The 72089-nt window shown below is 40.0% G+C and overlaps 1 protein-coding gene across 1 annotated transcript; it reads right to left on the bottom strand.

The window, feature by feature from the left end:
• Window positions 1-34313: 34313 nt before the first annotated feature.
• Window positions 34314-69391, bottom strand: THBS2 (thrombospondin 2). Its single transcript, XM_050893437.1, has 22 exons — window positions 69341-69391; window positions 68024-68098; window positions 66612-67168; window positions 64976-65060; window positions 60415-60611; window positions 59469-59609; window positions 59124-59220; window positions 57751-57921; window positions 56717-56893; window positions 55204-55377; window positions 54628-54755; window positions 54369-54521; window positions 53090-53308; window positions 49469-49576; window positions 47526-47685; window positions 45934-46052; window positions 45090-45324; window positions 41800-42027; window positions 41063-41334; window positions 40013-40110; window positions 37582-37721; window positions 34314-36887 (listed from the first exon to the last, which is right to left on the bottom strand). The coding sequence occupies exons 1-22, from the start codon at window positions 69345-69347 to the stop codon at window positions 36880-36882; spliced, it is 3549 nt and encodes a 1182-aa protein (XP_050749394.1). The 5' UTR covers window positions 69348-69391; the 3' UTR covers window positions 34314-36879.
• Between the last annotated feature and the right edge of the window lie 2698 nt (window positions 69392-72089).

The raw sequence follows: 72089 nt of genomic DNA, 5'->3' as shown, positions 1-72089 counted from the left end.
ATCCGGAGTTATCACTTAGGCCCTGAGGAAACTTTAGCATTAAAAAGATTTATGCCAGAGAACATATGATTTGGTTTACAATACACTGTTTAATCTGATAAAAATAAGTGCAGAGCAGTTGCCAAGAAAAGAGCAACAAGGAGCAAAAACAATGCAACAAAACTGTTTTCATTTAGTTCACCTTTAAGAAGTTTGCTAAATATCTGGAAAGAATTCTCCCATACATTTGTCCCAAGCACGTAAAATGCTCCTTTGTCACCACTACAGAGCCTTCACAGGATTTGCCGAGGGTTTCTTAGAGTGCTTTTCCCTCCATAAAATGTCAAGGTTTCAAGTACTTCTAAATGGTTTCAAATTCCAAATGATTAACTGAATAATGAAGCATTCTCTAATCTCGTTTGTGCATGTTGTAACTCAGCCAAAAGAAGTAAAATACAGTGAGATTTCTAAACCAAGTGCTTTGTGGGATATAACAGAGCAAAAATATCAGAAGATTTGGGAACAAAAAGGCTAAAAACCCTTTTAGATTTAGCTCAAGAGGACTTCCTAGACAGAGATGATTTATGAAACAGTAAGTTGCAACTTCAACTAATGAAAGAATATACCTGTTCTGCATGCATTTTGGACTAACACAACTGAAAGAAAAAACAATTTCCCTTAGAAGAGAAAAGACACCCTGGTTGCAGCAGAGGATTTCCTGGCCAAGAACAGCTGAACTGAGTCTGCCTGTGTGAGCCATGACTGTAGCAATTAGTGACTAATACAGATCATGTCAACAGCTGGCAGTGATAATGCTATTCAAAGGTTTTATTTATAATCCCTGCATCTGATATAGTCCAGTGTTCTCTCAACAACAATAAGAAGAGGTTTTGTAAACAGCCACATTGAAAAGTAAAGTTCTACTGCAATGGATTATTTTCCTTGCTTTTTGTTTCTGGGCCATTTTCTACAGTTTTATTTCACTTTATCTTACAAAATATGTCCTTCTAAAAGAAAAGCCTACAGAATGAGAGAAATTTCACTCGCTGTCAGTGGCCTGTCTACAGCTTACAAGGACATATGAAAGTTTGACTCTTGAATGTGTCCTGCCAGCAAAAATTTAAGGCATCGGCATAGGTGTAATCTGTCTATCATTCCTAAAATGTTCTGTTTAATGTGAAATGGTTTTCCTCATTTGCACATCACACAGTATATGAGACTAAAATTTATGGCTGTTGCTCTCCTAGGAAAGCATTATCTTTTAGGGTTAGAACTGAGTAAAATGTGAATCATATCCACTAACTGATGTTAAGTTAATTTGCTAGAATTACTGATTATCAAAACCTTATGTTAGCATTAGAGACAATCTCAAGATCTCATATCATAAAATAGGAAAATACAATGGTCCAGTCCTGATGTATCTCATTGTAAAGAGCCGTTGAAGTTCAGATTTACTCTGGGTCGGAATTGCCATAATAATTAGGTTTCCAAATCTGGATATCCATTTGAGCTTCTCCGTTTGGAACATTATAACTTACCATCAGGAACATTTCTGTTGTCTTTTCTAAGGGATCAGAATCCATAACCTCTCATTAGCCTGGATTACTGTGATGAGGTGAAAATTTGTTTCACTAAATAACTGAATCACCTGTTTTAAAATGCAGGTAATAGTAATATCAGGGAGTATCAGAAAAGTATCAAAGAAGCTATCGAAATATGAGTGTAAGCAGAGACCTGAGATACATGAATGTAAGTGCCTGAAGAATGAACAGCAATGAGACAAAGGAAGAGGATCAGGCTAAAATATTTCAGAACTCCACAGAGGACAGACTTTATGGTGAATATTACATTTCTTGAACCACTTCAATAGAAAAATGCCTTTGGGCCAGAACAGAACACAGAGCCAACTATGAATTTTGGAGAGCAGAACAGATGATGAAATCATGCACAATCGACATGAGCGCAGAATATTTAACATTTATCTAAACAGTTTGCCAAATCAACAAGTGAACATGTCTATTTAGGTTTGCTTTGTCTTTCACGTCACATACTATTTAAATGGTAATGGTATCCTACCTGTATGATAATCAAAAAAGGAATAATTAAAGCAACTCAATTCCATAGAATTATATTTGCTTCCAAATCATATTAATAAAACTCTCCTCCCATTTTTTTTGCTTCCTCCCTTCAATTACTATTGGACTTTTTCTCTGGGGGTTAGCTGATCCATTCATACATGCAATAGATTGCAAATGAGCACACGGTAGCCTAGAGTGCATTCTCCCTGGCACTGCTGGGGACCATGCCAATATGTACAGCCTTTTTGAAAAAGACATTCCCTTTAATCACATCATCCACACTCCTACTATCACTCTGGCCATTCCTCCATTTCCTAAATCATGTTATTACTAGAGAGTAAATCAAGAAGAGGGGCCTAGCTCAGCATCTGTACAAAAATATACCTGTACAAACACATCTGCCCTTCTATCCTTCATTCACTTTAAGCCCTGTAAATCCATAATGTAGTCAGGACTACAGGAACATTCTCTGATCTGTATCAGTTGGCACTGCTTGGACCTTGGTACCATCCCAAAACACTAGGAAAGGAGTAATTTCTGGAGGAACTGGGTGTGCTTGCCTAGAAGAGGCTCAGCATTGCCAGGCTGAGGAAGGAAGAGTCATTAGGAAGAGTCAATATGTTGTTTTTCTGGAGTAGTGGAATGTATTCATAGTCCAATTACAGCTAAAACATTTTGTATAATTTTTGAAAATTAATTCCCCATTTACTTCTCTCTGCATCGTATCTGTCAAAGTAAGGATTTCAGACACTGTAAGATCACCCATTTAAATCTGAAACACAACTGTACATTTCATTTTGACTGTATCATGCTCACAATTCACCAAAGATAGAGCTTCCCTCAATTTAATTTTATGATCCTGTACTGGGTCTGGCTGGGATGGAGTTAATGGTCATTGTAGCAGCCTGTATGATGCTGTGTTTTGAATTTGTGACTAAAATAGTGTTGACAACATAGCAGTGTTTTGACTATGGCTGAGCAGTTCTTGCACAGCATCATGGCTTTCTCTTTTTCCAACTCTGCACCCCAGTGAGTAGGTTTGGGGTGCACAAGAAGTTGAGAACTGATGCAACCAGGACAGCTGACCCTAACTGACCAAAGGGATATTCAATGCCATATAACATCATGCTCAGTAATTGCTCAGTAATAAAACAGAGCGGGGGAGAATTTGGGACAGTAGCTGTTGCTTGGAGACTGGCTGGGCATCAGTCTGCTTGTGGGAGGTGATGAATGATTGCCTTTGTATCACTTGTTTTGTTTTGTTTTCTCTCTTCCTCCTCTTTCCTTTGCTTACTAAACTATCTTTATCTCAACCCATGAGTTTTCTTAGTTTTGTTCTTCCTATTCTTTCCTCTGTCGCACTGGGGGAGGAGAGAGGGAGTGAGTAAGTGGTTGAGTGGTGCTTAGCTGCCTAGTAGAGTTAATCCACAACAGATCCTTAAAATGTTCACCCCATCTGACTTCAGCTACCAATAGATATGGTTCACGTAGCGAGGCTAACCTAAGCTTTTCTTCTCAGCTTCCTCTATAATCAATTGAGAGGCACAAATAAGGACTCAGCTCACTTATTTCAGACAGCTGTTCCAAGGGCTGGCTTGCTGTCTTTGTCAGTCTCTCTCTTCTCATTGACTGAAGAGGGAACCTAGAAAGTACCTCAGGTGCTGATGGTAGTGAAGCCAGAGGACCAGTGTGGAGTTGGCATTGGCAAACCATTCAGTATTCACTTTGCTACTTGGGCCGGTTTTGGATCCCTAGCTTTGGATTGCCCAGACAGAAATATGCATGCAGTAATAAATATGTGTGTTGATACATGTGTACTGTGTTTCTCAGACAAGGGTCCGAGGCCAGAACTCCAGGGGGAACTGTCCCACCTTTCCTGTAAGGTTCGTATACCACAGCCACTAAAGGGACCTTGAGTCTCTAGAAGGAAAGATGAAATCTTTTCAAAAAGAAAGCATTTCAGTCTGCTGAGTGAAACAGATTAAAATCAATTGTTTGAAAACAAAGCCTTCCTCTAACCAAGCATATTTTCGCAGCATGAGTCCTTCTCTCCAGCTTTGCTCTTCAGTCCAACCACTTTCTGTAGCTTCTTCCATTGCCACAACTTTTGCAGAAGCTCCCTTGGGGCTTTGGGTAGGCTCCCTGATGCAAGCTGGCATGCAGCTGCCCTGAGGAACCCTGTGGGTTCGGCAGTGCTGCAGGCTCACTGCCTGCTGTGGCAGGCTCTGGCAGCTTAGACTCCAGATGCCCTCCTTCAGCTCTGTGTTTGCTGTCAGAAAAGAGGCAATTGCCCCATTTGCCCAGTGAATTGTGTCTGAACCTCTGTCATAAGCATATAGTCTTCTATATTAGTCCAAGGCCATGTCATTTTAGCGAAGTATAATATCCTGTGCACAGTAAAATGTGAGCAGACAAATGAAACAGCCCATCTGTGAGAACCAGACCTGCTATGCATTTTTCCTGAGCACGAATAGTAAACCTGATGTGCACAGGAGGCATTTAACTTCCGTTACGTGTGCAGACCACACGAGAAGAGGATGTTCAAGGGGTTTAGCCAACACTTGCTGGAACCTGTGCAGTTGCACACTGCTGGGCTGGCTGCATACGGCAATCCACCACAGTGCGCAGGAACAGTACTTCCAACCAAGGCACGCAGCAGTCTGAAATCTTGGACATATGACTGAGAGCATGCCTATTGTCTCCAGATGAACAGCAGCCTGATAAAATCATCTGCCCTGCAAAGGCTACCAGTCAGCCTAGGCATGTATTACATTTCCACTTTAAAAGAGATTCAAGGTGAAAAATAAATAAGCCCAGGAAAACCCAGACACTTGGTAGGCATGCCCAAGTTGGGTTTTGTGGTATCACAGCTCTCTTGCTAGCAGTACCCACGTTAGCTCATTGAAATCTTAGAGAGGCTTGTCTACATGAGGTTCAAACACAGGAGTGACTGCAGTGTAGACAGTCATTTGATTAATGTTATGAAAGGAACAATAGAAAGAGATGTGTTGCCAAGCACAGTTCTGAGTTGCAAAGGGAAGTAATGGAAACATGAGGTAAAATATTATTTTTGGACATTGGAGAGTGCATAGTATGGAATATTTTGGAATTCATTTGTATTTGTTTGGCGGCTTGTTTGATTAGGACAGATAGCATTTGGATTTTGTTTTGTATTTTTTCTTCTCACCACATTTTTTGGCTTTTAGACATGAAACATCATGAAAGTAAAATTAGGAGGAAAAATTATTTCCATATTCTAACAACTGTTCTTTGCCTCTTACGTCCCTGTCTTTCCTCCTAAGATTTTGCAACACACCTGTGTTAAAAACTCAGCACTGATCGTGGAAGATAAAACAGTCTCCTCTGACTGCACAAGAATATCTCTTGGATATCACTCCTGACTTTTTGGATTGAAAGTGCATGCATAGGAAGAGAATGGGGGACATGCTGAACTTCAAAAGAAAAACTTGGAAAAAAATGACTGACAAGTAGAAAAAAGATATTTTTTTTTTTTTCCCTGAGGGTTGCTGCTATGTGTCTGGTGCTCATCAATAACTTTCCAGAGTGATAATCTCAAAACCACCCCTATGAGGGGCCCAAACAGGGCAGTAAATTGAGTACTACGAATTAGTAGTGATAGCTGCATATCAGTTGCTAAACTTTGAACTCAGGTTCTAAAATGGATCATCATGGTGCATATGCAAAAAGATCTTCTTCCCTGCAAAATAAAAATCAGGTTGTAAGTATGAGTAGCTAATATCCTCTGAAAATGTCATGCTTTTTCAGCCTATTTTTCTGACTCAAATCCCCAAGAAAGTGATGCCATGAGCAGTTCTCTGCTTTGTTCTTATACGTGCCATTGTTGAGCCTTTCAGATATTTTTCTTACCAGAGATAATGCTGGTAAAATATGTGTATTTGAGGTAAAATTTCTGCCTTCAGAATTACTATATCTGATACTGTAGAAGAAAATAATTTTTTTTCTCTTAGAACATAGATTGTGACCATATGCAGTGCAGCTCTTTTAATTGTTCCTGCTTTGCTTTCTGTCCTTTAGACAGTTCCCATACTGGAGAGCTCCTGGAAATAATTTTGGAGTCAGAAATTCTTTCTGTGTAAAAAATTTGAGACTTCCTGCAGCTGTGGGATATGAGCCAGCAGACAGGAGATTTGGACTTTCTTGCCAACTCCTGCACAGTGCATGGCAGCAGAAAGGCCCATAATATCATCAGTTTGATGTGGAGGTTTTCCACTTAAGAAACAAGGCAGCAATGAGTGTTAAACACTAGAAAGAGAAATAAAAATATCATCTGGTTATTCAGGACAGCTATGTACATAGCTTTTTCACACTAATTTCCATGAAAAGGAAACAGTATCAGACGTGGCACCTGGCCCACTTACTCCTCTGTCTGGCACTTCTCTTCCCCTTATCCACTCCATAGCCTGGACCTGGATCACACATAAGGGCTTCATCAGACTGAGGGTACCACATGAGCATCCCGAGCCCTCATTCCAGACAGAAGGGAGAGCTGCTCCCAGAATGGCTCCTCCCAGAACAACTTCAGGGGAACGCGCTCCGCTCTAGAGATGGGAAAATACACCAACTGGGTCATAATGGGTTATCACTTTTGTTAGCAAGATAGGAAAAAAGCATACTTTGTTCCTTGCCTCCTAAAAAATTTACAGTGTTTAGCTAAGCTTAAAATGCTTAGCCATATGCTTGTCATATGTTTGTTGCTGTGGCTTTGCTTTGTGTTAAATAATGGTTTTATCCATCTCGAAGTTCAGAAGTTGATTTAAGGGAGGGGAGGAGACAGTGGTCTAAGGTACCTCATAAGGGACAAATTTCTCATTTCCTCAAGGAAGGAGAAAATGCAGTGAAATTAAAAAAAAATTCTTGCATTATAGTACAGAAGCTAAGCTACTCACAGGATGGGTCTACTGGGCCTCAGGAGCACCAGTGAATCTTCGCACTTAACATTTAGCCCTTACCTAAGCACTTTCCTAATACATGCTATTCAGTGCAATACTTTCTGAAACGAGATAGAGGCTAACTGAACCATTCAGCATCCAATGTTTTGGCCAATAGCTGTCTGGCGTCTGCTACATCTACTTAAAAGCATCTACTGCTCCTTGCTCGTGCTTAGGTATTATAGTTAACAGTAGTCTAGTCTGTACAATCAGTAAGGTTTTATTCCGCTGCCCACACACAGACTTCTTCATTAGAGATGTGCTGGGGTGTCCAATGGATCCACATGGGGCTGGCAAATACGTTACAGGACCTGCAGGAGATCAGTGCCTTGCTAGGGGTCAGACAGGATGCCTTGGGTCATTAATGCCCGTGTACAAGCAGCTGTATGGATGTTGATGAAGTCTGGAAAGTCATTCAGCTGACTACTGCCAAGTATCTGCCATAGGGTCAGGTTAATTACTCCATATGGGTTCCATTGACTTTATTGACTGGAGTGCCAGTGAGTGCTCAGACATTAGTTCATGTACAGAAATCTGAATAAAGCTGGAGCTGAATCCCACCCTCACTGAGCATAGTCCAGAATGATTTACTTAGATCTTTCTTGATCTTAACCCTGCTGTATTGCCATGGAGATGTGGATCCTCTCTTCTCCTTAGAAAACAGAGGCAAGATTTCAGTTTTGCAGTCTTGCGCTTTTGGTCACTTAGATATTGAGTATCTGAGTATTTGTACCTTAGAATGACTAAAAGCAGAGCTAGCCTTAATTCCAAACGCCATATCCGACCTCTTTTATTTGGGAAAAATCAGATCTCTAAATAGCCACATCTGCTTTGAGCACATGTCCACAGATGGGTTTCAGCCTCCATGCCCGCATGCCACAGGCTGGATTCCTCTGGCCAGGACGTGTGCCCGACTGTGCGTGCAAGCTCAGCACTTCCCTGCCGAGGGAACGCTGACTGCCACGACCAAATCTCTGCTCCATTCCCTCTTGCTGTCTGAGCTATATCCTGACATCTCCTTGTATGTAATTAACTTTCTCAACTACAGTGTTAGCCAGCTGCAGGATTTTTACCCAATGACACATTTACCCCCCTGCCAAAAAGGCTTTATTTTTTCCTTCTTTGTTTTGTTTTGCTTTGTTTTGTTTCTGTGTAACAAAGACAGCCAAACACGTTAGCCTTTCTTTAGGGATTCCCATATTCTGGGCAACTGTACCATATGCAAATCTTTCTCAGAAGGAATTCTCAAGACCAAGCAACCTCAATTACACACGTTTTTACTTCACGGCTGTGCGAGACCAACTTCCCAGCTTTTGGTGTTCCTGGCCCATGGCCATGGTCCACATTTTTCCAAAAGTGCTCTCTTCAGCTGTGGGTCATACAGCTAGTTTAGACAGTGTCACACTCCCCTGCCACAGGCAATTTCTGCATCATTGTTTAAAAATCTCCCTAGCATAGACATCAATAATGCAAACAGTTGGGAATCAAATGCATAGTTTTACAAAGAAGCATCAAGGCAGATGATTCTATTGGCAGCACTGTGCAGCAGTCTCTTTTTATTTAGATTTCAGGCTTCAGTTGCCTTAGATGAACTAACTGCTTCTAAATCCCCTGAAGTGACATGTATGCATGAACAAAGCAGTCTAAGGTACTTCACTTTCTTCTAGTTCTTTGAGAGGTGTTGATAAACACATAGGTGAGCAGGCAGACAGGCAGTGACCTGAAGCCTGTGGTGAAACCAGATCTGAATGACAAGGGATCCATGCCCATTGTCCCTTCCATGGCATCTTTCACATGGAACAGAACCCACAGATACAATTTGTCTAAAGGCGCTGACTTCAAACTTGTGAAATGCACAGTTACCTGAAGTGGAATATATTTAAGGGCACTATATGAGTAGGTATTGCACTTACTATACAAATACTTGGTATAAACACCATTTTACAAAAAAAAATCTTTTTTTAAAAATTGAGTATTTCGTTAGAGAAGATATATATTCACACTTAGCGTTCTTTGTCAGCTACTTGCAAGAAAAACCTACACAATATAAGTAGTATTTAAAATTACCTGTTGGGCTTTAGCCATTGCCAGTGGCTTGCATATATACTGCAATCCAAGACAACTAGGGAGCTCAGAGAAAAAGTTATAGTGCACATGACAGAATTTTTGCAGTGTTTAGAGGATAGAACTTCTACCACAAATAGTAATTTTTTTAACCTGCGACAACAAGCATTTTAAAAAAACACATGATGTGTCCTTGAATGCTTCTTGCATAGGAATTAGAAACAGCAAAAGGAACTACATAGCAAAATGTGGTGCAGCTTTGAATGTGGAAAATCCTGTTGTGAATCAGAAGGGATTTATGTTCAGACGCAGACTTCCTTAGTTCTTTCACATGGCTGAAAATCATGAAATGATTTTCACGACCAATCATGAAATCTTTCTCTGTGGCTGAAATCACGAAAAGTTTTTAGCTCTGAGCGTTCCACACACATCAGGACAGAACATTTTTTACAGAGTTAGGGTTGGGGTTTTTTTAATTGTTTTTAAGGGTTGATGCAGAGATTCTGAAACAACAGATACATTTGCACTTTACAAGATTAAGCCTGATTTATTCCTTAAAGTCAGGAATTTTTTCCCCTACAAAACAGAAGCTGACATAAGAGACCAGGGAACACATAGGGGCAATATACTCCAATGATTGTGCCCTGGATAATTTAACACAGCGCATAAGTGAGTGTATTGCTGGGCACTATAACACTCTGTTTATGCAGACTTGGCTGGGAAAATACTTTAAATTTGTCTCTCAATTCATCTTTTACTCTGAAGTTCAGCTATGTAAAAATGACTTTGTTGTACTCAAGATACCTGCTCCTTCCCTCTAATGGGCATCTGATCTTTTAACTTCAGTGCTTAAAAAAGCGGTTTCTCTTCTCTATTCCAGGCCACACTGTACAATCTCTTCAGTATGATTTTACATAAATTGTGATTCCAGAATCTTTATTGCTAACCCTGGAGCCAGAAAGAGCTCAGACATTCTTTTAGATTTTGTGATGAGTTTTGCAAGGTTCTTAGCTAGTTAAAAGAGACAACCTGCTAGTTGTGATCTGAGCAGATTTTATATGGAACTCATGAAAAACAATAAACACATCCACAGTTTAATGGCACTATCAGACAGAATAGTCAAACCATTCTAAAGTCCTGCTGCCATAAAATTTTTAAGCTTTCTTAAAGGACACTTCTGGTCTTTTATCTTTAATGTCCATGCAGAACCTTTTTCAGGAATTAAATAACAGTATTTTTTGCTAAATGAATATAAAATAGGCTGAAACCTGCAATGCGCTTATCCTTGTCTTACTTGAAATGACACTTGTTATGTTAGGAGGCTACAGAGTGCTTGTAGTATTCATGTAATTATCTCTGTGATGTTAGCAGCAGTCCAGAGAAAAAGACAGAAGATGGCAAAATGCTCCTCTTAGGAATATTGGTAGTGTCTGTACAAATCTGGTCATCCAGATTATAGTCTAGTAGAGCTAATGCAGTTTAACCAAATATTTCCAAAATTGCTAGTACATCTCTATTAAGACCTCCCCAGGCTTGTCTCTCTTCCAGTCTTCAAACCAGTTCTAACTTTCAAGCCCAAGCTATTTTTAAAAGACCCTCAGTGGAATGTGATTTTCTTTTCATTACTTAGAAGGCCTCATTTACACTGCTTCCCTGCTACAGGATTGATAATTCTCCATCTTAATGAAGTGCAGAAGTACTTCTTATGGAGGAGATAATATTCTGTTCATAGATTTATGGTAACTGAAGAAAACCATACACTGTCCACTGTAAAGCCACCCACACAACTCCAGACACTTAATCCATTCTTTAGAACAACAACAAAGGAAAGCCAGACGACTTGATGTTTTTCTTGAGCAACTTATCTACTTCTTAACCTTCCTATGGTGAAATCCGCCCTGGTAGAATGGGATATACATCAGGCCTACACGCTACTTAGTCCTGTTTAATTCCCACTTGTGTTTGGGAACATAAGTGACTCTTAGTTGTTGCACAGGCCCATCAGAAGTGAGCAATGATTAGGGATTATAGACGACAATCTCTGTCCTAATTCAGGCAAAAAATCCCAGAGTAGATATTGAGGGTTTTTTCCTTTCCTGAAATTCATGGCTCCTCTTTATGCCTGACCCAAGTACATCACATTATTTCAGGCTTCAGCCAAGCTCTTTCTTCTTCCTCTCCTCACTCTATATAAACGCAGTAGGGCAGTCACTGCTAGTAAAATTCATTTGGCTAATTTCAACCTTGAAAGCTGCAAGCCTACTTCAAAATTAATAAAATTGAAATTTTCTCATAGCTGATCTGATTTGACCACGTAGCTTAGCAGCACAGACTGAATAATCAAGGTACAACATATCACTGGTGAATTTTCACACTGGGTTACCCACTTCGCAGATTAAGTTTTGTGCGCTCCAGTAAAGGTATCAATTAGCTTATTTTGATCAGACTTTAAAAAGTGAAAATGACATAGGTGTTTTTCTAGGCTTGACGTAAGCATAAACAAAAATATTTCTGACAAATAAAACAAATTTTAAGGAGTGCAGCAAAAATATATCACAGGGATAAGGTTCAATGGAAAACCAGAACATAAATACACACTAGAGAAAGAAAAGAATCCAGAAAAAAATGCATTTGTTGAATACTTACCAGTTGAGCCCTGCTCCAGGAGTCAGGGCCAACTGCTTTTGGCACAATAGGCTAAAGCTACAATCCATGTTGTAGTTACTACTATTTTGTTTGTGGTGTTTTTTTTTTTTTTTACAAAATCTCCCTATGCACATAAAAGAAATCATGTGACTCCCTTACTAAATTGTATATTTATAGTGAAATAGATTGACATATAGACTCATAGAGAAGCAGAGATGATGACTGATACAATTTTTGTTTGTTTGTTTTTCACACGTTTTTCAAAACTTGCCTGGATTGTTTTGATGCTGCCTTGTACAACAGAGTGAACTTAAGTTTTTCCAAGTCATTTGTAAGTTTTAGTGTAAAAGAGAAAGACAATGTCATTGCAGTAAACAAGACAGGAGAGGAAAAAAAAGTTTGCAAAATCTTGTCTCTGTACAGCTCAAGCTCTATAGAGGAACTTTTCAGGGGAAAAGATTTTTTTTTTTTAGTAAATTTTATGTCAGCTAGAATTTTGAACTTTATCCCAGGGATGACTAACTCACTCTTTAAAGTTTATTTAAGCTTTTTTTTGTTTTGAAGGATAGACTTGGAAACTGGCATGACATTTTTCAGCTTCATGTTACAGCTAAACCATGGATGATGAGGATGATGAGGGCACTATTTTATCATCTCTGCAGTTTTCTGTATTTTTACTTTCACTCCCTGTAAGTATCAGTTATATTGGCTTGGTATAAGGCATGCAAACTTTTTAGGCAGTACTAATAAGGAGTAACAATGGACAGTACTCTCATCTGGGCACTTCCGACTCCCTGATCCAAAAACCCAGGTGCCCAGGAGCTAGCTCACAGCATGAAACCAGAGCAAGATTTGAGTTCAGCCCCAGTGGGTCTTCAGAGAAACACCACCTCTGTTTGGAAGTTTAAAGGCAGACAAAAAAGTGGAAGAAGGACAGACAGATCTGCCACTTCAGGGCAGGACACATGGCTCCACTGGTTTCAAGGAGGGCAGACAGGACACGCTGGTTTTTGTCTGTCCTCTGGACTGAAAACTCATTGGCAGTTGCAAGGCATGGGATTTGCTTCTGGGATGCATCTGCTGCTTTAGTTTCATCCAAACAGCACCAGGTTCACGCACTCCAGGACAACTCTGCAGCAAGAACCACAACATGGATAGTGGGAGTGATCAGGAGATTCCCATCAAAAGCACACTCCTGATCTCACCTACGACACTAACACAGATCAGTCTGAGTTCATTTCTTAGTGTTTTGACTTACACCTTCAAAATTCAGCAGATGCAGTTCCAGCAGCACTATAGGCAGGAGGAAATAAAGTGATCTTCTGAAACAATTGTCCCTCTCTCCTTCACTCATTGAAGCTGTACAAGGAAGGTTAACAGAGGAACTAGGCATTATTCTACTCTTCCCTCTCTCAGAGAGTTGTATAGTAGAGAGAAAAATCTGTGTTATAACTGGATTGAGGATTGGTTCCAGCAGTAAACAGTTTCTCAAGGGATCTTCAGGAACTGATACAGTTATAATACTATGCTCTCTACCTAGTTAACTTGTTCCTTCTGTTCCTTAGTAAGTTCACCTATCTGACCAGACAGACAGTTTCGTCAGCTCACCTTCAATCCTCCTACTTTCACCTCTCTCTGCCTTTGCTTTATCTAATGTCCTTTTTTCCTTTCTTACCCACCACTGCTCTAGCTCATATTTGATATACTGTCAAAGATACAGTAAATAAACTCTAGCCAATACAATTAAAAGTCACCGGTGGATAAAAACTGGAATAATAAAAAAAAAGATAATTTTGAAACAACAGATTTGTAAATCGTCATATGTCTTATGCATTTCTCCCCTTTCCTGAGCCTGCTTGTTTCCATTGCAGGACCTTTCAAAAGAAGACTGTCTCTTGCCCTCTACTTACAGAATGGGCCCTAATGATCCCCGGAACCTCCAAGGAATACTGCATTGCAATCAACAAGCAAAACAATAATGCACAAAAAGAGAGGAATGTGTCTATCAGACAGAAGGATCTAGTTCTATCACTATTGCATAAATGTAATCAGATTTGACCAAAATTTTTCATTCGAGTTTTCATTGCCAAGCAAGCTTTGGTAGATCATTTTGACCCAGACAAAACAATTACAGAATTGTCTGAACTATAAATATTCCTGTTTCTTTCTTCAATCTTGGCTTGCATTTCTTTTTCCTCTACTTGAGCAATAATATTTAATTCTGAAAGGTTCAAGGGGAGTGAATAAAAAAATTAGTAAATAAAACAAATAAAAGATAGATACATAACAGAACCCCACTATGGTTTATCTAACCCTCACTAGTCATGAGAAAAGAGTTCTGGGGTCTTACAAGGGCTATATCCCTTGGGTAGATTTCCAAAGATTATGAAGATTGAGACTATAGCCTTGACATGAATTAATGGATAGTGTTGTGCAATCCCCTCACAGTATGGTGTGTTTGCATGCTTACGAAGCAACTTGGGAGGTTAATGAGTACAAGTGCATATTACAGATTCTCCACATAATTTTAATCCCCTCGAGACAAGAAGATGATGCAAAAAAGCCCTTAGCATGTCCTGATAAATGGTAGCAGAGAATTTTAAAGGAGGAGAACATACTGCTCCAGGGCCACCCAGCAACCCAGACGTGCTATTCTTTATCCAGTGCTGAAGACTGGTTAAGTTACAAGAGTATCTGCAGAGGGTAGCCATTCCTCCCCTTTCCAGAAAGTTTATTAAAGCACTTATGCACTGCTTGCTCCAGCTGTCAGATTCTCAGGGCATCTTTTTGCAAAAACTCTCAATCTGGAGAGCTATCCAGACTTCACTGTTCCTGGAAGCAAGTCTGATTTCATGATAAAGCTCTCCAGGAGCTGACCTCTGTTCTAGCGCAGAAGAGAATACCTCAGGTTGGACACTGCAGAATCAGCAAGGTAATCTTTTTTTTGATAAGCAGATGAGACCTAGGCTAAAGAGTGTGGTAAATCAGACCAAGGAACTCTGGCAAACAGAAACATTTTCCTGTCTGCATAGTAGAGAGTGCAGCTGAAACTGGGTTTGTGACCTCAAAAGTCACAAAAAAATCTTTTGTTTGTACCACATCTGTTGCTGGTGTGTTTTTACATGCCTTTTCAGAAACCCAGTTAACACATGGAGAATGCTGAGCAAACCATACTAATTTCAGTACTTATATATCTCAGATATAGTCTAGTCTGAAAAAAAGCTGGATGAAATTCATCAGAACAAGCGATAGGTAATCTCTGAAAGAAATAATCAAGCTGACAAATACAATGTAGAGAGCAACAACTAAAGGATGTGATGTGGGACTAACAGTTGGTAACCAGCTGAATCTGTCAGCACTGTTACACAGCTGCAAAAAAACCCCAAACAACCCATGACTGCATATTCAAATAAGAGTCCAGCCTGCAAAATAAATTAAGTTGTTATGCTTTCTGCTGCACTGTGTAGACATTGCTTAATGGAGTGCTATGTAATGGGTAGGGCTCTGTATTTCAAGAAAGATGTGAACTAACTGGAGACAGTTGAAAACTGATCAACTGCCTGGAAAATGGGAGTTAAAAGGAAAGATTAAACAGAGATTGGCAGAAAACAGGGGAAGACATAACGGTCCTAAATGGTTTGTACAAAGAGTTTATTAAAATAAAGTCTTTTTCCCAAGGTCTACAGTGGCAAATATCTACCAGAACTGATACGAACACAGTTAGTCCTGCCTTGGATGTGACAACACTTATTCTTCTACCCAAACATGGACTAGAAATGACCATTGAATTCTTTTTCATTCACTCGATTATGATTAATGTGCCTATACAATAATGAGCAAATCTATATAATGTTTAATTCTGATTGCAAACTCTTCTGTCCCTTTGTTTCTTCTACAATGTCCTAACTTCAATCCATATTGTCTTCATTTAAATAATATAAAATTACACTAATTGTTTATGAAATAAATAATATGGGCACATCTATGTGTACATGTCATGTGAAGTTCATGAATGTGTGAAATACCTGAAAATTCATCTATTTACCTGAAAAAGAAAACCATGTGTGGTTGTGCATCTGTGACTTTTGTAAGCATGTGTCGTTGATTCCACTTTCCATTTAAACTAGTTCTATTTGAAAAAATAAAAATTAGTGCACTTTGTCTGCATCTTTGACTTTGGGCATCTAGTAAAAGACTTAAAACATTTCCTAATTACTCTTATCCACTTATTTCTAAATACTATCTTGAAGCAGATATTCGATGACACTTTCCCCTAACAGGTTTCTCTGTTGTCTGATTCTTCAGTCCCTACAATCCCAATCCCACCCCTACCTGCAGAGCTCTTTAGTTACAGGCTCATAATCTGAGGCCATGCCATTTATTTGCCAATGCCCATATTAAGCACTTTTCTTGCCATATCAAAAGGAAACTATAAATGATGTTGAAACACCTTGTTAAACCGTAAGTATCGTTGATAGGTAGGGACTGACTCACAGAAATTAGGCATGGCAAAAGTGTCCTAGGCCACATGTTATGTGATCATTTATTTAATAGGTATTAATTTAATGTATTACATTAATTAATTAATGTAAATTGACATATATACGCCTTCAAAATTGACCATATTTTGCACTGGGAAGAGGCTATTACAAAGACTTTTTGCACTCTTGAGAACACAGGGAGACCACTGATCTGCAATTGTGCCCAGTTGCTGTGGAGTCCTTGTTTCATGTACAACTCTTCCAAAAGGCGTGCAGGGGTGCAGAGTGGTCCCTCCATCCATCCAAACAGAGCTGCAGGGCTGAGTTTTTATTTCTGAGGGTGCACCAGTAAAAGCAGAGATGAGTGACGTGAAAATGGGGAAACAATTTTTTATTACTTTTTAAATAAAACACTGATGCTTCTCCATGACAGAATTTCTTGAAAGAAAAGGATGAAGCCTCCACCAGACCGGCCTGCGTCATTATCGTAACTCATCTGAAAAAGCCAAAGGTCATTTCTAGTGGGATGCCAGCAAAGCTGAAGCTTCATTTCAACACAGACTGTCCCAGTTAATTCCCTAGTGAAGAAACAGCAGAAATTCATGCAGTGGGATGACTGCTGTCCTGCTGGAAGGCAAACCTTGGTATTGAAACAGCATGGGGGGAAAAGCAGCTCTAGAGAACAGATACAACTTCCAGCTCTAATTCCTATGTGGGATTACGCATCTGATTTTCTGGTTTCTGATAAAGTGAGCATGAATGCATTTTTAACTGATCTCTATGGTTCGCAGAAATCTTTCATACTGTCTTTGCAGCTCTCAACCATCTGGTTTGGCAGGCAGGACTGCTTTTGTGTTTCACTAAAAGACCACCAAACTTCATAACCTGGTATGAACCACAAAATATCTAAAATTTTACGAAAGAGTCAGCCCTGCCAAGACTTCTAGACCAGAGAAGTTCAGAATAACGGTGGGGTGCGTCTGAATAACAACAATTTGTCAGGGCCCTGTGTGGCCTCCCTCCCTCCCTCCCTCCCTCCCAGGGGTTCAGCCAGCGGCAGGCAGGGCTGTCGCCCACGGCAGGAGCTGCTGTGAGGGAGGAGCTGGAAAACACCGTGGCTAGGGCTGGAAGCCCTTTCCTTGGGGGCTGCCTCAGATGAGGCTCCCACCCTCAGCCTTGCCATGTTTTCCTGCAGCCATGTCTGACCCTGGTTCCCCTCACCAGGCCCAAATCCCGGCTCCGACCCACAGGCCTACGTCCCAGCCCAGCCTCGGCCTGGCCCCTTCCCCACGGGGGTGCCCGCTGCCCCGGGGCTGGGGCTGCCCTGGTGCCTTCCTGGCTGCCCTGCTCCTGGCTCAGGGCTAGGACAGGCCCTGGCTACTGAGCCCTGCCCCAACAGTCCCCCATGGGCAGCCCCCCCAGCCCCCAGGGAGCCCCACATCTGTGAACACTGGCACTGAGCACAGCACCCAGACTCCGGCTCCCTCGCACAGCTCCCTGCACCGCACAGCTGTGGGAGCGTGGGGTAAGACACCATGCCAGGCAAAAGCTAGCAGGTGGGAGAGGGGCAGCAGTTATTACTGAGTTACCACAGGCAGGAGTAAGGACTGACAAATATCAGTGACCGTGGAGCAACTGGAGGCCGACCATCTAAATCCTCCATGCTGAATTTCAGTGCTTCTTTCTCCTGTCTAAATCCAGAGACTTTTTCAATTCACCATGCACACAAAAAAACCCAGAAAAAATGCAAGTTAAAGAAAAGGCACTGGGCAATTGCGAGTAATGTCTAGGTTTGCTGTTGATTAAAGGGAGAACCAGGCAGTCCGTTTCAATAATTTGTTCCTTTTTACTGATGCCTCTGTCAACTGACATGTAAACTTTGTTTGCTTAACTTTACAGTAACCTTTAAAATCACCACACTGTCAGAAAAACAGAAGTCATAGATCTGGACCACAAGCATTAGGACCGCAAGACAACCATGAATTTTGTAGTATGGGACTTAGCTTTCAAATAGTCTCACTTTTCTGAATAAATCTATTTCAACAGATTTTGAGAGTAGCATTAAAACACATGTCCCTTTCATCAAGTTGCACAACAGCTTAGCTACCAGTAAAAATTAAAATAATATACTGCACACACTGGCATTATTTATGGGATTTAGGACACTGAAAGTAATCCCATTATCATAGTCCTGGCCTTAGTAAAGATTTGTTGTGTATTTAAAAAAAAACCCAGACAACCAGTATGAACATACATCCAGAAAGAACAATCACCTTAAAGCATTCTTATAAGTAAATTTGCCTCATTATTTGTTTTACAAGCTTTGGGGCCAGGATCTCTGAAGCTCTTTTTTAGTCTGCTTTTAAAGTGAGAATACGGCCCATCCTTCCTGCAGGGCTCCCCTACGTTTCAAGACCTAATCACCTTACGCTTGTACATAATGGAGCTGTTTAACTGTGGCAGTAGGTGGTCTAATGAAATATTACCACACCATTTCTTCAAGGACTCCTTTGGCATCTTGTGTCATTTATCCTTCTCAAAATCATAGTGTTTACTTTGGACTGTTTTGCTGGAATTGCTCCTCGGTGCCTGATTGATTTGATGAAAAGAAGGACAGGCCGCCAGTGCCCCTTGGCCCCGTTCAATAACAGAAATGTTTCTCCGAGGTTGGCAGCCTGCGCTCGCTCTAGGCGCTGCTCCAGGTTTCCTCCGAGGAGCAGCTCTTTGATGACACATAGCCTACTCGGAGGAGTCCTGTTGACATCACCAGAATTGGCTTCCCTTGCATGCTGGCGGTAGGAGATGCAATTCAAGGAGACATGAAAGGCACGGGAGGACAGGGGAAGGAATGGTCTTCTGCGAGTTGCAGTTCTAATGCCTTTTTTCTCCTTCAGAGTTGGAAACGGATTTCTTCAAAGCCAAGCTAGGGAATTGAGGCTGTCGGCCCGAGCACAGCTGGGACTCCAGCTGAGCTGCCGTTGTTTGCTTAGTGACAACAATTGTTCTCCGCTAGGACCTTCAGAAAACAGTATGTGTTTGGAGAGACAGGACAATGCTGGTGCTGTGAAGTACCGAGTATCCTCATCTCCCCACTCTGACTGCAGTGGGAGCTGAGAGCTCTCAGCACTTTGTTGGCAGTGATCATCACCTCATGATTAGGTCCGTGGAAAATTAAGACTTTCAGATATTCCCACACAGAAGTGACGAAGAGTTGCAAACATGAGGTTCTGATTCTCACTACTGTTATGAAGTGTGACTGCTGAAACATTTATTTCCACTTCGAGTATTTGTCTGTATGTGTACTCCACTATTGGTATGTGTACACAGTACCATGTGTTGAAGTTTGAAATCTTTGGCCAGCAGTATCTGCTGGGGACGTTCCTTCTTCTTGCACGTCCACCTGCTGTGATGCCAAAAGTGTAAAGGGCAATTCAGGTATAATAGTACAGTTTCTTCTCAGCATTCATGTTCTCCCAGTATAAGCATTTGTACTATAGTCAATATATGCAGTAGCGTTAGCTTAACAGTGCTAATTAGGTAGCTGTTCCCTGAAAGTTCTTTAATCAGATTTAGTTTGTAGTCAGAAAGCAAATGAGCTTCCTTCTTTGTGATAAGCTGTTCCATAATGGAATTGCTGGATAGAAACACTGCCTATCTTTTAAGACAGAATTACTTCTTACTTAAAGAAAGTACTCCTTTAGAAAGAAGGACCTCAGAAACTGCAAGAAATATCTAAAGATGCCATTTTCTTTTTTTTTTTATTTTCCTACACTCTTCCCTATTCAGTACAGCTAACCCCATCTGAAATCCCACAGTTTAGAGCAGAAGTTCCTCCAGAGTTCTGTGTTCTCAGGATTCATCCTCACTCCTCGTGGTTCAGCAAGCTCTGCTCACCCTCATAATTTTTATCCTGAAGGGAATATCACTCTCAAAGGGTGTGTTTTTAGGACAGCAGTAACTGAACATGCAGTCTAGATGAAACAGATTTCTTTATTCAACTTTTGTTAAAGAAATCTAATCGGTTTATTCAATCTGGTACCAAAGGGACTCTGCAAACAGAAGCATGGACTTCAGGAAACAAAAGAGACCTAGTCAGCATCTGTAGCCATGTCCTTACCTAATTATCCCTGTGGAGACTGGAATAACTTCTAACATTGCTTACAGAGCCCAGTGGCTTTGTTAAGTTCAGTAATAGAAAGGGCATCAATACTGTATATATTTGCTTCATTAACCTACGTCCATGCTGGTCCAGAATGGAATTCACAGCACTGAGTAGGATCACAGTGGCAAAGGACATCCAGGTTTTGAGAGCCAGTCACTCCTGCTCTCAAATGGGCTGACCATTCCTCCAGTACACCTGCAACAGGGGACAACCTGATACAGACAAGTGGAAAAGCAACCCATTGTCCAAACGGAAAGCAGGTGGCACAAAATTTGGACAGCACTGTACAGAAAAGCACCCGTACTACAGAGGTGATCACAAACTAAACTTTTGAAAAAACAAAAACTTCATACTGGGTGTTTATAAACTGGAGCATGGTTTTGCAAGACACAGGATGCAATCCTTCTGCTCTGCTCATAATCAGGTTTGGGTCCCACGCATGTAAAAAATACAGGACACTTGAAAACAGTCCAGTGGAAAACAAGAAGAGTATTTTTGGCCCTGTAATGTGTTATTTATGAGGAAAGATTGATATTGGCTTGCCTGGGAGGAAGGGATTTAGAAAAAAATTAGGTCTTCAAATACGTAAAAGGTTGCCACAGAGTTTGGCAGTGAAGTGTTTTCTGTATTCAATGTGAACAGGACAAGAAGTAATAGGCTCAAGGAGCAGCTAGAAATACTTTATGAATTAGAGAAAATCTTCTGTCTGAACTGTAGTTAAGCAGAATATCTAGGGCAGTTGTGAAATCCCTATTCTGAAGAACAGACCAAGAAAATCATCTGTCAGGAGTGGGTTAGGTAGAGGTTGCCCTGCCTTGAGGAGGAAGCATGGATCTGCACCATGGATCTTTCCTATTCTATGGCAATAATTTGATATGATATAATATAAAAAGGGCTGAGGTCCATGCGTTAGAGAGGTTTTCACCAAAAAAAAAAAAAAGTTAAAAAAGCCTACTATCCATTGTTTCATCTTCAGTTTTTATTTTACTATTCTAAATTTCAATTTAAGCCAATCTTTCTTTGATTTTCTCTTTCTCACAATTTACAATTGAAGATTTTTGTCCTCACTTGTATGACCCTGTTCTGTCTAATTCCCCTCACCCCCCACCTTGCTCAGACCCACTTTTTCTCCATGTGGTTTGACCCATGTCACTTACTACACTGTCACCAGCGTGATCTTTTCCCTGCTTGACTTCTGTGCTTCCTGTGTGTTCCTCAACATCTGAGATCTCATCTTCAAAACTCTCCACCATGCTTCTGTCTTCTCCAGTATTAAAAGTATTTTGCAAAATAAACTTATTTCATTATATCATCAGTGGCTAACTTTCATAAACCATATCTCTGAATCACCTTTCCTTATAGTAGGAAAAATCCCAGACAATATATTAGGATTCACAAAACATGGGTGGTACATCTGAGCAGTCCTTGAACAGTGGAGTCGTCAAATCCAGGGCATTATTTCAGTCCCAACTATAATTACAGTAAAAGACCAGTCAGAGGAATATTAACAGAAGTATAAAAATTGAGAAACTAGGAAATATGCTCAGCTTCTTTGTGCTTATTTCCTGTTATAGAATGAGATGAATGAAGGGAAGAGTCATTGTGTGCTTTAGCAATTCAGGTACCAGTGAGAAGGGGAGAAATTCAGTTAGGCCATTCAGGTGCAGTAAGTGCTAATCTGGGATAATAAAGCCTCTTATCCAATGAAATTATCTAAGGTTAAATGTATTTGAATACTGGTATAGACACAGACACAGAGTTAAACAGGATAGTATCTTTAGTTCTGAATTAAAATGCTTTGTCAACCAATGAACCAAAGTTTAGTTGATCAATATATCTGAACATTCTGGGAAATATGCAAAAATCAGTTAATAATTATGCAATTCTGTAAATTTTTGGTTGGTTGGTTGGTGGGGGATGGACTGACATGTTTTCTTCAGGATGTCAAGAAGGAAGATAAAATACCATGGTTGTCTAAGAGGCTATAAAGACCAAAATGGAATGAAAGACCTTAAAAAAGTCTGCCAGGGAACTACCAGACTGTTTGACTATATCAAACTAGTTTCTATTGAAATATAAAGGATAGCAGATCCTTGAGTGGCATGACTTTTTTTTCCCTAAATCTTTTCCTACCTTTTTCCCTGGATGCATACTTGTTACTTCTGTCTGTATTACCATAGACAGCAATGTTTGTGTCCAACAACATGGAGGAAGACAATTAGTCTGAAAGATCTTACGTGCTAGTGGACAAACTAAACTCATTCCTCTTGCCTTTTCAAATTCTGCCTAAGACTTCACATTAGATGCTAATGAGAAAGAACAAAAAGTGACATTTGGGAAAATTGTATTTGGTTCTCTGTTCCTCACTGACCTTCTGTGGAAATTTGGGGAAACCCCCTTACCTGTTTATTACACCATTCTCCATCTGCCCTTCCCTCCACTCATGACTTCCACACATGCTTGCACACTTGTCTCTTTAGTCCATCTTGACCATTTAACAGATTTTCCAGGACAACAAACTGCGTCTTAAACGGTGCTTGTGCAGTGCCTAGCAAGTAATCTCTGAAGCTTGGCTAGAGCTTTAGGTACTAATATAGAACAAAGAAATGACAATGACGACTTGTTTTTGTTTGTTTGTTTTAAGTTCCTGTGAATAGGCCACTCATATGAGGGCTCTCCCAGTATTGCCAGTGACACAAGTAACTCCATGGGCACTGGAACTAGTGACTGTCTTCCAATGCATTTGTGTCTTTTAGCCAGTTTTTCACTGAATGCTGCCTCACGAGCTTTACCCTTATTAGACATCAAAGAGAAAGAGATTAGAGATCCACTAATTATGAGAAAAGATTTCAGTCTTTTTGTGACTTACTAGTAAAAAGAGAATCCACGTGGAAGAGAAATCTTAATCAATCCTATCTGCACAAAAATCATATGTACTTAATAATCTTTGAAATGTATGTCAAATTCAGCTCTGTCAAGTCAATTAAAACTGGCCAATGAGCTTAAAAGTTCTGTTAGTGATTTACTAGCAGATGATAGACAGATGGACAGCATGATCATGTCAGCTTCTTTTCTTTGAGAAACCAGGATTAATAAAAAGCCTACTTCAGTTCCTAGTTAATTTTTCACTGTAAAATTGGTCTAGTAGGTATAAATCATGTTCTGTATCCTTAATGGTTTACTTCTTTTGACTGTTTGGGGTTTTTTATTTCATATTTTTCTTACTTAGACTACAGTGAAGGCAAATGTTTTTCAGTCAGAGGAATAGAGGTGGAAGGCCTTGAGAAGAAGTATCATCACGATGCTCTGCAATTGTCTGATTTTCTGATGGAGAGCAGGTATCTTAGGACCAATCAGGCAGTTCTGGTAATGATTAAAAATGCCAGCTCTAGACATCTGCTGGTCTAAATAGGACTACACTGACTTGCTGTGTCTGTCTAACAGAGTAGTCAGGACCCTGTCTTCCCTGAGGATCTATGTAATTTGATGTCCTGCATGTGGTACTAAACACAGGTTAAATATAAGATAACTACATCTTCACGCATATCACTATTCCTTTTTTTAAAAAAAGTCAGATTTAAGTTCACCACTGAAATCCCAACCTATTTACAGATTTTCTTGCTCAGTCTAATTTGCTGTTGAAGCTCTGCCATTAACGATGAAGCACCTGAATCCGGTGCTTCTAGTAAGAACTCCTTTAATTTTCCATCATCTTTTATAGAGTCACAGAGTGGTTGAGGTGGGAAGGGACCTCTGGAAATTGTCTAGCCCAATCCCCCTGTTCCAAGCAAAGCCAGCTGGAGCAGTTGCTCAGAACTGATTTTTGGTTTAGTGATAAGGTTTCTTATATCCCAGCAATGGCCTATATATCACAGCAATGTTCCTAAATTTTTAGGAGATGATTTATATCTATTCCAATATTGTTAATATCTCTAGAATTAGCCATGTCAAGTGAATGCAGCTGCTAGGATCCAGAATAACAGCCATTTGTCTGTGACAGCAGTCCTTCTGTCTGGTCAGAGACATTTTGCTTAAGCTCAGAAGTCATTAATGAGTCATTCTATTCAAATGCCTCAATGCAGGGGGTGAGTAAAGCAAAAGTCAACTTGGATGAAGTTGGTCCAGTGAACACAGGTAATGAATCCTTCTGAGTCAGCATAGTCAGAAACAAAAACTTGCTCTATTTGCCTAGATAAAATTAAGTGCACCTTGAAAAACCTTTATGGAATGATTTTTTTATACCCCACTAAGAGTGCATAAGAGAAATGTTCTCACTACAAGACCATACCAGAAAAATATAGAATATCTATAGTGTTATAGTCACTTATGAGTGGAGCACAACAGGAGAGATGCTTTCTTTCTGCATCCTAAAGAATAGTTTTGTAAGAAGTGCATACCTCTTTTGGCTTGGATTTGAGCTTTTCAGATTTATTTGTCCTATTTTATACACCCACATTAAAATAAAAACTTTGTTCTAGGAAAGCCTGTTTTTCATCACTAACTGAAAAGGAAGTATAAAGAGTTAGGCCAGATATAGATATCTACTTCTCAGATGGTTAAATCCCATTTCTGGTTTGGGGGTTTTTTTTCCATTTATTTACCAGAATATCATCTGTCTCACACATCTGGAAATAGAGCATTTCTTACAGCTATAGCTGCAAATGGGGCATTGTGATACACAGACCAACTGGCCAATCCTTTATGACCAGTATTCCTTTGGGAAATATGATTTAACAGTTGCCCTCAGCTCACCATTAACAATCTCAAATCATTTCTCTTTCCATCTTTAAGAAGCCTCGGTATTTCTTAGGTATGAACATGGATCAGTGGCCTTCATTCTGTTCTGAAAGGATTAAGAAAACAGAAAAAGAGAAAAATTTTCCAAACAAAAAGTATGTAAGTAAGTAAGTGAAAAATACCACCTTGTTGTGGGCTTATCCATGGCCACACGCTTTGAGGTACTCCAGCATGACCTCATGCACAGCCACTGATGCTTCAAGGTGTACCTGCTGCAGCATGGACTTATCCACAGCCACACATGCTTCAAGGTGTATCCTTGGGCCACAATCCCTTCAGAGGTATACCTGCTGCAGCACGGACATAACCACGGCCACAGACGCTTCAAGATGTGCCTGCTCTGGCATGGGCTTATCCACGGCCACAGACACTTCGGGGTGTCCTGCTCCCGCGTGGACTCATCCACAGGTCACAGTGCCTTCAACTCGAGTTCACCCTGGAGTTCCACCCTGTCCAGTACAGCAGCACAGAAACAGCAGCAATGCCCTGGCCATCTGCCAGCCCAGGCACATCGCCACTGCTGTTATTAAAATGTTCCCAGGCACAGCAGAGTAAGCTGATTAGCAGTACAGCCTAACAGCAAGCAGCGAAAGCAAAAAGCAGCCACTAATGAGCACTTGACTCTAATATACAGTAAGGCAAGCAAGCCCCATGGCAAGCACAGGAGCCTGCCAATTAATAGCTAAACAGCAATAACAGCTATAAATTTGATCTAGCACATTCCAGTCAAATCTGTTGTTATCTCGAACCCTTCGAGTCCCACGTTGGGCACCAAAAAGGACTGTTTTGGTTTAACCCCAGCCAGCAACTAAGCACCACACAGCCGCTTGCTCTCTCCCCCCCACGTTGGGATGGGGGAAAGAATTGGAAAAAAGGTAAAACTCGGGGGTTGAGATAAAGACAGTTTAACAGGTAAAGCAAAAACCGCACATGCAAGCAAAGCAAAACAAGGAATCCATTCACCACTTCCCATCGGCAGGCAGGTGTTCAGCCATCTCCAGGAAAGCAGGGCTCCATCACGCGTAACGGTTATTTAGGAAGACAAACGCCATCACTCCGAACGTCTCCCCCTTCCTTCTTCCCCCAGCTTTATAGGCTGAGCATGACGTCATATGGTATGGAATATCCCTTTGGTCAGTTGGGGTCAGCTGTCCCGGCTGTGTCCCCTCCCAGCTTCTTGTGCACCCCCAGCCTACTCGCTGGTGGGGTGGGGTGAGGAGCAGAAAAGGCCTTGACTCTGTGTAAGCACTGCTCAGCAGTAACTAAAACATCCCTGTATCATCAACACTATTTTCAGCACAAATCCAAAACATAGCCCCATACCAGCTACTATGAAGAAAATTAACTCTATCCCAGCCAAAACCAGCACACACCTCTGTAAGCTCACTCTGAGGAACATAACTTCTGTATTTTATGCATATACTTAATTCTTCAGCCTGCCTTTGCACAAGTGAAGCAAGAATTTGGCTCTCTGGTTTTATAATCTACTTAATAAAAAATACACAGCAATGAAGAAAAACTAGCAGCTGGCTTCTGATGCACACAGCACAGCAGTTCCCCAGGGGATCCTGCCACGCATCTTAGGTGGTTCAGATGCTGGCTGATGATCTCTGCAGACTAGATCCTACATTTCTGCAAGTACTGATTATGACTTTGAGCAGAGTATTTTTCTCCCCCTGCCCACCTCTTTTGTGTGGTTTGTCAGTCCCTATAAAATTTTGTGCAATTTTATTGCTGCTGCTTTCCCCGCACTCATTCCTCTAAGCCACATCTGGTATGTTACATGTCTCCATCTGAGAGATTTCTGCTGGCTTTCCAATAGCTTCAGTAAAGTGATATTGGCATAGGTACTTTAAAAAAGCAGAGGCGCCTTCGCAGCACAAATCATCGCAATATGTCTCCATCTGTCACTGAGCCAATAAGTTTAGTACTGATATTTTTGCCTATGACTATTTTGAATCAGCAGCTATGCTTTTGTTAACAGGAATTGTGCAAGAGGTTCATTTTTCGTTGTGACTTGCATGCAAACCCCTGTGCATACAAGCACTTTGTATAAGTCTATATACAGGTTTGTCTATGTGCAAATGTACTTAAAAATGGATATAGGCACAAATGCTTTGTGACTGACCCAGGGTGAGAAAAATTAATATCCTTGACCCAGTAATCAACAGAAAGCCTATATAAATAGACTTTATTAATAGAGTTTCCCAAGGTTTTGTGCCTCACAGTTGAACCATGCAAATACAGATGCCCTCCTTTCTCCTCACCCCACAATATCTCTGTCTCATCACAAGGGCTGAATTTTTCCCTTCCTCCCATGGCAGCAGCTCTGGCACCCGCAAAGCTCCCTACCAGTTTCCAAAGAAGTACAAAACCTCTCTTTGACAATTAAACAATTCTATTTATAGTACAAAAAATGTGTTTCTTTCAGCATAAAAATAAGGATTTTTTTTTGCAATGTACTCCCTGAAGTTTTACCAATATCAAAGTGAAGTATCATCGATGGAAGAGAAAGAAAACAAACAAACCTTAGATAGATCAGGTGACAAATACATTTGGCATTCACAGTTTCTTATTAGACAGGTTTAAAAAAAATCCTTTTGGCTTAATACACTTCAGGAAATCAATATTTAATGATGTGGAGAAAATTGACAAACCTCTAAACGCCCCCATCAGGAGCTGCTATTTGGTGTTGTGGGAGCTGGCAAATAGGTGTACAGATTCCTCCTATCAGCCTTTTTGTCTTCATCCTTCTCCAGTTTCCTTCTCAGCACCTGCTGGTCTGTGATGCTGGGAGACTCTGCCTCCCACCACCTTGGCATTGCCGTGCACTTGTGAGAGCTGTGGCAGGTAAAAAAGGGAGGATTTTCTACCTTTCCTATAGGTTATCCCTGGGAGAAATGGAACAACTTCTCATGTGACAGGGACATCACAGTGCAGAGCATAAACACGTGTCAAAGCCCCAGATGATGAGATAGATACAAAAATATGGATATAGCAGGAAATTAAAATGCTCTGAGATATTGTTTCCTTTTGAATTAATAATTCTTTCCACGGCTTCAGTTTTATTTTACATTTCTAATGCAAAACACTTGCAACATAAGAAGTGTCAGGCTTTTTGCTAAAAGATGATGGATGTCCCTCAAAATTATGAACACATGTATGAAAAACTGGTAGTCCTAAATAAGGCAAATTGACAACATTGGCTTGTCCCACATGGACACGTCTATGCAGAGTAATGACTGAACAACAGAAGAGGTAAAGATGTCTCAGATGATACTTGCCATATCTTACTTTACTTATTAATCACTTCACAGTGAAATGTTTACAGTTTCTTGTAAAAATTAATCTTTCTTCTTGATAAATACCAGTTCTGCATCTTGAATTATTTAGACATCATAGCCCAAAGGTTTTCCAAGCCACTTTTCAGTGTTAAAACTTTTCTAGAATATTGCAGGAAAGGGCACAAAAATGTACATTGATAAAATCTTTTCCATATCCATCTGGAAGTGTCAACATTTTAAAACTCATATTAATACTTAATCAAAACTGGACAGAAAAGTAAACTTCCTGTTTATAAGAAGGCCATATGTGCAAATGAAGCATTAATTTCTTTTGAAGCTATAGAAATTAATGCAGTAGTTTTCCAAGTAATATTTTGTTTCTGAAAGCACTGCAAAAACTACAGTGGCTCCAGTCTGTTTTGGGAATCGGGCAGAACCTAAATAGCTGATATGAAGTAACAGCTGATATGAAATAGGTTGTGATTTACCAGCTGCATTGTTAAATCACAGTATTTCATGCTCTGTTGGGAGAAACAATACAGGGAAGAAAGTATGTACGTAACTATGGAGCTAAACAATGCACACTTTTTGAGAAATAGTAGCCACCACATTATGAACTTGTCCTGGACAGGAATGAAGAGGCACAAGCAACAATCCTTCACAGTGCTACACCACCGCAATGCTTTGCGCTGGAGTTTTTTTAAGACTTCTTTCAAAACATTGTTTCATCCTCTGGGACATACAGGAGCATTATGAAACCCCAGTTCATAGAAGAAAAAAACAACACTGTCATGAATATTCCAGAAATAAGCAAGTAAAACTGTTTAGTTTTAGTCTATATGCATCATTAAGGAAAAAAATCTTAAGCACAGCATTCAAGTGTTAAATCTGGAACTAGACTGCAGACAGATGCATTGGCATGAGGATAGGGGAAAGTATTTTTAAGTACAGGCAACACAACAGCCATGGAGCTGATCTGCAGACCTCAGTGTTTGAAGTAACTCTCTGTGGGCTTAGCACATTTTCCCCCTCTCCTCTGCAGGGGACTGCACGCGGGACAGCTGCATGCAGGATTTCTTACCTTGGCTATTTCTTTGGCTGTCGCAATGGATCAAGTGGAATCATGCCACAGGTGCCAGCTCCTGCTTTCAGGAACTCAGTTGTACTATTTCTCTCATCAGAAGGCAGTCAATGCCCACTGGAGGAGAACAGTTCTTCCTCTCTGCAGACGAGAGAAATGGTTCTGACTAGAACTTTCGTTCCCAAGACATGTGATTTCAGTAAAAACTTAACCAGGCATCAGGTCTTCCACACAGTTAAAAATGATTGCTAATAACAAAAATCAGCTTCTCATTTTTATTCACAAAAAGTTACCAAAGATGGAAACAGAACAAAAAAAACCCCTAAGAGCTGAAAAGACTTTACACGGAAGACCCTTCAATCACTGCAGAAAAGTGGATATTATCCACTCATTTTCAAATGTAATATAGTAAATAATCCCCTCCTTTTGAAAATATTCCAGAAATATTATATGTCTTACTAATAAACTCAGATAATATATTAAATACCTGGGTCAATTATTAAAGTAGCCATCAGTTCTGAAACATTTTTCTGTACTCAAAACTGGAGATATGTTTGAAAGTCTGGCCCTTCCAGTGTATAGGTCTCAACCTGCCAAATCTAACAAGTTAGCAGAAAAGTGTTCTTTTGATCTACCTCTCCAGTGTAGTACCCCATGGTTGGATGAATAATCAGAATTGTCAGATGTAAATAAGGGAATACGGAAGCATCCAAATAAGATCATTTTTGTGATTGTCTGTCTCCATTTCTCTTAAAGGGAGGTTAATTCATTGTTAGAGGAAAGTCTGAACAGGAAATAACAGGAGCTGATGTTTTCATATTGCTGTCATAATGACTTGTGCCTGTTTGTTTTGAAATGGATGGTCTTGTGATAAAGACATCGACCTAATGCTCAGAAGCCCTCTGCTTCATTTCTGTTCAGCCACAGCTTCCCCCTCCCTCATGTTTATGAGGGGGAGGATATTATCTTCTCACACCACAGGGAAGGCTGATGCTAGGCATGAAGAACAATAGGTTTCTTGATTGTCCAGTGATGGAAGACACAGTTCCTACTCAGGGTTGGGCAATCTTCCTATCTATAACCATGAATGGCTTAATTTCTTCCCATTTAATGAATAGTACTGATTTAAGGTCTGTTTCAAACTCTGGACACCAGTCTTCAACAGAGACATCATGTAAGATGATCCGCGAGAGTAATTTATTATCTTTGACCATTTTAATATTGTTGAATAAACCAAAAAAACTATAAAGTCTTCAACTGAAAGCAAGGAATTAAATCCTATGGAAGGATTTGGCACTATATAAATAATAGTCCTCTCAGTTCCCTCTGTGTACAATAGAGGATGCTTCCTTCTCAAACAAGTGGGAGCTTTTTATTGATATATTAATGAAAAAACTGAATGCAGAGTGACTCTTTATTTCTGTCTTTTTTCTGCACTTAATTAAAAAGAAGAATTTCCAAAAACTAAAAAACAAGGATGTGGTCTCTTGCCATTTTACTGCCTCTAGATGCTCCATTTCTCTGAAAATTTTGCAAATCTTAACCTGAGCATTTAACAATGTCCTGGTTTTCTCCCTGCACTTGATCTCCTTTATAAACATTGGAACTTCTCTCATTAAATGCAGAAGTGCTATTCTCTAAAGCAGCGATTGCCAATATCTTTGTAACTGAACCTTATTTGAGAAAGCTAGTGATCTTCCACATGCGTATAGTTAAACCCACTGGATTACATCCACGACCAGCTGGGTGGTCCTTTACTTGTGACTGCAAAATCCTAGAGCAGAGACACTGCAGCTGAATCTTCAAAAATCAGGACAGATTAATTTGCTTGGGCTCCACGCTCCAACTCTAAAGTACTCGAGTCTCACCGGCAAGGAATGTCTTAACAGTTGGTAGCCACTGCTCCTGAATATCTGTTAAAGCAAGCTGAGATATTGTTTTTGCCATATCTTGAGTCATTGTCTCTTTATGATAGGCAGATCCATCCCTAAAATTTCTATTGGATGTTGTTGCTACTTTCAAGAAGGCAGCAGCAGCAACTCCAGTAAGAAAACTGGATTGAATGATCAGTCAGAAGACTATCTGAGAGAAACCTGCCTCGCATGAAACTGAAAACTCTGGGTTTCATTTTCTTCACATATATAAAAAGGTGTTGGTCAAAAATTATCCATTGCAGCAGCTGACAGTGCCTGCAGCTTTCCACCCTCTCCCTTGTTTTCTTTTGTGTCAGCATGATTTAAAGAGAGGAAATCAGCTCACAAAGGGAGTGTCAAGACTATATCTCCTAAAAGTTACTGAATGACTATGTAATCTCAATGACTAAAAACAATTTCTAAGTTACAAGTTACCTTATTAGAGCTGTTGCTAAGATTTGAAGTGTGGTTTGCAATGCATGCCTCCAGCATCCAGAGACTGGTGCATTCAGCAGTGCTGAAGAGAGTCCAGAAATGTCAGCAGATGTCTGAAAAGAAATTCACTTGCTTCTAAAGGAACACCACCAAACGTTCACATCTAGCTCTACAAATATCAGGATGAACAGGTAATGATCAATGACCATTGACAGGATAAAAGGTTGTAAAAGATCTGTCCAACTCATTTGCCTGATTCCAGCTGTGGCCAGTAGCAGATGGCTAGGGAAAGCATTAAGAACAACGCAAGCACAGAATGACACTTATCCTTTGCAAAATATGTAGATTTGTGTGTGTGTGTGTGTGTGTGTGTATGCATATATGACATGTCTATGCAAGAGCTAGACAGAGAGACTTGGAGAAGGCCATAACCATGGGTAGCATCCTGTACCCGAACAGAATTGCAACATGACAGCTGATCTTTTCAGCAAGCAGAGGAAATTCTTCTGCCTTTGATGTAGTGCATGAACCCATTACAGACACATGCACACAAGCAGTAAAAGTAAAGCAGAATATTTTTTTTTATAACTTGCAGTTTTATGATGAAATACATACTATTCACTCCTTCCCAAAGTCTGTGAGAAATAAAGCCTGTCAATGAAATTAAACAGTAACAGATCTGAAATTGGTAAAAGGAAATTTGTACTGTATATCGTGTATAATCAGCCTCCAGAACTTTCATATGTCGAGAAGTGAGATTAAAAACCCGAGATATTTATATGGATAACAAGAATATTTGCAGTTATATTAGTGCAAAATAAGCCACGCAGGCACAACGGCAGAAACCACCCATTAACTGCCTGGGGCTAAGTATGATGTTTCCCTTCTAGGCATGTATGTTTTTTAATGATAAAGGTTTTACACCTTTCTCTGGTGCATTTGGTACTGGCAGCTTTCAAGAAGCAGGATAATGGATTAGAAGGACCTTTGGTTTAATCAGTCCCAGGTTGCTTTTGCTTCAAAGTCCCCCTTCCTGATCTACAAGGGTGGTCTTCTTCACATTGGGAACAACACTGTGCCAAGTTATTACATAGTTATTTATTTTTCAAATGGCTTTAGAGACCAGATCTTCCCATGCGAGCATTAGAGCTCTTCCTCTATGGACGTTTGCAGCACAAGCCGAACCCTGAATCTCATCCAGATATCACTCAAGTCCATAGCAAAACTCCCACTGAGCTGACCAAGATGAGATTTGGCCCACTGACTGTGATAGTCTGTTCAGCTTCTGCCGCCATTGTATAGCTAGCAAGGAGTAGACACAGATGTTAGCATTCATGATGCTAATATTTGGGCTGCCTGATGTGCAAAATCACAGGTATAATTCCTTAGGTGGATTTTTTTCCTTCCTTTCTGGAAGAAACCATGGTAGATGTGTTACTCTTATAATGGACAAATCCTTAAATGCTGTGAGTTCAGCTTAACTTTTCAGAAACAAATTTTATCTGAAAAACCCATCAGAACTTAATTTCAGGGGGGTTTCAGGGTTTCAATATTTCCTGTTTTTTTGGCTGGCCCAGAAACAATAAGACACATAAAACTTATCAAAAGGATTTTAAAGGGGAAGAAATTTAACACTGACTTTTAGTAAATGGGAGCCTGATGCTCAGGGAAATAAAAAAAATTCTGCCTAGTATCACGCAGGAGTCAGTGGCACAATCAGCGCCTGCTCTACTCTGCTTCCTCTTGTGAGAAAAACAGCCTCTCTGCAGGGATTTCAGGCCGCCTTCTTCCATACCCATATCTCTCTGGGAACCAGAAGCACAGAGGCTGCAAAATTTTTAAGTACGTATTCTTCCCAAATTACCCAAATATTCCTGAATATCTTCAAAAGCCTGTAGAACAATGTCAATCATTGATGTCCTTGCAGCATAAATAGAAGAAAGCCACGTCTCTACAAGATTGAACATTTGTATTAGTTTAAAGGACTCATCAAAAGATTGTGCTGAAGACTATATGGCTTTGTTGTATAATGTTCTGAGTACTCGCACGGGAACCAAAAGCAAAGGAAACTGAATAGCTGGGATATTTGTAAGGCCAAGAAAAGTGAATAGTTGGGATATCTGTAAGGTCAAGAAAAGTTAATAGTTGTGATACTTATATGAGAATATGACTTGAGTTCATACCTCAAAATTGGCATTTTGGCATGCTGGGCATTCTTACTTTTCCTAATCCAATTCAAATTCCCCTCTGTGGGAGCAGCTCATACTCATGGCAAAGATCTCTCATGCTAAGAATATTTTCTTGTATTTTATTCTGTTCGGTTAGTGACGATTCACTGGTTCCTGAAATTCTCCAGCAGGAAGGCAATCCTCGCTCACACCAATGAATCCCAATGACTCAGGTGGGACTCACAGCAGAAGCAGTTACAGAATAGGATCGTATATTTGTTCAAACACATCAGCCAAACACAATACAGAGAACATATGTACAAGTCCAGAAAAAAAAAAGAGAAGCAGGACCAAAATTTCTCAACTTGGGATAGTTTGCCAGATAAAGACTTCATGGGGAATGATGTCTTGTCAGAGAGACTAGGAAACCTGCTGTTTACAACCTGAGAAGACAGTCAGTGATTTGCAACCAAGCAACAGATTTGCTGCTTTGCTTGAAATGAACTGGTTTATAGCAAGGCAAGAGGCTTATTTAACTGAGGGCTTTGGGGAATGGAATATTTTCTTTAAAGAAACATTTTAACTATAAAAAAGGTAAAGAGAATTTTGTTTATAAAACCTTTTTACAGTTTATTTCCTATCATTAATTTCTTAAAATATATATATAAAAATGAGGATCTGACTAAATGAATCAGGACGTTAAATGATAAAGTTCCGTCCATGTAAACAAATAAATAATTATTTACAATCTTTGGCAAAACAAAATGAAATTTCATTGATCTCACTCTCTCACACACACTTGCAAGGAAAAAAAAATGAAAAAGAAATTTAAAAAACCATCATAAATAATTTACATAGAATAGGAAAATTATGATACAGTCCAAATATTAACATCTTCATCCCCACACTGATGTCTCTCTCTGACAAAACAAAAAACCCTACACAGCCATTACAATCATTACATTTAATGAAGTCACCCTCCCTTCTGCTTGGGACTTGGGGATACAATTTGAAACAACCAAAAGTAAGAAACTAAAACATTTAAAAACCTCATGAAGAGGATTGGGGGGGGAGGGGGAGGAACCAACAAAAAAACAGCAACAAAACAAAATTGAAACAAAAACAAAAAAAAGATTTGATAATATGAACACTATAAAATGTGCAATAAAGCCAGCAACTGTGGACTCCTTTCTAATGAATATAGGAACAAAATCTATTTCAAGGGAGAAAAAGTTGATTCAACGTTTAGCTCACTGTGCCCTATAAGAAGGCAGAGGTACTGTATTATTCCATTAGTTAACCCATCTATGAATAAAATTACACCAGCGTGTGTTCTTTTTGTGAACAAAGCTCATACAACTTAAAGAAAACAAAAAAATGTTAAACATGTTTATACTATTGTATATCTGAGTAACTGTTGTATCTGTTTAGAATAAACACTGGTATCCCTTCAGCATTATTTAAGAAGTTCTATATACAGCAGACATAGGTAACAATACAAAATATTAAAATTAGGGTAACTGAATATATATTAAGGTTCCATTTATAAATTCCTTATTATTATTCATTTACCTTTAAAGCATACATGAATATAACCCATGAAACTATACTTAAGTGTATACCATGCTTTGACAATATCTACATATTGTGATATGCTTTTAAAAATAGTTTTAAAATATCATTATTTGTGAATGTATTACTGATGCATTATATGACATGCTTTAAAATAAATTATCAGAGAAGGTAGCTTGGTGTGATAATCATAATAAATACTAACAAAATATTTATAAATGGAACCTTAAATTCATATGTTACCAAATTAAGTAATAGTGGCGTTGCCACCTTTCAAAAACCCACATCAGGATTCAGGCTGTCAAAGTGCTTTTTGCAGCAGAGGTGGGAAAGTGGTTCAGGTTCATTTTGCTCCACTTGGTCATGGTATATTCTTTATTACAAGGGAATGCAAAATATGATGGAAACAGAACAACTAGAAATAATTTTTTGAAAGTCAGACAATAGTGATAGCTTTGGATGTTTAAATGAATCACTCTTCCCTTTCACATGGGAGTTTCCAGTTCAGTTCTGTTTGGCCTGAATTAAGCCTCTACTAGACAATGCTTGAGGTTGCAAGTTTGACATTTCTACCAACTGTAATTTTAATGGGTGTTATTAAGAGCATCCTCATCAGCTAAAGAACACCTTTTTGGATCAAGAAATGTTCATAATTGATCTTCACTTTATTATCCAAAGGCATTTTCATTGTTATAATAATACTGTTGCTGTGGCCCTCCATTACTTCGCTAAAATTAGACCCAGAGGCTTTGTGTTACTGAAGTCCAGTCCTGATCAGAGCAAGGAAGTGTCAACCATACACCTAAAAAGTTATTGAAACACATTTTTCCTCACTTAAAGACAATGACTGATAATCATCACCCCCCTCTTTTTCTCCATATATATATAAATACATTAAGTAATTACATTTTCATATGTAAACGTCATTCCTTAAAAAAGACAAATAAACAAACAAACATGTTTTGCTAAGTTTTCACTCTACAAAAGTGTTCTAATGTATCAATCTGCTTTTGCTTCAGTGGTGGGTCAGACGCTCATGTGTAGGTTTCATTAGTCCCGGCTGTGAGAAGGCACTTGGGTGGAGGGATGGCTGAGGCACTCCTGGCAGCAGGGAGGTACCTGGTGAGTGGAGCACGAGGACAGAGGACAAGAGGTACACGAAAATAGAAACTGGGAGTACCAGGATGTACTGAGGTGTCTAGGTTGCATAGCATTTACAGTACTTTGCTGGTAATGCAGCAACCATTGCTCAAGCATCTGAAAGAAATGGGAAAAAAGATATTAATTGTGGTTGTTTTATTTGGTTAGGAAGTCAGTCACACAAGAACAGAGCTCCATCATGATACAGTATTGGGATTCAGCACAACGTTTCCTGTTCTGCATTTTCCTACAAATGTGAGGACATTTATATAAAAATAGGTATCTGCCTATAAAGAGAGAGACACACATATGTGTATGTGCACCTATGTATCTAAATGTATATAAAAAAAATCATATATAAGAAAACCTGGGAAAGCATTTTCTGTATTTCAAAACATTTCGGACAAGGCACTATAGACAGACATGCTCATTAAAAATATCTGCTCTCTCCTTCATGCCTCTTGAAAGAGGGGTGATCCAGAAGTAGCTCTCTGGCTGCAAGACACACTGAAATAGCCTACAAAGAAAAGCGGATATACAGAGAGAATTCTAAGCTCATATCTCACTCAGAGATTTCTCTCTCATTTCTTCCAGGTGGGTAGTATTAAACATCTGGGGTTTGTTATTCAAATTGAGATTACTATAGAGGCAAAGGGCATTCATGGTATTTCAACAAATCAAGGTTTACTCCATGCTATGATATTACAGATTGCTTTCAGTAACTGGAGGATAGTTTTCATTTCCATATTTCGTGCTTGCTCCACAGGTTATCAAATGCTTCAGCATTTTCCAGACATTTTCTGTAACTAACCTCTGCATTCATATTTGAGGTCAGAGAAATAGACCATCTCTTGAGAGAAGACAAAAAGACCTAATCGTCCACCAGCAAAGGTTGTATCATAGATCGGTCCAGAATCCACCATGACTTGTTTCCCTTCATACACTAAAACTCTGTAAAGAAGAACACAATTTAAATTAGACAAGGAGGATAACACACTGTCCAGTGCTAAGGGCTGGTAACAGTTCCCAAGAACTGAAACAGAATTAATTTTAACAAGACACCAGAAAACCCAACTTCATTGTAAGGATCACTTCTCATCTGTTATCTCACGCCCACCTGGCTGGCAGCCATAACACATTAATCAGAAGCAGTGGAGCTGTTCCATAAGTAATTTTATGCACACCATCTGCAAAAGATTTCCCAATTCTTTATTTAGAACAGTCATGTCTCCTGGAATGAACTATGTCATGTACTAGCATTCATTGATAAGCCCCTGTCCCTGTGAACTCAGAGGTTAGCACAAGACCTCGCCACATCACTTAGCAAAGTTGTCTTTACAGCTATGTGAATGGCTGATTTATTTATCTTTAGGTGCAAGGGCCAACATCAGAAATTGGAAGAACCATCCCTTTAGAGTCAAACAAAACATTAACTGGAGACATGCTGAATCTCAATTTCAGACAATTTAAGAGCTTAATGAAAGCTGGAAGGATTTGGACACAAACAGCTAGACTAATAATAAATTGGAAAAGAGGGAGAACTTGGGGGTTTTTTGGTTTGTTTGTTGTTTGGGGTTTTTTTGTAGTGTTTCAGGCATCCACCCTGGAGCCAAAAGACCTCTAAAGATGTCTCTTCATTTTCCTTCTCTATCAGACATAGACTGCAGTTCCTTGAACTTGGATTCTCCACTTCTCATGGGAGACCTTGAGATAGTCAAGGTTCTTAGGCTCTCAGTCTCTTAAAATAGCTTTTGGGCCAAATGAGAAATGACTCTATAGTCTGTTAATTACAGCAGTCTCTGGAGGAAGGGATTATGGTCCTGCTTCTATTGACAATACATTAATTATAAAAAGCAGGATGGCTTCACATGAGGATGAACACACTTGAGCAACTTCCTATAACTCAGGGGTTAGGGACAGATTTGTACTTAGGCAAAAAGGCATGTCGAGCACTTGTTCTACCTTGAAGCGTTTTATTTTCTGAACAGTGCCTAAAGATAAGTATGAAACTGCTCTCTGAAAACAGTATTTAATGAATGGTAAAAAGAACAGCAAAAAGAATGTCAGGTTCATGTAACCCTATTTAACGTAATTCTCAAAATTTCAAAAACCCAAAACATATGGGAAGAGTTTAGTAAATTATTCGTTCCACCAGAAAAAATTACGCAGCTCTAATCATGTTAATGTTATTGCTATTTCTGTACAAATAAAATGGTTTCATGACTATATTAGTGAAATAATTGATTTTATTTATTTATTTTCTATAAAAACACCCTAAAGAATGAAGGAATTTAATGCCCTGGACCATGGAATTTGTCATGCTAGATTAATCTAATGGGACACCAGTTGAAACATGCTTTGTCTGACACTAACTAGATTCTGCAAAGGAAGATACAGGTAACAGCAACACGAACATAAAACTCACGTTTCCTTTTGACCTGTATCAGTCAATGCTTTGCACTGCAATACTTTGATGCATAAAGAAACTCTTTTCTTTCCATGAAACAGGTAACTTAGTAACTTAGTCCATCCAAATTTGTCTACCCTTTGTCTTTCACAGCCAAATGAAACTCCCCTGCTCATAAGCACAAACAAGACCTTAAGAGGTAAGGTCAGACTCTGCCCCACAAAAAACGTCCTTTACAGTTACAGTAGTCAGAAGATAAAAATGACATGGACAGTTAATGCTCATTCTTTGGAACATCAGATAAACAGCTGGGCTCTAAGGAAATTCATATGCCACAGCTCCTTGTGTGCATTACAGATCTGCTCATGGCTACTTCTGCAGTATCTCATATAAGCCACTATGGGAGACAGGATGCTGAATAAGACAGGCCGTTGGCCTACTTCCCTGTGGCAATTCTGATGTTTCTAATTAATTTCATTCATTCAAATTCCAGAGGCTGGGGAGGAATCTCATGTTCTAATCTTGCTTTGAGTTTTGCTCAGGAATTTTTGGTTCCTTTACAGAACAGCTATTGAGAAAGAATATTATTTTTTTCTTTAATTTTAGAATATTTAGCTGATATAAATATCGAACCATCCAGACTAAATTAAATACATCTGAAAAGGAAAATAACTTATTCTAAAGATAACAAAATGTCCCCAAAATATTGGAACAAACTGTCACACAAGTATCATCATTATCAGAACTAACAAAGAAACTGATAAAATAGCTCTTTTATCAACAGAGACAAAAGTTTCGCTACTAGAAAATATAGAGGTGCAGAAACATTTCTTACTTTATTAATCCCGTTTTAGGCCTATGAATCAAATGCCACCTGTAAGCAGTATAATCTTTCCAGCCAATGTTCTTGGGATCATGCCACAAAGTACGCACCTACAGTAGAAATACAAATGCCATATTAGAAACAGACTGTGCTCCAGTAACTGTATGTCCACTATAGTAACTGTACATGCAGCCAAAGCTTATTTGCTGCAGAGCATAAAACTGAAAATAGCGTTTAAAATTTGATGGTATGATCAGCAGACCTCTTTTATAGGGTGAGAGTAATGAAAATTTCTGTCTTTTTGATCAGTTACTCCTCTGTAGTTTCATAGCTGGAGTCACTGAAGACCATTACAGCATCAAACCTGACTTCCCTTAGGAGGTCCTGCCCTTGTTTGCACATACACACCCACGCTGCCAGGGTGGACACCACTTTTCCTATCTGCATGAGTGCCTCCACCGAAGGAGAGGGACTGCAGCTTGCACAGATGTTACTGCCTGTGGCCTGCTCCTTGAAATCTCTCACACTCAGTCAAGGTCCTTTTCCTGCAAGGAGCTCTGAAGTGAGAAATTCTTATCAACATGCGAAGCCTCACTAACTTCATTTCCAAAAGGCACAAGTTTCTTCCATGGCTGGGCCCTATTTGGAACAGCAGCAGTTTTTCTCTCTTTGTTTTCATTTCTTTTCTCTTTGGCTGTCACTGGTTACTGAACTTTAAACCACGTATAATTCAAACAAGCTGGAATGCCAAAGAAGCAAGTGCCAATACAGAGGTCACGAAGGATTTGTGGATAACTGAGAGCTCACTCCTTTTTCTTTGGACCACACCACATCTTCCCTTTTATACATGTAATTTTTTCCATTCATAATTTTTTATACGTGTAATGTTTTCTTTGAAACACAATGCAAGTGTTATTATTGACACTAGTAATATGGGAATTGAAGAAAAGCTGATAAACATCTGCAAAAACTGAGGTGTGAAAGGAAATTCTTTTCGAGACACCTCCCTTCTTTTTAAAATATTAGTCATGTATCGTTGGCCTGAACTTTTAAATCTCTCACCTGTCCAGGGGTGTTTCCTGTGTGCCAGAGAGCATTTCTTAAGTGTTCACCAGTACCAGTTGTTGAATTCACTACTTTGAGCGACACACCGGAATAGCCATAAGCCCTGGTGGGTTTGTCCTCCCAGTAGGTCTGAGTGACCTGCTTCCACATCAGAACATAAAACCGACTGCTGGACTGGTAGCCAAACACAAAGCCGGCATAGTCATCATCGCGGTCTGTGTTAACATAGAAAGTCCCACTGAAGTCAACGGAGCTGAACTCATCGTAGCCTGGGAGAGGATGAAAGAGACAAACCATTGAGTTACAAAGCTGGGTTTGGCCTCCCACACCCAAGAGTCCCATCTCTATCCTGAGTTTTGGCAGGAGTCGTAAACTATCTTTTTCAGTTTCCTTACCTGTTGGAGAGGAGGTAATTACACTTGCCTACCTATCGCATGGAGCCTTCTGGAGAGAAATAAGTTGTTTACAAGGGCCGTCAAAGACAGCATGCACCATACTTATATCAAGTTCTTCAACTGGGTATTTTATTTGTGTTACAGTCAGTGATGAGACGAATGGTCAGCAAAGGCAAACAGCATTGAGCTGTTTTTAATTTGGGCATATACACTGTCCCCGTCTGTCAGTCCAAAGCCTGCAGCACCAAAGAGGTGTGTTTATCTACTTTTTTTTCCCTTTCCTTATCACCAGATCACTGGTTACTTTTCCAAAGATGATGGTTGACATCTGATACTCACCTACGGCTATTCCAGGATCAGAGTTGGCAGTCTGCACCAGCTCCTTGCCTTGGTGGCGAATAACCCAGTTGGGATCAATCTGAGCTGTTCCCTTGGGGTCCAAGGGGACCATCTGGAACTTTCTGAAATCAGTTTCACTGATGGCATTGTTTTCAGGGCATACATCATAAATATCCGGGACATTGTCATTGTCAAAGTCATCTTTGCAAATATCACCTCTGCCATCACCTATAAGCAATGTGAATAAGCAAACGCAATTGTCAGCAATTTATCCAGCCTTCCTAACAGCTCTCCCACTGATGGAAGAAATTTATGATACATAGGAGTATGTTATTCTCTTGTTTCTCAAAGAAAGCTCCAAATGACTCCAAAGAAAGCTTCATTCTCTGAAAGTCCATTTGAAATGCTGGAAGAAGTCATCAACTTAGATCAGGGCCAAAATTGTTGTTAATAAAACTGTCCTGTCAGTGGTTTATGACAGTCATCAGTCTGGCCCCAGTCTATACGCTGCTTTGGAATCGGGGTGGGAAAAGTTGGAAGTTTGCTATGTCGATGTAATTCACTAATGCTTGTATTACATTTTCAGTTTGATTTGTCCCAGATGTGGATACAATGCCACATTTTAATATGTGCAGTGTAAATTAATTCAAACAATAGCATTAAAATCTTAATCTTCCTGCACATTACTAAATCCTTATATACTATTGAAGATATTAAACTTTTTTTCAGACTCTTTTATCTCTCTCTTGAGATTCCTTCAGCAACAATCCATCTAAGGTGCTTCAGATTGCAGAAGTGTCACCTCTATGTCAAAAGAAAGTGGGGACAGTATTGCAGTAAAATATGCATACATGCTTAGTCACTCTTTCACTTGGGGGTAGAACAATTTGTCTTATAAAAAATGCAGTGCTTCAGAAAAATGTACGAAAAAAGAAAGAAGCACTGCATCCAACAGGACTAGCCTTGGAGGAATAGAAAAATTAAGTTTTGTTATATAAATTGCAAGAAGTTCTTTAGAGAACCTGAAATACATCCATACGGCTCAGCTACAGTTGTGCTTCTGCTCAACACTTTTACTATGCTCAATATTTTTTAAGAAATAATTTCCTTTCTTAATTAACCCATAATATTGGTGGAAACCAGGAGATGTGACTTGCCTTGAATAGCAGGTGGTGAAAGGAAGCATCTAAAAAAAAAATCTCATTGCCAATGCCACTGTTATTCAGTGGCATACAATAGTACAAACACTTGAAAATAAAGTAGGAAAACTTGGCTAGACAAGTATAGAAACAACTTCGCAAATGGCTCTGACTTTTACAATAGAAACCACTGGATATTACACTGGGTACTAATGTAAAACCAGAACTGCCAGCTAATTTGTTTCTGTCCTCATGTAGCTGAGCATCTTCTTTGTTTTAAGTGTTTGTGACTGCTCTAAGAACATGGGAATTAACACAATGGTAAATAGCAATAATCCAGCTCATTCAATATTGACCTACTACTAGATGCTTCACAGACAAATGGAAAGGTACATTACTATGCCTAATGAGTACAGCATTATCCAAGTATGAAGCTTTCAGAGAGAAAGCAGAATGAGTTTTAGGCAACAGCCAAAAAAAGTAGTTAGAGAAAACTGAAGCATCTATTATCTCAAAGACTTTCTGCAGTTCAGATATGTGGTGAAATGGTCCCATTTTCCACCCTGGCAATCAGCCATGGAGAACTCCAAATCCTGACCAGCTGTGTGCTCCTGCACCTGTTTTTCTTCGTACTTATTGGAGAAAAGAGAATGAATTTCCAGTTTTATTCCCTTTGCCAATATCAAAGAAGTAATTCTTGAGTCACAGGAGAATCTAATTATTCACTGAAAGTCCTGCTGACGTTCATTTGGTACTGAGCTGGTGCTGACAACATTGATACCCTGTCAAGGAAAGTCAGAAAGCATTTGTTTACCCAGCCACATCCAACAGCTCCCTCCAGGGCCTCATCTTTATATGCTATAGCCCACATCTTCAGGAGCGTGGGAGTATCTTTTGGCTTGCTTTATCGCTTTTCCAAGACTTCTGTTGGACCTGCTGCTAACGACAGTGATGAGCTGGCTAAACTGTTTAAATTTACACTTTCCGTGAATCCTTACTCCATATGTAAATGTAGTCTCCCTTGCAAGATCCAGGTGACAGACGACTATAACAAACTGTCCCAGTTTGGGGGCACCCTTATTCTGCAATATTTCTGAAATTAAGGAGCTATTCCAGAGATTGGGAAGTACAAAGATATTCTGAATATATAATGGGACTGAAGGGTTAAGTAATTTAAGAACTACTACTGACTACTAACCAGAAACTTCCTACTGCCAGCAGTTGTCTTACCAGGAAATCAGTCAGGGCTCAGGATTTTATCTTTCTAAATGGACATAAAACCATATTGTGTAGGTACTAAATTCTGCTTTCAATTTCACCAGCATAACCATGGAATGACTCCAGCAAGCTGTATAACTCAGAACAGAAATTGCTCACCTGTATTTATTGCAAGGGCCATAACTCGTAGACATATTATGGGGGTTTTCAAAGGATCATAAATGTTTTCTAAATTACATTTATGATTGTGAAACTATCACTATTTCATTACTGAAATACTGCCAATCATAGAGAATGACTGTTTGAGAGCAGCCAGCAACACTTTACCACAGAACTGGAGAAAAGAACAATTATGTATCCATTTTTTAAACTGTGACACGTACAGCATGAAGACATATTTAAAGCTACCTATAAAGCAAATGTCAGAAAAGCTGCTCAGTTAAAAATTAACATGAATTTTAAACTTTAAAAACCTGGAGAAATCATCTATTTTTCAAAATAAGAGAGTAGTAAACCATTTTTTTTCCATTTTAATTTTCAGAAGATAGCTTGTTTTGAAAGCAAAGCAGCTCATTTTTCATTTTAAGACATTTGAAATTCAAGCTATTTGAAATATTTTCCCAGATTTTTAATATTTCAATTCAAAGTGAAGATCAGAAATATAAAAAAAAATCTGTTTTTTTCTTTTTAAATTTGTTAAAGGTGTTCTTCTATAAATAAGTATGTGTGTGTTTGAGCCCCTGTCAAAGAGGTTTCCTAATGCTCTAACCCTGGACCAAACTGGCCAGTTCAGTTCCACTGATGTCCATGGTGTCTCAAATGTCAAAAGCAGCTCAGTTTGATCTGAAGTCTTTCTCTTCATCAGGTATTAATACTCCAAGATCAGCATTGGATACTAAGAACTAAATGAAATTCATATGACATTGTTCTTACCATCAGAGTCCTCCTGCTCAGGGTTGTATCTGAGGCGACAATTGTCCCTGTCATCTGGGACACCATCATTGTCATCATCAGGATCACAGGCATCTCCTTTACCATCTTTATCATGGTCAGCCTGGTTAGCATTGGGGATGTAAGGGCAGTTATCCTGGTTGTTCTGGTGGCCATCTTCATCTATGTCCTCATTGTTGTCACACTGGTCACCAACAAGGTCATTATCTGCATCAGTCTACCCAAAAAAATTTTAAAGAGTAAATTTATTATTGTTACTAAACACAAAAGTATGGATAGCCTGGTACTTAATTTCTCAACACTTCTCTTCAAGGACTTCTCTGGAGACAAGTGATATCATGATGACAACCGTGCTTAAAGCAGAAACATAACTTCAAACTAGTATGGCTACTTATTCTGCTATCAGCACATAAGATCTGGTCCCCAAGACGTTTCCAGGGCAGGTCTTTGGGCACAATCTTCATTGCTCTCAGTCTAGAGATCACAGGGGAGTATCAGTCTGGGCAGCACATTTTCTGATTGCTTCTGTATGCCTGATGTTACCTATCTGCACGTGGACCAACAAACTCAGGCATACCAAATGCAGCCCTGAGGCTGTACTCACTTGCCACGGGGGAAGAAAACAGTTCACCAAAGGCTTGAAGATGGATTAAAAGCATCGTCACCCTACTTCCCTTTCATCTGATACAAAGAGATCTGCCAATCTGAGATGTGCAAATGAGCAATACAGATCCACCTCTTCAGCTCTACAGTAAACAGGGACTGATAGCAATTCCTCTGCCCTTGCTCTGACTTTACCATAAAGGAAGCTGTCTCTAACATTTACCTGATCTGGATTATGCATCAATGGACAATTATCACACTGATCACCAACTCCATCACCATCTGTATCACTCTGGTCTGTGTTATAGACGTAAGGACAATTATCTCGTTCATTAAAAATGTCTATGAGGAAAAAAACAACAAAAGATTGAAGAAATCAGAATGATATAGCATCCAGCCCAGACAGCCATAGACTGTAGGAGTCACCAGTAAAGAAGCAAGGCTCTTAAGGGGTTCATAAGCTTTCTGATTGCTACAACATGATTGCTACAACATGAAATAGTGAAAAGACTAATATTAGAAAGAAAAATTATGGTATCAGTTCCACTTTTCTTGCTATGATAAAGTCTTCTATACGCATTTTCCTAAGGAATTTTGCTAGAGTAAGGGCTGATTATGTCTTAAGAATTTACCCTTTTTCATAGAATAACAGATAAAGGGGCAAGCTATTTTTCTTTTTAAATAATTTGATTTGCATTTTCTTCCCACCCTCTAAGAAATGGCATAGAACACACAGCTATATCATGGTGGAATTTCTGAAGAGTTTTGTATAGAAACAACTGCATTAATGTTCAGCTGCCTCAGCACTAAATAATTTAATTTTACAAGAAAATGTGCATCATTTATTGTACAGCATGCCAAATTTTCAAAAGAAACTGTTCCTCCTCAGGAAACTTTGTTATACAACCAATGATCTCCTTCAAAATTATAATACGTCAAAAAGAAACAAAATCAAGACATGTTGGCATATCTGTCTGGAAAGGATACAAGGACCCTTTCCTACATTATATGGTCCCTGGATATTTGCATAATCTTTCAGTCAATAACATATGATTATATTTTTCTTCAAATGCAGAACTATCATGAGTACTACTAAGAACCTGATGATTAGAAGGATGAGAGGACTTCAAAATGTTCAGAAGTTCAAGTCAGATAAGCATCCAAAAGTTTAAAACGTTACTGAAGAAAATCCAAAACTAGATTTCTTCAACTTCTAGTACTTCTGGATTATCATAAATTTGAAATGCTGCAGGGATATGATTTTTGAAAGACATTTAAGTGCTTTTCCCCCTCCTTAATTCTGATCAAATCTGGGTCATATAGGCATGTAGTGGTAGATGAAATAAACACCTTTAATAATATTTTAAGACACACAAAAAATGTGTATTTGGATTACTGTGGGCTTTGCATTATGTTCACAGAAAAGCAGATTAATTTCCTACAGATATTGTCTTAACCGCACAGATGTTCTGATGTTCTTTTCCCTCCCTAAAAAGGAAAAAAAAAGTCAACAGAAGTGTTATATTAGACCCTGATTACTTTGGAACACAGACGAAGAAAATAATTTTTTAAGATTACACTGATAAAAGACTTGCTGTGATTTATTCTTCAATAACATCCATTGTAGTCATTTAGGGACTTTATGGACAACTATACTACACTGGACAGATGAACCTCAGTCTTCTCCTTCTCCTGCATTTTCGAGCTGCTAGACCCAATTTTATTCCACGTATAAAAGCAGGTAGCCCATCTTACTAGACATAAAACAAAGTGTACTTGTGGAACAGCACTTAATTCTCAAAACTGAAAGCATACCGTCTCCATCAATATCCACAGCACATGAGTCACCCTCCCCATTATTATCCGTGTCAATCTGAGCAGGGTTGTGCACATAGGGGCAATTATCACAGCGGTCACCAACTTCATCCTTGTCATAATCAAACTGACGAGGGTTGAACAGAAGAGGACAATTGTCCTAGTAAGAAGAAATAGAAGATTTCAGAATATAAGTCACTACTCATGACAGCATAGTATGAAGTGGTAACTCTTCCTGTTCATCTTGGACAGAGGCCAAAAATCAAAATATTAATCGATTATTTTTTTCAATGGACAAGCTGTACCTACACTGAAGATCTTGGTGATAACGGGATGGCATCTGGACAGCCTGGTTCACTGTCTGGTTTTGTGTTTTTGTACAAGGCATGCGAAATGTGTTCCATATCTCACTAGGAGAGCAACAGGCATTTTAAATTGGATCTCTACTCAGATATTTCAACAAAAGTGTATCATCACTGGTACATGTGTTTTTTAAAAAAAATCAGAACATGTTGCAAAATCAGGCCAACTTCCGCTTCATATTATATTTTTTGGAAAAAATCTAGAATTGTTACTCTGACTTTTTTGAACAAACTAGTATCAATATTCTCACTTTTAAACCACATATTTTGATTTTTCAGTTTCAACAAGGATTAATTTTTTTTGTGGGTTGTGTTATATTGCATATGATAATAAAATGTAAAAAGTTTCCAAAAGTGAAGTTAAAATTAAATACTCTCATTGACCCAAAATATTTTTTCCCTGAGACCAATCCTTTTAGTGGAATTTTAAAAATTTCATTTCAGTTTAATTCCTAATTTGAAAGTGTGTCAGAACAAGAATTCTTATTTTTCACACATCCCCAAATTACACATGGACTTCTGCACAGGCATGAGGAAGTACTCAGTGTGGAAAGCAAAGAACGAAACGAAACCAAAGCAGTGGGAGTGAGGGCTACATCAGCATCATGGAATCTGAAGGGAGGTCATCTGGAAAAAATCTTTAAACTACTTTTCCTCTGCTAAAGCAAAAACCATTTACTAGGAAATAATTTTTTTAGCACAACATTTTAAATTCCTCAGAAATACATTTTATATACTCAAGGACAAGATATAGAGGCAAGTCAAAATGTTATACTGCTCATAAAACAACTTCTGGTTACAATTATATGTACCAAATCATACTATTTTATCAAATGATTATTTGGTTTTTTAAATATTCCAAATAGAGGCTCCATGAACAGAGTTCTAACCCAGCTTTAACCATCTGAAGCTCTAGAGCATCTAGGCTCCCCTCTGAAGAGAACAAAGAGGAACAGTAAATTCCTAAAACCAATTCACTCATCCTAAACATGTTCAGGTGAAGCCCACTCTGGAGGTGCCTCTGTCCTTTCGCTGAATGTACAGGGAGAACAGGTTTAGCCTAACTGCCTATCTTTTAGGGTCTGCAGGTAAATGAATTTCAGTCTTGTGGGCAGATCTAAAGGAGGAAAGTATGAACCAGGCTAGGTACTTTCCTCCTGTCATTTCCTCTTGATGCTGGCTGTGTTTATAGTTATTTTTATTCATCATAACTTGTTTCCAACATAGCTCAGATACAGTATTTACTAGCTTTTCAAATACAATGGACCTATCATTCTCCCATTGCAAAATAAAAAATCCAATACCACTTTCCATTAAACTATTTTCGTGCACACAACTGAACCCAGAACTGATACGGAGAATATAATTCAGCCCCAGGTTCCCCAGGCTGCTTTGCTCTGCACAGTGCTACTCTCCTTTGACCCAACATAGCTTTACTCTGCACCAGATATCATTCAGGGAAGGCAGTGCAGAATAACTCAGCTGAAGCTCTGAACAATAAAGCTCTCATATATTGTAAAGGTTTTCCTTAAAACCAGATGTTTAGGTCAAATGTACTGAAGACATAGAAATGCATCTTACTTTGTCATCTTCGACACCATCATTGTCATCATCCTCATCACAGGCATCTCCTTTGCCATCTTTATCAAAGTCTTCTTGGCCAGAGTTAGGCAGAAGGGGGCAGTTATCCTGGCCAAAAGAAATAATCAATACATTATGTTTACATTAGGTCAGAATGACTTGCTGGGGCAGAAGAGTAGATATGGTACACCAGAGACTATAAAACAAGAACAATCAGTCACAAATACTTTTTAAAGTGCCTGCTTGTTTGCTGCCAAAGATAGTAGTTCATTTGCTGCTTTCATATTGTAAAGTAAGTGACACGCATCTGCAAATCATTCTATTTTCCAGCTCTCCTTCTGTTAAAGGGATGTCTCCAGCAAATTTTAGATGAAACTATCTAGCAGAGAACAAACACACCACATGCATACACATGCACTCTTACATCAACTTTTTATAGACAACTCATGAAGTATGTTTGAAGTTTACATACAAAATGACCTGGTTTGGTTGCCAGAAAAACAAAGATACAAGTCAGGAGATGGTCTTCAGAAATAGTTGTTCATATGGAAAGTTACTGGAATGAAGTAGTACACAGCAATGAAGGGGAACACTGTAAGAAAGGGTTTTGAAAAATGTGCCTTTATACTGTTCTGCAAAACAGTACCTTTGCACTCCCATGGCTTTGAAAATAAAAGGCAAATGTATCTCTTTATTTTGTATCACAGCTTTGTAAAGAATGATTATTGTAAATGAGCAAGTCTTAGGTTACACTGGGGAAAAAAAAAAAGTGAAATAGTTTGCCAAACTTTTAACATGTATTCCTTTTTAAAATACTAAAATCAGCTAAAAATGGATTGCAATTCTACCACTGGCTACGAGTAAATACATCTACAAAAACCCACTCTGTTATTCTCACATTCCGTACCTACCTCAGACCAAAAATTAATCTGCCAATAGAGTGCAGAAACACCTTTTTTGTAACACATACCCTAAGAAAATGAATATTATAGTAAGATTCCTAGCCCTGTTTTCAATCTCAGTGGTTCTAATAATATAGATAATTCAAGAAAAAGAGAACTGGAAAATTTGTGCTAAGTATCAAAACCCCAATGCAACTCCAAATTTTTTATGGCATTTTTTTACCAAATAACTGTGAACAGCCTTGACTGTCCAACTCAACACTGACCAGTGACACAAAAAAAAATTTTTGAAACAATGAAAGAAATTAGTCGAAGCTTGCTCAATCACTTTGTATGTTTGTATCTATATGTTTTTCTGTCTGTCTGTATTCTGTATAGATTTGAGTCTAGTTTCACACAAATCAAGTAGTAAGGTGGAGACCTCACGGGTAGGAAGTTCCTATAAACTTTGCAAAAAGAGGTAACTGGGTAGAGGAGAGAGATCCTACCAGTGCACTCTAAAAGTCTCTTATTAGATATTAGAAAGAGGACTTATTAGACATTGCACCTTCCACCTGGGAACTCAGCCTTGAGGCACAAACCCACTGGAAACTGGGCTTCTTTGGTTCACCTATTGACAAAGTTGTGTGTTGGTATGATAATTCTTATGGAAAAAAAAATGCTACTTTCATGTGAATGAAAAAGAAATTTACACTAAAAGATATTGCTAAGATTTTGTTTGTATTATTATTTACAACTACTTTATTCATATAGCTTTGCTTAGACAGTAAGTTAATTTTCAACCATTATCAGCTCAAGCAAAGAAGCTTTGGTTTGCATTTTTTAAATCGAATTACTCAACTAGGATACTTCGTAATGAATATAAGGACCTGAAAATATCTGGTATTTTTAAGGTTGGTTTTTTTTTTCAAGGGGGGCAGGGGGTCCCCTTAAATGAAGTACTTGTGTCTGTTAGATCAACACATATTATAAAAACCATGAATCAACCTTTGGAAACATTTTTTTCTGAATGGGTTCAGCATGTTGGGTTTTTAATGAAAACTAATTATTTGTGTTACATCTTGAGTCAACATGTTGCAGATTCTGATGACAGGAACCAAAAAAGAATATACGAACTGCAATTGCTGAATTGGCTGGATCCACAATGAACAAAGATCAACATTTGAAGCTCAAATTTCCATCAATGCCTGAAACTCTTCTGCTGATAAAGCCCAGATTCACAACTTCAAGTGGATTACACCTGAGTGACTTCTGATTCTCTCAAACAGCCTGATTTCAAACTTTCCTAGTCTCTTGATCTGTATTTGTTTTTTTTAACCACTGTAGTGGTCTAGAACTCAGTAATTTTTACATTTCTTTCCTCATTTTTTAAGCAGAAGTTATTGTGCTAGAACTTCACGAGAGTTTAGAGGTAGATCACTTTAACATGGGAGAAGGAGAAAACAAAATGTTTCAGGTCGGGGGGGGGGGGGGGGAATCTAAAAACCTCAGGAGAGAAAGCATTGCCCTTGTAGCCATGACTGATTCAGCAAAATACTTGAGCACCTGCCCTAGTGAAAGCATGTAGGTAATCCAGCGTTGTCAGTGGTCCCATGGGTAGGTGTTTAAAACTGAGCACTTGCTTATGCCTTCTGCTCAGATAAAGCTCACTTAATCCCAGTTGCTTAATTTGCTGCGGCAAACAGTGTATGCCCCTCTGTATTGTGCCTGTCATTCAACCATCAGTGAGGCCACCACTCAGAACTGAGATCCAGGGAATTACCTGCCAGGGGGTGCCTTCAACCCTCAGCTATTTGAGCCATTGTTAAACTTGTGGACCTGGAACAACTTTCATCCTGGTTTTGCACAGCAGTGTAACTGCACCAGGACGAGACATCCAAGCGGGCTCACCATTTCTGAGCAATTTCCACTGGAAGGAACCTCAGGCCATGGAGCTGAGGAGGACTTACAGTGTGCTTCAGATGAGCACAGAACCACGTTCCAGGGAACACACCATGTTGGGCACCCACTGCTAAACCTACATACCACCATTTTTAGGCTCCCTGATGCTTATTTTCTCCTTGGTGTAGTAATGTTCCATTTTTCACTACAATGGCACAGCTGCAGCAGCAAGAGTGGAGAACAGTCCCCTGCCAGGTCCAGAGCCAATGGTGGCAGGCAGGTCATTCCCCTCATTCCTCTCTTAGATTCCTATTGCCAAAAATTATCTCAGGCTCTGAATCGAGTTTTCACAGAGTGTGACCTGCTTAAGTCTTAATTTAAAAGGAAGGGGTAGTTCAAGAAAGGATTTAGAACTGTAGACCTTACGTGGCTGTCAGTGTCTTGTTATAAGCCTTGCAGGTAGGACTTCATACTCACCTGTGCCCCAGAGATTCCTGTTTAGTTCTCACTAGCTGTGTGCTCCACACCCATGCTTTAGGCAGCTCCTGCTCAGTGTGCTAACTCTATTCACAAGCATCCCAACCTTCCGTGGATTCTGAGCAGGGAGAAATCCAAAGCAGAGGACTCTGGATTTCATTTTGAAAATCCCTTATTGGATCTAGTGTTAAGCGAATACACATTTCACAGCATCTCCTAGAAAATGAGCATGCTGTAACAGCCAAAGCTTAATGAAAGCAACCACCGGCTTGATGCTGAAAAGGGTTATTCACAACTATTTAGGCAAAAAGAGAGAAAATTTGGTTATGGTGTGGCATTTTTATCAACCTTTTTTACTTACCTTCACGCAATGGTATGTTGCATTAGCAGCACAGACCAAGTTATTATTAGGCCAGCCATCCAAATCCGAATCCTCACCACAGATGCGTCCATCACCAGCATAACCTGTCCTACATTCACATTTGTACATAGGATCACTGAAATGGCCCAGATAGATGCACTCTGCAGACTTATGGCAGCTGTGTGTCTTGTCCTTGCATGGATTCTCAGGTTCACAGACCTGTAACAGATAGAACGTACTCACTGAAACCTGATGATATTCGCAGCCAGCTCTGTGTGCCTCAACTTTGTCAAAATCAGGCCAGTTATTTAGATGCCTAAAGACAGGAACTTTGTTTTAATTGTGGTTAGTAAGTCACACTGCTCTGTCAGTTCACAACTCCAGACAATGTGTACAATGAAAATAATTAAAACAAACCACAGGAAAAATTGGATATTATTCAAAAAGCAATTAAAGTGATTACCATTTTCAGAACTCTATCTGCTTTCTTCCAGATGTCATTAATCCTCAGAAATTAACTGCAACAGAAAGTAGACTGTACTCACCTCTTTCCTTTAGTGTGCTGCCTGTCAGTATATAAGGACTATCTTATTTTCTTAAATCAGAGACCCTAATGAATTCTCACATTCCCCTCAAGTAAGTTTGTGTTACCTCTTTCTTATCACTTTTCTTATTTCATTGACATTATGTGAGAATCTTACACAGATGTCTTACATTTAGACTTCACATGTTGAACTAACCACAGATTCATTCAACAGCAACAAAGAGAAGGCATCCCATGACATCCTTTTTAATGTTTTTGTCTTGTCTATCAAACTGTACTCTTCAATATCACTTCCACTTCCTGCGGTTCTTCACCACTGATGGGTGTTGGCCCAATGGAATTCAGGGAGTGAGAACTTCAGACATACGTCTGACAACACCCACATTAACAGCAGCATTTATGGAGAGAACGATCCTGATTCTTCAGTTTCCAATCCCCAGAGTAGGTATATACACCTGAGAGAAAGGAGTGCAAAGCAGGGGAATGCTTGCTCCTGGCATTTTACACTCGTTTGGTGCAACTATGCAGATGGCTAGAGAAAATAAAACCCTTAAAACAAACAACCCCAAATTCAGTGTTTTGTTACTCAGACCAAAAATACCCTGGAACAGGAGTTATCTATTTCAGATTATCTTTGTTTGGTACCCAAGTTTATTGCATGCTTTCATTCACAGATATTTTCAGGTGAGAATTACTCAGTTTCAAAGCCATCAAATTCTCTTCGACATCACTTACTTGCTTCTCTGTCTTGGCAACTTCCAGCCCTACCCCATAGGGCTGACTTCCTTTATAGCGTGGAGGACATGGCAGGCAGTGGAAACCTGGATTTGTGTTCACACAGCGATGGACCTGATTCACCTTAAAGCAAACATCTGACACAGCTATACACTGCAGGAAAAGAAAGAAAGAAGAAACCAATTAGATGGCTGTGTAATTCCCAAATAACGAAAATTTCAGAGTGATTTCCTGATGTTAATGGAAACAAAGTCAATACCTCATCAAGATCCTCACAGATGGTACCATTGCCAAGGTAACCTGCTGGGCATGGCCCACATGACCAAGACCCATCTGGGTAACTGTTGCATTCTGCTCCAGGAAAGCAAGGATTTGACAAACACCCATCTGGCAAAGACACATAAAAGTGTAATAAAAGGCATGTAAATAATAAAAGGCATGTAAAACTTCATTTAAGAAACAGGGATGCTCTGTTCATTAGCTTAAATCACATCTGATGCAACAGACTCTTATAAAAACCCTTAGAATTAGGGTTATTAAATGCCTTTAATATACTCTTGATTTAGTATGAAAATATTACAGATTGCTACATCCAGTTGAATACATTACAACACATTGAAGCCCTGTTTAAGAAAGGCATCCTTGTTCAGAAATCAGTATTAAGAATATATATAAAATCCCACTCATCTAAACAGCACCCAAAATAGTTAAACGTGCTTTCCTGAAACAAAGGTATAATTAGTAGATTTCTGTAGTGTTAATTCATAATTATCCATTAAAGAAATAACAGCAATAATAATTACTCAGACTGAATAAAGAATGTCTAAATACCAACCAATTGGGCACTCCTTCTTATTGCACATATCATGTTGCTTGGTATCTCCCACACACGGCTTTCCTCCATACTGTGGCTCTGGACTGTTACAGAGGCGAGACCTCTCACGAATTCCTCCTCCACAGGTAACAGTGCAGGCAGACCATGGAGACCAAGGACCCCACTGGCCATTCACTAGGATACACAGAAGAGAGGAGAAGAGCATCACAGGCAATATACTGGGGACAACATTTGGTGCCAATGACAACAACCCTTTCTTCAGATCCCTGACTGGAGACAGTGTCTCACTACACACATAGTGTAAGGCTTTGCCAGCATCTTTCTTCCTGAGATAGCAATATTTCAGAAACAAACAAACAAATAAAAAATACCCAACTGCTTTATAGGCATTTTTTGGCCAATAATTCAAAACAACATGCCGTGTCCACTGGCATGGTGTATTTCCATTTAAGTTGATCAGAACAAGTACGGTGCCTTCAAAGCTCCCTACTAAGCTTTCATTTTGTTCAGAAAGCAGGGTGTGACCACAGGATACAAACTTCTGCTGAGCCAAACCTGACCTCTATGGCTTTTTAATGGCAACAGTATGCTCAGTAAGGTTGCAGCTATTATTCTTGTTTTGCAATCCATTCATCAGTGTATCTTCAATAGTATTGCTTGACTCAGTATAAATAACTTATTTCAATGATTCTTCTGCACATTTTATATTGGTACAACTCTACTGATCCTGTTGTCATCAATTCTGAATTTTCTTGCAATACAAACATCTTTGAACCAAACTTTGTGTTTGTTCTCAGTACTGCAAAAAAACATGAGGGCAATGGTGTGTGTCCTTAAATAAATAACCTTTTCACTAACTTCACATTCACAGGTAGACCAAAAAATAGATGAAGCATGTACAGCTATTTAAGTACTACTGGGTTAGAAGCTTGACATCAGTTTCAAGCTCATATCCCATAAGTAGAAAGGAAAGGCTGAACAGAGGAGGGAATGAAGAAAGATACCAAAAGGGAAAAAAGTGAGGAAAAATTATATGAAAGGAAAGTGAAAGTGAGTGGAATGAATGGTCTCTAAAAAGGTTAAAAAGTGTAGATGAGGAAGAAAGAATTATAATAAGAATTAAATGTGTTGAATATGTGTAAAATATGTATGCATACTTTCAAAGAAACCTGGCTATTGGGGGACTGCATGTCTATTCCTAACGTACAGTATCAGCTTCCTTTTAGATAGAAAGTGTTTATATTTTTGATATGCAGAGATAAATCACTAAGTTATGAAACAAAAATTTCTGAAACTTTTAGTGTTTAAAGCCAAATTATAACTTTGGAGATTTACAAAACCTCTGACTGTATTGTTGTCTTCATTTTAAAAGCACCTTTGTGTGTTATTTCACTCCTAAGCTACAAATTACATTTTCCATCATAGAAATTCACTGTAATTTAGATCTGAATAAAGCGAAGAAATTCAGCTGGAATATTATTGCATCACCTTGGATTCAAGACCACAGGCATACCTGGACATGGAACCTTCTCACACTTCTCTGTTTCACGCCCATTTCCCACACAGTTTTTCCCACCCATCTGGGGGATAGGGGAATTGCAGAGGCGGATGCGGGTGATATTTCCTACTCCACAGGTAACTGAACAGGAAGACCAGGGGGACCAGTGACTCCAGCCACCATCTTGACGTACTGTCAGAGAAAAGAGCAAAACTCAAGGAAATAGCCCACCTGCAGCAGTAATACAAACTCACTTGTGAAGTTAAGCTTCTAATAAGCCTCTCACTACATCTGATGAATGTCCCATCTCTTTCCTACCCCTGTCCCTTACAAAGCCCAGCATGTCAGCTCAGGCATTCAAGTACAGCTTTCTCAAGAATCTCAGTGACCAACTTATGACTAACATGGATGTTAGATATTTTACTTAAAAATAAACTTGTTCCAATGAAACAAACATTTGTTTAAAATGTACTTTTGGACATCTAGCAGCTTCAGCAATAGCCTTAGGTACTATAGTAGCCTGGATATAGCAGATACCTGTAAAAGTATTAACTACAGTTCTGGAGACAGAGCATGATCCTTCTAAGTGCCTTAACTATAAAAGCAGTTTGATATTTTGCAAAAGTCTTCTATGATTACTGTATTCCTAAACGCTACTAAGCTAATGGAATGGGCCGATAACCATGAATGAATGGCAGATCAAAACATGGCCCCATGTATCATGATTATGAACTGAGTGTCATCTCCAAACTGACTTCAAACAAGAGACTCCAGTTCATAATGTTAAAGAAAAGATGACCCACTATCTTTTTGTTTAACAGAGCTGAGCCCAGAATGCACATACCTATTAAACTGTCAGGAAAAGGAGAAATATTTGAAAGGGGGGAGATGACAAAGAATCTAATGATAGCTACTTTAATTATGCATAGATGAGTGTTCAAATACATACTGTCCTGACTAGTGAGCGTTCATAGGAAATCCAGATTAAGCTTGGTTTTGCTTAGAGATGTCCAAAGAAGCTTAAAGAAGGGAGAAACTTCATTACTTACTGCGATGGTCGCATTTCTTAAAGCTGCACATCCTTGTCTGGATGTGCGGACCTGTACAAGCGCTCCTGGTGACATCACACGACCTTCCTCGCATCTGAGTCCCAGAGCCACAGGTAACTGAGCACTTTGTCCAGTCTGACCATGGTGACCAGCCTTCCTCGCTGTCATCAGCTGCAGAGCAAAAGGTACGAAAAAGTGCTTAGCATTGAAAGTCACTCTATTATCCTATTCAGAAGATTTTCACTTCTCTTTTTCTGTAGAACATGTACTTTGCCCTTTGGATCTCTCTTTTTCTAATTTTGCTTTCCCAAGCTACCACTGAAGTTAGGGAACTACAGTTTAATGTAATGAGAGGTTAGCCCAGATAAGAATCCTGGATCTTCATGAATTTGCGTACGGTGTGTCTGCATGACGCACTGACATTTGGAGGAAGAAGAACATCTTCTCTCTAGAACGGACTGAGCCAAAAACTCAAGTCCCAACTGCCTTTGACTTCAGAATACAGGTCAGTATGATGAGATGTAGCCCCACCTCTGAACACAACGTAAGGGTGAACATGATCAAGAGCACATTGTAAGAATATGCCCTATGCTCTGAATAGGCAAAAAACCTCTGAGTATATTCCAGTGCATTTTTATTTAGAACATTTAAGCAACCATTTTCTTCTGTAACAGACCTATCTAGTACAGAGTGAAATGTACTGAACCCACACTGAAGTCACTTAATCAGTGAAATTATTAAAACTATTGTCACTCCAAAGTCTAGTTCACAGGCTGCAATGCTGTCTTAAATGTGGAACAGATTGTCAAGGTTCATAAGTAAAGCATTACACCAAAAGAGGATATATGACAGAGAAGAAATAAAACAGAGTAACAGAATGACAATAACAGAGAGGAAAATTAACTTGCGCTCTTAATAAATATTGCATCAAACTGCATGGAACTTTTGATCTGGAACTTAAACATCTTCCGTAAGGAGACAAGAAGATATCGTCACCTATGTTAGTCTGTTTTAACCAGGCAGTATGGAAAAGAAACAACAGTGCACAGTGCTATTGCAAACCAACAAAAATCAGAATGTCCAGCCCTGAAAAACATGACTGGGGAGGAGCAGCATCTAACCTTCAGTGTCCAACTTAGCTAGGCAAATTATCAGCTTACTTCTAAGCAACCAACATAATCACTGAAGAGAGACCAACTCCTCCAGAAGGTAACTGCAAGCAGCCAAGTTACTTCATATGATCTTTGTATACATATAAGTTTTATATTTGATCTTACCTGCCTTGACCTCTTACTTGTTTTGACCTTTCCAACACACTAGTAGTGATTTTAAATATTGCCAAAGAGTATCTTTCTCTTTGGCTAGATACTCACAGTGAGAGCAGATTGGACAGCATTCACCTTCAACAAAAGATGGATCAGCACAGGAGACTGCTGGGCAGGTGATTTGATGGCACACAATTTTAGAATCCTACAGGCAAAGAAATCAACTTACTGACTTATGCTCACATACAGAGGCAAATAAAGGTGGGCATCTGGGGAAGTTTCATGTGTGGAAATTATTTGATTTGTTCTAACTCTCATGGACATGGGGACTACTTTTTATAAATATCAGTAAGTCTAGGCCAAGCTCTGAGTAAATGTGACCTGACCTGGACAGTTGGGCTGGATTAAACTCAGTATCCATTTCTGCAGAGAAGAATGTTTCCAAAACCTTACCTGGCAGGTGCACTTGGTGCAGCTATCTACAATCCAGCTTTCATTATCTGCAAAGACACGGCCATCCTGCCAGCAAACTGACTGGTTCTTCAGTGTTTTGTTAGGCCCAATCAATTCCCACATAATTTGGTTCTCTTCAGACTAGAAGATGAAGTAAATGAAAACAAATTGTGTACTTTGAGCAAACTGTTTTAAATAAACAAAACTGAGACACTACTGGATTTATTCTACCATTAAAAAAAAATGTATACTTTTACATATTCACGTACATAAAGAAGATGATCTCAGGTACTGCAATACTGCATAGCAATTCTTCAGATAACAGTACAAATACAGTCACACAATACTAAGGGAAATCTGTTCTTAGCAGTTTTGCTTTCCTCTAGTACAGCTCATCTTTAGATGGGAAGATTTTAGCCCTGAGACATATGGCATAGTGATAAACTTCCTTCAGAAAGAAATAACTGATTCAGAATAAGAAGAGGGGCAGACTTAGTAAAATGTCACCATCATACTTCAACTATGGAAAATCCCATACATTTACTTACAGTTTAGGTACCCTATGTAGCCACTTGCTGATGTATTTATAAATGGTATAAGCACGGTAACAATGCTTTAACAGTACACAGGCAAGGTTGGGTTAGCTTTCCATTTCCAAACCTGCAATAACCTTTAAGAGGACTATTTCCCCTGTGTATGACTGCATGTGTGTGTGCTCTTTTAAACCCAGCCTGTGAAAACCAAGCCTTCATTAAAGTGTTATACTCATGAACTACCTAACTAGTCACTTTGAAAATGTAGGTCATCTCTACATTACGTAGGTATACCAACAGGTATACACATGTACATACAGAAATCTCTATTAACTGTCTCTGGTATTAAACAAAGAAGGAAAGAGCACTGCGCAGCAGACCTCTTTCAGTTCTTCAGACCTACAGGTACCTACCACTTTTTGGAGGTTATCAGCTAAGTTGTTCACCACGATGCGCAGGCCGGTGAGCTCTGTGAACATCGTTCCCAGCTCTTCACAGGAGCGGTCGCAGAACTCAGCCTTCTTCTCTGGTTTCTCACCCACATACTCAGTTGTGACAGCGGGGCTCAAGTGAAGGATTTCAGTGCTCTCGTTGATGGTGTTCACTTCAGCTGGTAACAAGCGAGGGAAAGAGAAGAGTGGCATATACAAAGTTCTTCCAAAGATTACAGATTCCTGCTGAAATCACAGATTGGCACCCATGGGTAGGGTTTAAACACATCTATTTTGGCACAGCTTCATGCTAGATTATACCCATGAATAAAAGAGAGGGGTTAGATGTCAGCTGGTTCCAATTATAGGCTTTCCCTTTTCAAAATTAAGAGTCAAGCGGTGTCTCACATGGCCCTCACTTTAAAACACTGTTGGCACTGCAACACATTAATTTATGAAGAAGGCGTAACAAAAGGTATCAAAAAAGCAAACCCATTTTATCCACTCAGAGCTATGAAAGGTTTCAGATTTTTTTATGACCTATCACATTTTCTCGATGCAGAGAAAAAGGCAGGAGAAAGAGTTTCCTTGCATAAAGTCATTGTCCTTGTTCTGCTCATAAATTCCATGATTACTTGGATCGAATTTGGATCATTATGCAATTTATACCAGACTCTGGGCTGCTCTATGTTGCACTGCCTGGTGTTAAACTCAGAGGAACTGTTATAATGGTAGTTTAATTCTGAAGTGAAATGGAGATCAAGCTATGATATTTGATTCGTCGCTCCAAACACTCCTCCATCAGGCACATCATAATTAAAACAGAACTTTGCATGCATTATACAGGGAGAACTGGACATGTTCTAATATAGTTTAAAAGACCTCCCTGTTTATAGCAAATTCTTGAAAGACAACATAACAGAAAGCATCAGCAGTAATTAATAAAAAAGAACATAGATAACTAAATAAAACAGTCTGGGTTCTGTTAAGCATTTAAATCTCCACCAGGTGACTATCTTATGGATTCCGTGGAAGCTTTCTCTAAGGACTCCATGGTACACTCAAATTTGGTATCAGCTATACAAAAATCCATACTGCCCTGTCTCTCACTAAAGACTTGTTTACCAGATTTAGTAATGTAATAACTCAAGGTTACCAAACAGAAAGAAGAAGCAAAGGATATAGCAATTTAAAAAGAAGAAATCAACACAGGAATGTGTGCCATAAAACATATGCTTCAAAACACCCCAATACCATTCAGTGTTGACAAGTCACAGAAGGTGGCAATACTTCAAAAAATTTGAGGGCTTGATTTGATGCTTGACTATACAATGTAAAGTATTATATTTAAATGTAGACGCAATGAAAATGGGAGCAAAGTATTCTTCATTCATTTAGAAGGCTAAAAATAAAAGAACAAAGAACCAACCCATAAAATGACATTAAAAAATTACTTCTCAACCATACTTAAAATGATTGGCTTGATGTGCTTTTAAATTAGCTATGAAGTATCTGCCGCTAGCCAAGGTCTACAAAAAATTGTTCGCAGTATTCCAGAGTTGAAGTAATTGTCCAGCTTCACTTACAGGATGGGAGAAAACCAGTATACCACATAGCAGATCAGAATTCTGTGTCATAACTGTTTACTTCAGCTGCTTTTTGATTCCCTGGAAAGAATGCAATTTTCCTACCGCACTGAAACACTAGGTTTCTCAGATTCCCCCATAGCACTTCTCAGGTCATTAATTTCATATTTTTCAAGCCAATATGGTGTGTGCCTTGACCGGAACATTCTGAGGACATTAATAAAGCTGCAATCTCAGCAGGAAACATAAACCAAAACTATGTTAGAAGAACTAAATCCACACTTCCTACTGGTACTTGGCAGTGACTGAAAGAAGATGCCTGGGGATCACTGGGAAATCAGTTCTTTGCTGCTGGCTTCCTGCTAATTTCCTAAGGACCACATGATTATCTTTAAAATGAGAAACCAGAAGAGCAGAATGTGCATCCTTTCACATATGCAAATGTCATTCTGTTGATCTAGCTGAAGAAGGGATTTTATTGATGTGCCTATTTAGGCATGTTTTTGTCATCTCCTATACAGCGCTGTGTATAAGTCCTGCCTAAAGTATTTGCAGCCACCACACTACAGAGATACTTTCCTACCCTCAACCCAACAGCAATCCCAAGCTACCATTTCACCATACCTCACATTCTCATACTAAGATTAAAGATACAGTAGGAAAACACAGTGCTGTCTCTGAAAAAGCAGCAGGCTTTTTGTGTCCTCAGAGCTGAGGCACTTCACTGGTAACATCTGCCATGCTGTTATGGGACACTCACCTGTAAATATGGCATCTTAGTGCCTGTACCTCAGCTCAACAAGTGGGCCATCAAAATGGGAAAATATGTACCTTGTGGTCAGTAAAATATCGCCCATGGCTTTTCAACTGCGCTAAGTAAGCTGGATAGGCAACGCCAGAAAATCAGCCATGCACGTAACAAGCCTCCTAAGTAATTTTGATGGCCTCAAGCCACAGTGTGCTATTAGCCCTCTTCTGTTGTTGCACAAGGAATTTCCATCTTGTAGCATTCTCTTGCTGTTGCAAAGTAAAAGTAAAAATACTATGAATTGAACTATTTGCTAAATACATCCCAGGAAGGATAAAACAAAAAAAACAAATCTGAAAATTTGGCAGCTGACAGATGTGATAAAAAATACATTAAGAAAATATTATCTGTGGGCTATAGCTGCAACAGCTGAAGAGTATAAGAATTCCTCCTAAGGTATGTATCAGCATGCAGAACTCCGTTAACCCTTTAGGCTCTCATTGGCTTCCTCTTCATAGTAGAAGTACAGTAACATCTCATTTCTACTTGGTGATATTTCAAAACATTTGGTCACACTATTTCCCTTTGTGGTAATCAACCAATAATAATATAAAAGATTTGTAGACACTGTCTTTTGTTGGTTTTACTGGTTAAATCTGTCTACACCTAGGGATCCCATCCTCTTGACTGAGACTGTTCTGCCTCTGACTGCTGAACGTGCCCTCAAGGTTCTACCTCGACTGCTGGGAATTTTCTTTCCACTGGTAAAAGAAGCAGGATAGCTGAACTGCATCCTTCCTGAAACCATCCTTCTCTTTTATTCAGATTACAATTAGACCTAAATACACGTTCTGTTTTCCCACAGCAGTTCTGCTCCTCAAGCATTTTCTTCCACTAACAAAGTCGAAAACTAGTAATCAGTAGTTCTGAGTAGTTTCTCAGTAGCTTCTGAGTACAGAAAACAGCTTGGCTGGGAGAGATGACAACCAACAAATGAGGGCATGTCTTGTTGCCTGTGCCATCTAAGGCCACTTCCATTCTAGCCCACGTGACTCATTTCTAACACATCGTCACACTTGTGTCTGAGGTCCTGCACCAGGGAACACCTCTGGAATGTATGAAATAACCAACCAATATCCTTTATCAAGATTTAAAAACAGACTAGCAAACTCAGTTAAATTTTTTGTGCATATACATATATACACACACCCCTGTGTAGATATATACATATATCTATATACACACATTTATATATCTTACAGAGAATTTTCATTACAAAATCTCAATACTCTGGCCCCCTCTGAAGAAGTCAAGACCTGCTACTGCTTAATTTCTGGGTTTCGCATAAACAAGAAAAAAAGTTGAATACAGTCTGCTTAACTGATTTGCTCTGTGTCATATGTTTTAGCGAAGTGACAGAAATAATGGCATTTCAGATGGCAGGAGTTTCAAATAAAACCCTGAAGTCCTGACTGCCTTGTGCACCCACCACATTCCTCTGATGAACTCAGTTGTCTCTGATTCTTGACTGAGCTCTTGCCAGTTACAAACACTGGAAAGTAAAACAGCCAGCACTTCCCGTGAGCTCGAGTACAAAACCTTAGTGCATACTTGACAAATTTTCATAACTCTTTCATGATGAATCCAATATACTCCCCCACACAGAGGGCTCCCCTCCTGGTGAGGTCAGCATGAACTGGACTAACAAGAACACGTCAGCCTGTCACATACATGCCTTCCATAACTCTTTGGTTTTTTTCTTATTTTCCTTAGGTTGCTTTGATTAACAATGCTTTGGGATTCAAACCCAAAGCCTCTTTTAGTCAACAAACTTATTGCCAAGGAATTCAGTGTCTTTAAGACTTGCAGACTTGTTCATGGGCCCATTGAGAGTCAGGAGCAGAATTCAGAAGCAACATTACCAGTCTTGTGCTCAAAGAATCATGGACATCTCATGGAAGAATGTAGATACTTTCATACATATGCATTTTTCCTTCTATTTCTATTAATTTCTTGCTTGACAGCTTTTCTCCCAACTTAAAAACAGAAGCTTAGAGTTACAAACCTAAGCAATAAGAACTGCAATAGTAGGCTAGAGAGTAGAAATAGTATCTCAAGATAGCTAAAAAATACGTTCCTATATGTCACCATTTACATTTCTCATTTTCAGAGTCAAATGAATGGTATTAATGAGGTAAAAAAGCCTTACTTGACTGGCTTCTCTGGCATCCTTTTTTACGCAGAACATCCTCTATTGAAGTATCAAAGATTAACTGAATATTTTGCAAAAGACCCTGTAATAATAATAAAAAAAAGAATTAAAAACCAGTTAGATCAATTTGGGAGTAACTAATAACTGATCTGTCTCAATCTCATGCTACTGACTGGATTCAGCCATAAGTAAATATGTAAAAAACAATCTACAAGGCATTAAACCTGACACACACTGAAAAAAAAATGTGTTTATAGTTTTGTTATATACAATTTCAATAGTACAAGCAACAAAATTAGGTATGTTCTGAAATAAGTCATAACAAAAGTTATTAATCAGCTATGAGCTCAAATCTCCATTTTCATAGCGCACATTTTAGATTGTAGCTCTACAAAACATTCGTCATGAGGTCAAACCCAACTTTTGAAGTTCCTGCCCCATCGCACTTCCATCCTTAGCCAGTCATTCCCATGCACCATACTTCGCTGCCTCCTCACTTGTGCTGACACTACCGTGAGACAATACTGTAAAACCAGACTGGTTTCACTTAAAAAAAAACTCAAAGAAGAAAAAAATTACTTTAAAAACAGATTATTTCAGTGACCCACTTAACAATACAGCTACAGAACCAGTTCTATGAGCACAACTGATGGAGAAACTTAGTCATGGAGGCAGGAATGGAGAGGCTGTGGGCAAGAACTTCTGGCTTCCCTGCCAAAACTGGTCACCCCATGGAACCACACTCCAGCATGTCACACTCTGGCTGACAACTAGACGGCACAGCAGCATGAGAAAGACAGGGCTTTTCAAATTTTTGAAGCCATGAGTTCAAGTTTGACTTCAGCTGTGAGTGAAAAGAAGCCATCCTTAAAGCACTTGGGCCAGATCACATCACTGTATGAGGCAGGAGGTAATCTTCATTTTATAGGAAAACCAGAAAGTTTGTAATTGCTTCATTTTAAAACAAAAGAGAAACAATAAATGTTTTCCACAAAAAGAAAAAAAAAGATCTCATTTACAGGACTGATCAAAACATTTTGTTCTAATTTTTTTCCAATTTTTTCTTTCTTTTTTTTTTTTTTTTTTTTTTAAACATTGAAGTGAAGGTTATTCAGAATGGCAAACCGAGATATTCTGTTAGGGCATGGACCAACACCACATGCTTCAGCTCCATTAAAAATTCTCTTTTTTTCTTCCTCTTTCAAATAAAATTTAAAAATATTGACAGGCTCTTATGACTTGAATAGAAATATTTCAATGGAAAAATAGGTCTTCAAGAAATTTCCAAAGAATTCTACAAATCACCACAAAAATGCAACATGTTTAGAAGTCTTATATCTGGAAAAGAAAGTGGATGGTTGCATAGGAAAGCCCATAAACTGGTTTTGTGCACTTTTCCTGGACCTAGACTTTGCTTTACCAGTCCTTTGCTTTCAGGAATCTCAAATGCACACAACACAGATCCAGCAATGAATAAAAACACACTCTGAAGAAATTCTGCTTGGAAACACCTGTGCCCCCATCAAATCCAAGAGGCATTGGGAGAACAAAACTGCACCTATCACATCTCCTCAAACTACTTGCAGTTACTTTCTTACCTCGCCAGAGACACAAGCTTCTCCAGGTTACCTACCCTGAAATGATTCTCCCGAATGGACCCTTTCGCCACATACATTCTGCTGTTCTCTGCTTTCAGCTGCTCATAGAAAGGCTCCTCCAGGATGAAGCTGTCAATAAGGTCACAGCCAACATAGAGGTTGTAGTTCTCCCCTGTTATTTGCACGGTGAGGTTCTTCCACTGTGAGTCGGCGAGGTCCACGTCTTCCAGGGAAATCACATTCTGGAAGCCATCCACCCAATAGATAAGGTCCAGGGTGTTGGCCCGGCCATTGGAAATGATCTCAAACTGCCTCTCACTGATGCCAGGACCCTCTAAAGCAAGGATAGTGCCTCTAGATTGCCTATCCTGTCTCAAGGTGGCTGAAAGGATAAAGCCCTCATTCTGCCGTATGAGTTTGACAATCTTTTTTAATTTCTCTGGTTTACATGGAGGTATATGGTCAAACCGAATGAAACGATATGCTGGGAAAGCGGGGTCTGGACCCCGAAACAATTTCGCTCCAACTGTCTTTCGGTTTATGTTACTGATTTGAAGTAAATCAAAGGTAGTCTCCTCTTCCTTGTCACCATCTGAAAAAGTTAACAGTGTGTGACAATGTGTCTACAAAAAGTCTTATAAGAAACAACTCTGCACACTATACTTAGTAACTGCAACTATGTGACAGATGTAAGGATCAGCAGAGTAAACCCAGTACTTTCCTACTTCCACAAACAGAACCGTTCCTACTAGCGTGCAAGTGAATCGTGTTTTCCACCTGTCATTTCTGCTTACATGACAACTCTCTCCTTCTATGTGTGTAGGTATAAATGTTTGTCATGTATATGCCTACATACGGATGCACGTAACAATGTATTCATTAAATATTTTTAATATATATGAATGGATAACGAAGTTGAGCCAATTTCTATATTTTGACTATCAGCTAATAAAAATCAAATTATGAGAAGCCATGTGGCCACACGACAACAGGAAGCAAGAGATTTGCTTTTTAAAGATTCAGGTCAAGAAGTCAGATGTAAATGAGGGTCTGGCACTGTGCCAATTTACGTTCTACTTATATTTGGTCTGTAGAGGTCTATTTCTCTACCTCTGTCTTTTTAAAATGTTCACCCCACTCAGTGATTCTGTTTATGTTACTTTCACCATACATTTCCACTGCAAAGTAAAGTATAATAGCAATTATTTCTGAGATTATATACATTTTAATCAATAATTTCCGAAGAAAGCAATTTTTAGATATTTATTGGGGTATCTTCATTTAGCAGTAGTAAGATATATCTACCAAAAATACTCCCAGCAACTGCACTTCTAAAAAAATCATATATGATTACTTTGCCCACTGTAGCTCAGTTAAGCCAATGTTTCACACCAACTTCTAGCTTTGGGATTTACTCTATATCTAGTTAAGAAGTGTCAGAACTTACCCTGAGCATCTGAGGAAACCCATAGGGTTATCAAGACAGCAAGCCACAACAGCCCACTCCTTTGCAGCATAACTCCTATTAATAAACCAAAAAGTAGTAAGTATTAGGGAAATAATATTTATCAACTACAAATATTTTAATTTTCCTTGTGAAATGCCATGAACAGAACTCTCATTATAAGCAACTATACATATAAAATCAGAATTTCTATCTTGTCTGATTCTTGTAATACTTCTTCTGGGGTTATTCTTGATGCCAGAAGTAAAACATGACATCAAGTGAAGGGAAGAGGAATTCTGGACGCTAAAGCTCCTTTTTATGTAAGTGTCCTTAATAATAAAAATAGAAAGACATACAGAAAATATACACTATCATTTTCTCCACAATATTTCAGTAGCTGGCATAGGGACCACATGACAGTACACAGGATACAGCATATTAGTAGCTGCATCTTTACTTTGGAGCACACTGTTCAGCTGAAATTCCTTGTAGTATAATGGGATCTCACTAGATGCCGGTTCTGAGTACTAGGGGTACTTTTCAGTACCTTTTTCAGTGCCATCATACAAACTCCTCTCTCTTTCCCGTATCTATATACCATTTACCCATTCTTACAATCCTCTGTACCCAACCATGGCTGGATAAAGTGAATTTTAACGTGATGCCTTTTTTGCCCTGAAGCACTATGCAGTTATAACCCACATAATTGCATCTCCGTATGTGTTTGCACTCACAATGAATGGAGCAGACGGCATTCACTGGAATGCACAGACATTCATTCCTCTGGATACAGCCGTACCACTTCAACACCGCTAACTCCACACATTTTTGTAAGGACTCAGGGATGCCACCTTTTAGTGTCTGTATTTTCCTTTTGCTCCGGGGAACTCTTATTATCTGTCACCCCGAGGGATCACCGCTACAGCCAATTACCGGCAAACGCCAGGAAGCCTCTTTCACCTCTCAAACCCAGCGCCTCCCCCCTGGGACCCTGCCCGGACGGCTCCGGCACAGCCCCCGCTGGCACGGCGGGCGCGGCTGCGGGCACGGCTGCTGGCAGCGCCCCGGCGCAGCGGGCAGGTGCCGCGCACCCCCTCCGCCGAGCCTTCCCCGGGGCAGGTCCCTTCATCTTTCACCCCGAGTACCCGCGGGGGACGGCAGCGCGGGGCGCCCAACCCGGCTGCCCACAGCGAGCTCCGGCCGGGCGGCGGGCGGCCGCAGCCGCCCCCGCCGCCTCCCCCGGCCCCGCCGGGCGGCAGCCGCCTCCCGGCGGGGGCTTCATGGCGGGGCACGGCGCCTTCCCGCCTTGCGCCTCACCTGGCATGGGGTGAGCCGACGGCGCGCTGAGGCTCTGCCGGGGCGAGGCCGGTGGGGAGTGGAGCGCGGTACCCTGCCGCCGTCGCAAGTCCCTCCGCGGCCCCGCGCCGCCGCCTTTATGGGCTGCGGGCCGGGCCCCGCTGTCAATCAGCGGCGCCGGGGCGCGCCCCCGGCTCGCCCCTCCGCGGCGGTGACATAACCCCCCCCGCCGCCCCCTCCCCACCGGGCGGCCCGCGATCGCCTACCTGCCAGGCCATCCCGGGCCCGGGCCCTCCCCTGCACCGCCCCGCGACCGCCCGACCGCCCTCCGCGGGCGGTGCAGGGGCGGGCGGGAGGCGGGCCGGGCGGCCGGGGCCTCCCGCCGGGGAGCGGCGCGGCGCGGAGGGGCGGGGAGAGGCGGCCGAGCGCGCCGTCGTGCCGTTGGTTTCGCGGGGGGACGAGCGCGGCCGTCCCGGCGCGGCAGAGCCCCCGGGAGGCGGCGCCAGGCCCCGGCAGCGGGAACGCGAGCGCGGCCGGGACCCACCGCCGGGGCCTCCCGAGCCCGGTCCCCGCGGGCGGGGAGCGCGTCCCCGGCCCCTCCGGCCCGGCCCGGCCCGGCCGGGGGCTCCGCGAAACGGCGCCGGCTGAGAGCTCGGTGCTCTGGCCGCCACTGCGGCAAAACTCAGCCTTCCCGAGGACTGCATCCTCTCATTTTTATCCTTTTTATTTTTCAATTACACAGCAGCCCAAAGGCGAGACTTGCCCCGGTCACCTCCCCGCCTCCGTTTGTAAAGTGCTTACTGGAGGTCAGTCAGCAGCTTCTCAAGTGAGCCCAGCACCTCGGTCCCTCTCTTCTCCACAGGAAGCCCCATCCCCTTTGATCTCAAGGAAGGCGCAGTGGGCTTGCTTAGGCATGCTCCTCCTCATGGAGGGAGCCTTGCCTCGGGTTAATGAAAGCGGCACACAAGAAATCTCACTCTTAGGCTGCTCCCAGTCTCGTTGGGAGGACTGGAAAGTATCTCCACACACAAGGACTCCCGTCCCAGGCCTTGGACTAGCGGGTCACCATGCTGAGGAGCAGCCAGCGCGGCTGCAGGCACCATGCTCCGTGTGGAGCAGGAGAATGGATCCCTGCAGTGGGTCCACAAAACCTGCCCTGACATGCGGAAAAGTTTCAGAAGTCAAACGAGAAGACCAGGGTCCCCGCTACTGAGGCCTGAACTGGGGTTGCAGAATATCTGTGGAAGGATCCTGCAGCTGATGCGAAGAGGCATGCATTTGGCCGAGTTGCCTGCAGAATCCAAGAAATGGAGCCCTGTCAAATGTATAGGTGGATAAACACCACAAATGTTAACAAATAAATAAATAAATAAATAGAAGATAAAGAAAAGAACAGCATAGGAAGTCATCAACTTTGCTCATCACAATTTGAAATTCCAGTAGAAAAAAGGTGCTGATGTTTCAGAACTCAGAAGACTTCAAAAGACTCAGTCTGTCACTAGAGCAGAAAACGCCAACGCAAGCATTGCTGCCTTTCCTTTTGCCATGGAAGCTCCTTCCAGCTTGGCTGGCCTTGGCCTTGCAGGGTAGCGGGAGCCAAGGAGCATTCCCCTTTCTCACAGGGTCCAGGGGACCGAGCCAAGCTAGGAGGGAGAGGACTTTTTTGTCTTCCTAAGACATTTGGTTTTCAGTTTTGCGAAACCTCAAGAATTTAAAAAAATAGCTAATGAAGTTCACAAAACCTCAAATTCTACTGAGTTTACTCATTCCTCCCAACTATATTAAGACTTAGTCTTTATATCTATATATGTAACTGTATGGTGTGTTTTCCACAAGACTTTGAACAGCACTGGCACAACTCTCATCAGGAAGCTGCTCTGGGTTTACAGTTGGAGAAGAGAGGGCACCAAGTGTTTAAGAGACCTAGAAGGTATCTTTGAGATAGTGCAGTTTACATTTGTACCTTCATATATGAACACTTTGTAGAGTGGAAATTTTTAAGTCAGTAAAAGGACAGTGCAAAGTAAAGAGACAAATTTTATCATGATTGCTTTTAACAAGCTACCTCATAACAAAACTCTTCTTTCCATCTCTGTGGGCGTAGCAGGCATGAGCAATTGATAGCATATTATTTCAAGCTGAGTGATTTATATATAGGATGATGACCTTTGAGAAGACAGATTTGGTTCTGTTCTTTCCACGACTGTGAAAGTGCTCACTGCTCACTTTCCGCTGGCCACCTTGGAAGAGGTAAACATCCTCTTCTTTCCCAGATTCCTGACGGAAAGGCTCACAGGAATGAATGCGCGCTCTGCTTTCCCCAGCTAGCCAATATACACACACAAACATTGGAATTATCTTCATGTTTCTCAATCTACTTCCTCTTTTAGTACAAGGTGAAAGCGAGCAATGGTAATTAGAGAGATAATAAAGTCATATTTACTAACATTTAGGAATGCTAGTGAGGTAACAGTAGTTCTCGTACTACTGGTTTTCTGTAGCATTTTACCTTTCATCGTGTTTTGCTTCAGGCTGGAGCATCAGGCATGAGCACAGGTCCTTAACTTCTCATTTCTTTATGCACCTCCCTTTGCCTTTTTCAGCCTACTGTTTGGGTTTTTGCTTTTTTTCCGTTCTGCACCAGCCCTAGGGGACTTCCATTTTGGATCATGTGAGCATCGTGCAACGTAACATGCATTACTGAAAATCACTGGGGAACGGCAGGATTCTGGTACAGCACTATCTTAGAAAGAACTGTGATTTGATGGAT

The sequence above is a fragment of the Gymnogyps californianus genome, chromosome 3 (assembly GCF_018139145.2).
Source record: "Gymnogyps californianus isolate 813 chromosome 3, ASM1813914v2, whole genome shotgun sequence".
In the NCBI taxonomy this organism is placed as follows: domain Eukaryota; kingdom Metazoa; phylum Chordata; class Aves; order Accipitriformes; family Cathartidae; genus Gymnogyps; species Gymnogyps californianus.
Note: the sequence above shows the minus strand (reverse complement) of the source record. Positions and strands in the feature narration are given on the sequence as shown.

Coding starts and splice junctions, on each gene's coding strand:
- THBS2 (XM_050893437.1), bottom strand. Junction 54,756..55,203: donor TAAGAAGGAGTGCCCAATTG/GTTGGTATTTAG, acceptor TGTCTTTGCCAG/ATGGGTGTTTGTCAAATCCT. Junction 53,309..54,368: donor TTGCCAAGACAGAGAAGCAA/GTAAGTGATGTC, acceptor TATCTGTTACAG/GTCTGTGAACCTGAGAATCC.